The sequence below is a fragment of the Rhinoderma darwinii genome, chromosome 3 (assembly GCF_050947455.1).
Source record: "Rhinoderma darwinii isolate aRhiDar2 chromosome 3, aRhiDar2.hap1, whole genome shotgun sequence".
Taxonomy (NCBI): domain Eukaryota; kingdom Metazoa; phylum Chordata; class Amphibia; order Anura; family Rhinodermatidae; genus Rhinoderma; species Rhinoderma darwinii.
Genome location: NC_134689.1, coordinates 395,946,650 through 396,018,738, shown reverse-complemented (window position 1 = coordinate 396,018,738; position 72,089 = coordinate 395,946,650). Strand labels below are relative to the sequence as shown.

General features: G+C 44.2%; 1 protein-coding gene across 1 annotated transcript; it reads left to right on the top strand.

The window, feature by feature from the left end:
- Nucleotides 1-18,872: 18,872 nt before the first annotated feature.
- Nucleotides 18,873-20,001, top strand: LOC142748363 (beta-1,3-galactosyltransferase 1-like). The gene has a single exon (XM_075855454.1). The coding sequence runs from the start codon at nucleotides 18,903-18,905 to the stop codon at nucleotides 19,920-19,922; it is 1,020 nt and encodes a 339-aa protein (XP_075711569.1). The 5' UTR covers nucleotides 18,873-18,902; the 3' UTR covers nucleotides 19,923-20,001.
- Nucleotides 20,002-72,089: the final 52,088 nt, after the last annotated feature.

Here is a 72,089-nt window from a genome sequence, read left to right as displayed (position 1 = left end):
ATCAGGGTATATATAAGCTGGGCGGAGTACATCAGGGTATATGTAAGCTGTGCAGAGTACATCAGGGTATATGTAAGCTGGCCGGAGTACATCAGGGTATATGTAAGCTGGGCGGAGTACATCAGGGCATATGTAAGATGGGCGGAGTGCATCGGGGTATATGTAAACTGTGCGGAGTACATCAGGGTATATATAAACTGTGAGGAGTACATCAGGGTATATGTAATCTGTGCGGAGTGCATCACGGTATATGTAAGCTGTGAGGAGTACATCAGGGTATATGTAAACTGTGCGGAGTACATCAGGGTATATATAATCTGGGCGGAGTACATCAGGGTATATGTAAACTGTGCTGAGTACATCAGGGTATATGTAAGCTGTGCAGAGTACATCAGGGTATATGTAAGCTGGGCGGAGTACATCATGGTATATGTAAGCTGTGCAGAGTACATCAGGGTATATGTAAGCTGGGCGGAGTTCATCAGGGTATATGTAAACTGGGCGGAGTACATCAGGGTATATGTAATCTGGGCGGAGTGCATCAGGGTATTTGTAAACTGTGCAGAGTACATCAGGATATATGTAATCTGTGCGGAGTACATCAGGGTATATGTAAACTGTGCAGAGTACATCAGGATATATGTAAGCTGTGAGGAGTACATCAGGGTATATGTAAGCTGGGTGGAGTTCATCAGGGTATATGTAAACTGGGCGGAGTACATCAGGGTATATGTAATCTGGGCGGAGTACATCAGGGTATTTGTAATCTGGGTGGAGTACATCAGGGTATATGTAATTTGTGCGGAGTACATCAGGGTATATGTAAGCTGGGCGGAGTACATCAGGGCATATGTAAGATGGGCGGAGTGCATCAGGGTATATGTAAACTGTGCGGAGTACATCAGGGTATATATAAACTGTGAGGAGTACATCAGGGTATATGTAATCTGTGCGGAGTGCATCACGGTATATGTAAGCTGTGAGGAGTACATCAGGGTATATATAATCTGGGCGGAGTACATCAGGGTATATGTAAACTGTGCTGAGTACATCAGGGTATATGTAAGCTGTGCAGAGTACATCAGGGTATATGTAAGCTGGGCGGAGTACATCATGGTATATGTAAGCTGTGCAGAGTACATCAGGGTATATGTAAGCTGTGCAGAGTACATCAGGGTATATGTAAGCTGGGCGGAGTACATCATGGTATATGTAAGCTGTGCAGAGTACATCAGGGTATATGTAAGCTGTGCGGAGTACATCAGGGTATATGTAAGCTGGGCGGAGTACATCAGGGTATATGTAAGCTGCGAGGAGTACATCAGGGTATATGTGAGCTGTGAGGAGTACATCAGGGTATATGTAAGCTGTGCGGAGTACATCAGGGTATATATAATCTGGGCAGAGTACATCAGGGTATATGTAAGCTGTGCTGAGTAAATCAGGGTATATATAAGCTGTGCAGAGTACATCAGGGTATATGTAAGCTGGGCGGAGTACATCAGGGTATATGTAAGCTGGGCGGAGTACATCAGGGCATATGTAAGCTGTGCGGAGTGCATCAGGGTATATGTAAACTGTGCGGAGTACATCAGGGTATATGTAAGCTGTGAGGAGTACATCAGGGTATATGAAATCTGTGCGGAGTACATCAGGGTATATGTAAACTGTGCAGAGTACATCAGGGTATATGTAATCTGTGCGGAGTACATCAGGGTATATGTAAGCTGGGCGGAGTTCATCAGGGTATATGTAAACTGGGCGGAGTACATCAGGGTATATGTAATCTGGGCGGAGTGCATCAGGGTATTTGTAAACTGTGCAGAGTACATCAGGATATATGTAATCTGTGCGGAGTACATCAGGGTATATGTAAACTGTGCGGAGTACATCAGGGTATATGTAAGCTGGGCGGAGTACATCAGGATATATGTAAGCTGTGAGGAGTACATCAGGGTATATGTAAGCTGGGCGGAGTTCATCAGGGTATATGTAAACTGGGCGGAGTACATCAGGGTATATGTAATCTGTGCGGAGTACATCAGGGTATATGTAATCTGTGCGGAGTACATCAGGGTATATGTAAGCTGTGCGGAGCACATCAGGGTATATGTAATCTGTGCGGAGTACATCAGGGTATATGTTAGCTCGGCGGAGTGTATCAGGGTATATGTAAACTGTGCGGAGTACATCAGGGTATATGTAAGCTATGCGGAGTACATCAGGGTATATGTAAGCTGTGAGGAGTACATCAGGATATATGTAAGCAGTGAGGAGTACATCAGGGTATATGTAATCTGTGCGGTGTACATCGGGGTACATGTAACCTGGGCGGAGTACATCGGGGTATATGTAAGCTGTGCGGAGTACATCAGGGTGTATGTAAGCTGTGCGGAGTACATCAGGGTATATGTAAGCTGTGTGGAGTACATCAGGGTATATGTAAGCTGTGCGGAGTACATCAGGGTATATGTAAGCTGTGCGGAGTACATCAGGGTATATGTAAGCTGTGCGGAGTATATCAGCGTATATGTAACCTGGGCGGAGTACATCAGGGTATATGTAAGCTATGCGGAGTACATCAGGGTATATGTAAGCTGTGCGGAGTACATCAGGGTATATGTAAGCTATGCGGAGTACATCAGGGTATATGTAATATGTGCGGAGTACATCAGGGTATATGTAAACTGTGAGGAGTACATCAGGCTATATGTAATCTGTGCGGAGTACATCAGGGTATATGTAATATGTGTGGAGTACATCAGGGTATATGTAATATGTGTGGAGGTAATCAGGGTATATGTAAGCTGGGCGGAGTACATGAGGGTATATGTAAGCTGGGCGGAGTACATCAGGGTATATGTAAGCTGTGCGGAGCACATCAGGGTATATGTAAGCTGTGAGGAGTACATCAGGGTATATGTAATATGTGTGGAGGTCATCAGGGTATATGTAAGCTGGGCGGAGTACATCAGGGTATATGTAATATGTGAGGAGTACATCAGAGTATATGTAAGCTGTGCGGAGTACATCAGGGTATATGTAAGCTGTGCGGAGTACATCAGGGTATATGTAAGCTGTGCGGAGTACATCAGGGTATATGTAAACTGGGCGGAGTACATCAGAGTATATGTAAGCTGGGCGGAGTACATCAGGGTATATGTAATATGTGTGGAGGTCATCAGGGTATATGTAAGCTGGGCGGAGTACATCAGGGTATATGTAATATGTGAGGAGTACATCAGGGTATATGTAAGCTGTGCGGAGTACATCAGGGTATATATAATCTGGGCGGAGTACATCAGGGTATATGTAAACTGTGCTGAGTACATCAGGGTATATGTAAGCTGTGCAGAGTACATCAGGGTATATGTAAGCTGGGCGGAGTACATCATGGTATATGTAAGCTGTGCAGAGTACATCAGGGTATATGTAAGCTGTGCGGAGTACATCAGGGTATATGTAAGCTGGGCGGAGTACATCAGGGTATATGTAAGCTGCGAGGAGTACATCAGGGTATATGTGAGCTGTGAGGAGTACATCAGGGTATATGTAAGCTGTGCGGAGTACATCAGGGTATATATAATCTGGGCAGAGTACATCAGGGTATATGTAAGCTGTGCTGAGTAAATCAGGGTATATGTAAGCTGTGCAGAGTGCATCAGGGTATATGTAAGCTGGGCGGAGTACATCAGGGTATATGTAAGCTGGGCGGAGTACATCAGGGCATATGTAAGCTGTGCGGAGTGCATCAGGGTATATGTAAACTGTGCGGAGTACATCAGGGTATATGTAAGCTGTGAGGAGTACATCAGGGTATATGAAATCTGTGCGGAGTACATCAGGGTATATGTAAACTGTGCAGAGTACATCAGGGTATATGTAATCTGTGCGGAGTACATCAGGGTATATGTAAGCTGGGCGGAGTTCATCAGGGTATATGTAAACTGGGCGGAGTACATCAGGGTATATGTAATCTGGGCGGAGTGCATCAGGGTATTTGTAAACTGTGCAGAGTACATCAGGATATATGTAATCTGTGCGGAGTACATCAGGGTATATGTAAACTGTGCAGAGTACATCAGGATATATGTAAGCTGTGAGGAGTACATCAGGGTATATGTAAGCTGGGTGGAGTTCATCAGGGTATATGTAAACTGGGCGGAGTACATCAGGGTATATGTAATCTGGGCGGAGTACATCAGGGTATTTGTAATCTGGGTGGAGTACATCAGGGTATATGTAATTTGTGCGGAGTACATCAGGGTATATGTAAGCTGGGCGGAGTACATCAGGGCATATGTAAGATGGGCGGAGTGCATCAGGGTATATGTAAACTGTGCGGAGTACATCAGGGTATATATAAACTGTGAGGAGTACATCAGGGTATATGTAATCTGTGCGGAGTGCATCACGGTATATGTAAGCTGTGAGGAGTACATCAGGGTATATATAATCTGGGCGGAGTACATCAGGGTATATGTAAACTGTGCTGAGTACATCAGGGTATATGTAAGCTGTGCAGAGTACATCAGGGTATATGTAAGCTGGGCGGAGTACATCATGGTATATGTAAGCTGTGCAGAGTACATCAGGGTATATGTAAGCTGTGCAGAGTACATCAGGGTATATGTAAGCTGGGCGGAGTACATCATGGTATATGTAAGCTGTGCAGAGTACATCAGGGTATATGTAAGCTGTGCGGAGTACATCAGGGTATATGTAAGCTGGGCGGAGTACATCAGGGTATATGTAAGCTGCGAGGAGTACATCAGGGTATATGTGAGCTGTGAGGAGTACATCAGGGTATATGTAAGCTGTGCGGAGTACATCAGGGTATATATAATCTGGGCAGAGTACATCAGGGTATATGTAAGCTGTGCTGAGTAAATCAGGGTATATATAAGCTGTGCAGAGTACATCAGGGTATATGTAAGCTGGGCGGAGTACATCAGGGTATATGTAAGCTGGGCGGAGTACATCAGGGCATATGTAAGCTGTGCGGAGTGCATCAGGGTATATGTAAACTGTGCGGAGTACATCAGGGTATATGTAAGCTGTGAGGAGTACATCAGGGTATATGAAATCTGTGCGGAGTACATCAGGGTATATGTAAACTGTGCAGAGTACATCAGGGTATATGTAATCTGTGCGGAGTACATCAGGGTATATGTAAGCTGGGCGGAGTTCATCAGGGTATATGTAAACTGGGCGGAGTACATCAGGGTATATGTAATCTGGGCGGAGTGCATCAGGGTATTTGTAAACTGTGCAGAGTACATCAGGATATATGTAATCTGTGCGGAGTACATCAGGGTATATGTAAACTGTGCGGAGTACATCAGGGTATATGTAAGCTGGGCGGAGTACATCAGGATATATGTAAGCTGTGAGGAGTACATCAGGGTATATGTAAGCTGGGCGGAGTTCATCAGGGTATATGTAAACTGGGCGGAGTACATCAGGGTATATGTAATCTGTGCGGAGTACATCAGGGTATATGTAAGCTGTGCGGAGCACATCAGGGTATATGTAATCTGTGCGGAGTACATCAGGGTATATGTTAGCTCGGCGGAGTGTATCAGGGTATATGTAAACTGTGCGGAGTACATCAGGGTATATGTAAGCTATGCGGAGTACATCAGGGTATATGTAAGCTGTGAGGAGTACATCAGGATATATGTAAGCAGTGAGGAGTACATCAGGGTATATGTAATCTGTGCGGTGTACATCGGGGTACATGTAACCTGGGCGGAGTACATCGGGGTATATGTAAGCTGTGCGGAGTACATCAGGGTGTATGTAAGCTGTGCGGAGTACATCAGGGTATATGTAAGCTGTGTGGAGTACATCAGGGTATATGTAAGCTGTGCGGAGTACATCAGGGTATATGTAAGCTGTGCGGAGTACATCAGGGTATATGTAAGCTGTGCGGAGTATATCAGCGTATATGTAACCTGGGCGGAGTACATCAGGGTATATGTAAGCTATGCGGAGTACATCAGGGTATATGTAAGCTGTGCGGAGTACATCAGGGTATATGTAAGCTATGCGGAGTACATCAGGGTATATGTAATATGTGCGGAGTACATCTGGGTATATGTAAACTGTGAGGAGTACATCAGGCTATATGTAATCTGTGCGGAGTACATCAGGGTATATGTAATATGTGTGGAGTACATCAGGGTATATGTAATATGTGTGGAGGTAATCAGGGTATATGTAAGCTGGGCGGAGTACATGAGGGTATATGTAAGCTGGGCGGAGTACATCAGGGTATATGTAAGCTGTGCGGAGCACATCAGGGTATATGTAAGCTGTGAGGAGTACATCAGGGTATATGTAATATGTGTGGAGGTCATCAGGGTATATGTAAGCTGGGCGGAGTACATCAGGGTATATGTAATATGTGAGGAGTACATCAGAGTATATGTAAGCTGTGCGGAGTACATCAGGGTATATGTAAGCTGTGCGGAGTACATCAGGGTATATGTAAGCTGTGCGGAGTACATCAGGGTATATGTAAACTGGGCGGAGTACATCAGAGTATATGTAAGCTGTGCGGAGTACATCAGGGTATATGTAAGCTGTGCGGAGTACATCAGGGTATATGTAAGCTGGGCGGAGTACATCAGGGTATATGTAATGTGTGCGGAGTACATCAGGATATATGTAAGCTGGGCGGAGTACATCAGGGTATATGTAATATGTGTGGAGGTCATCAGGGTATATGTAAGCTGGGCGGAGTACATCAGGGTATATGTAATATGTGAGGAGTACATCAGGGTATATGTAAGCTGTGCGGAGTACATCAGGCTATATGTAAGCTGTGCGGAGTACATCAGGGTATATGTAAACTGGGCGGAGTACATCAGAGTATATGTAAGCTGTGCGGAGTACATCAGGGTATATGTAAGCTGTGCGGAGTACATCAGGGTATATGTAAGCTGGGCGGAGTACATCAGGGTATATGTAATGTGTGCGGAGTACATCAGGGTATATGTAATCTGTGAGGAGTACATCAGGGTATATGTAATGTGTGCGGAGTACATCAGGGTATATGTAAACTGTGCGGAGTACATCAGGGTACATGTAAGCTGTGCAGAGTACATCAGGGTAAATGTAAGCTGTGCGGAGTACATCAGGGTAAATGTAAGCTGTGCGGAGTACATCAGGGTAAATATAAGCTGTGCGGAATACATCAGGGTATATGTAAGCTGTGCGGAGTACATCAGGATATATGTAAGCTGTGAGGAGTACATCAGGGTATATGTAAGCTGTGCGGAGTACATCAGGGTACATGTAAGCTGTGCGGAGTACATCAGGGTATATGTAAGCTGTGCGGAGTACATCAGGGTATATGTAAGCTGTGCGGAGTACATCAGGGTATATGTAAACTGTGCGGAGTACATCAGGGTATATGTAAGCTGTGCGGAGTACATCAGGGTATATGTAAGCTGTGCGGAGTACATCAGGGTATATGTAAGCTGTGCGGAGTACATCATGGTATATGTAAGCTGTGCGGAGTACATCAGGGTATATGTAAGCTGGGCGGAGTACATCAGGGTATATGTAAACTGTGCGGAGTACATCAGGGTATATGTAATCTGGGCGGAGTTCATCAGGGTATATGTAAACTGTGCGGAGTACATCAGGGTATATGTAAGCTGTGCGGAGTACATCAGGATATATGTAAGCTGTGAGGAGTACATCAGGGTATATGTAAGCTGTGCGGAGTACATCAGGGTACATGTAAGCTGTGCGGAGTACATCAGGGTATATGTAAGCTGTGCGGAGTACATCAGGGTATATGTAAGCTGTGCGGAGTACATCAGGGTATATGTAAACTGTGCGGAGTACATCAGGGTATATGTAAGCTGTGCGGAGTACATCATGGTATATGTAAGCTGTGCGGAGTACATTAGGGTATATGTAAGCTGGGCGGAGTACATCAGGGTATACGTGAGCTGTGCGGAGTACATCAGGGTATATGTAAACTGTGCGGAGTACATCAGGGTATATGTAAGCTGTGCGGAGTACATCAGGGTAAATATAAGCTGTGCGGAATACATCAGGGTATATGTAAGCTGGGCGGAGTACATCAGGGTATATGTAAACTGTGCGGAGTACATCAGGGTATATGTAATCTGGGCGGAGTTCATCAGGGTATATGTAAACTGTGCGGAGTACATCAGGGTATATGTAAGCTGTGCGGAGTACATCAGGATATATGTAAGCTGTGAGGAGTACATCAGGGTATATGTAAGCTGTGCGGAGTACATCAGGGTACATGTAAGCTGTGCGGAGTACATCAGGGTATATGTAAGCTGTGCGGAGTACATCAGGGTATATGTAAGCTGTGCGGAGTACATCAGGGTATATGTAAACTGTGCGGAGTACATCAGGGTATATGTAAGCTGTGCGGAGTACATCATGGTATATGTAAGCTGTGCGGAGTACATTAGGGTATATGTAAGCTGGGCGGAGTACATCAGGGTATACGTGAGCTGTGCGGAGTACATCAGGGTATATGTAAACTGTGCGGAGTACATCAGGGTATATGTAAGCTGTGCGGAGTACATCAGGGTAAATATAAGCTGTGCGGAATACATCAGGGTATATGTAAGCTGTGCGGAGTACATCAGGATATATGTAAGCTGTGAGGAGTACATCAGGGTATATGTAAGCTGTGCGGAGTACATCAGGGTACATGTAAGCTGTGCGGAGTACATCAGGGTATATGTAAGCTGTGCGGAGTACATCAGGGTATATGTAAGCTGTGCGGAGTACATCAGGGTATATGTAAACTGTGCGGAGTACATCAGGGTATATGTAAGCTGTGCGGAGTACATCAGGGTATATGTAAGCTGTGCGGAGTACATCAGGGTATATGTAAGCTGTGCGGAGTACATCAGGATATATGTAAGCTGTGAGGAGTACATCAGGGTATATGTAAGCTGTGCGGAGTACATCAGGGTACATGTAAGCTGTGCGGAGTACATCAGGGTATATGTAAGCTATGCGGAGTACATCAGGGTATATGTAAGCTGTGCGGAGTACATCAGGGTATATGTAAACTGTGCGGAGTACATCAGGGTATATGTAAGCTGTGCGGAGTACATCAGGGTATATGTAAGCTGTGCGGAGTACATCAGGGTATATGTAAGCTGTGCGGAGTACATCATGGTATATGTAAGCTGTGCGGAGTACATCAGGGTATATGTAAGCTGGGCGGAGTACATCAGGGTATACGTGAGCTGTGCGGAGTACATCAGGGTATATGTAAACTGTGCGGAGTACATCAGGGTATATGTAATCTGGGCGGAGTTCATCAGGGTATATGTAAACTGTGCGGAGTACATCAGGGTATATGTAAGCTGTGCGGAGTACATCAGGGTATATGTAAGCTGGGCGGAGTACATCAGGGCATATGTAATCTGGGCGGAGTTCATCAGGGTATATGTAAGCTGGGCGGAGTACATCAGGGTATATATAAACTGTGAGGCGTACATCAGGGTATATGTAAGCTGTGAGGAGTACATCAGGGTATATGTAAACTGTGCGGAGTACATCAGGGTATATGTAAGCTGTGCGGAGTACATCAGGGTATATGTAAGCTGTGCGGAGTACATCATGGTATATGTAAGCTGTGCGGAGTACATCAGGGTATATGTAAGCTGGGCGGAGTACATCAGGGTATACGTGAGCTGTGCGGAGTACATCAGGGTATATGTAATCTGGGCGGAGTTCATCAGGGTATATGTAAGCTGTGCAGAGTACATCAGGGTATATGTAAGCTATGTGGAGTACATCAGGGTATATGTAAACTGTGCGGAGTACATCAGGGTATATGTAATCTGGGCGGAGTTCATCAGGGTATATGTAAGCTGTGCAGAGTACATCAGGGTATATGTAAGCTATGTGGAGTACATCAGGGTATATGTAAGCTGTGTGGAGTACATCAGGGTATATGTAAGCTGGGCGGAGTACATCAGGGTATACGTGAGCTGTGCGGAGTACATCAGGGTATATGTAATCTGGGCGGAGTTCATCAGGGTATATGTAAGCTGTGCAGAGTACATCAGGGTATATGTAAGCTATGTGGAGTACATCAGGGTATATGTAAACTGTGCGGAGTACATCAGGGTATATGTAATCTGGGCGGAGTTCATCAGGGTATATGTAAGCTGTGCAGAGTACATCAGGGTATATGTAAGCTATGTGGAGTACATCAGGGTATATGTAAGCTGTGTGGAGTACATCAGGGTATATGTAAGCTGGGCGGAGTGCAATAGGTCATAATAGGATGATGTAATAATGGGGAGAATGAATAATAAAATTAATTATCCTTGGACAGTGACGTACGCTTTGAACCAATCCTTTATGCACAGGCCGGATTTTTGGGTGTTGGAGTCGCACTTCTAAAGGGTGTCTGTGGTATTGTACAAAATATCCGCACTCCAGTATTGCCTAATCTTTGACTTGTTCACTAGCCCCATATGTATCACAGACCCCAAAATGTCATAGTTTCTGTTGCATTTACAGGGTCTACCAGTGGGGGCTGCAAATGATGACGTGGGGTTTTAGGTGAAGAGCTGCTGCACATATAAATTAGTCTGGGACGTCGTTTTGCATTATTGCGTTCCAAGAGTCATAACTTTTTATTTTTCCGTTGACGAGCTGTGTGAGTGCTTGATTTTCATGGGACGAGCTGTCGTTTTTATTAGTATCATTTTGGGGTAGATGCGAAAATTTGATCATTTTTTATTCCATTCTTTCTGAGGTGAGGAGACCAAATACCAGAAATTCTTTCACTATTTTTTTTATAATTCTTTTCCGGCGTTTTCTGTGCCGTATAAACAACATGTTTACTTTATTCTGCGGTTCGATACGATTATAGCAATACCAAATTTATATAGTTTTTATATGTTTTACTACTTTTACAAAAAAAAAAACCCTTTTTTCTAAATAAAATGTTTTAGTGTCACCATGTCCTGAAAGCCATAACTTATTTTTTTTTTTGTCAACGGAGCTTTGTGAGGGCTTGTTTTTTGCGTGACACACTGTAGCTTTTATTGGTACCATGTTTGGCTACGCCTGACTTTTTGATCACTTTTTATTCAATTTTTTTGGAAACAACGTGACCAAAAAAGGAAATTCTGCCATTGTATTTTATTGTATTTTTTTTACGGTGTTCACCGTGCGAGATAAATAATATGATTTTTTTTAGGTCAGGCCAATACGAACGCGGCGATACCTATTATGTCTAGTTTTTGTATTTTTTTCTTTTTTTTTTTCTAATTATAAAGGGCTTGATCAGGGACAAGGCGATTATTGTTTTTATTACGTAAAACTTTTATTTATTTATCTAAAACTTTTTTTTTACTTTTTTCACTTTTTATTTTCCACATACTAGGGGACTGGCAGATCTGATCTTCTGATGCCCTGCACAATACACTGCACTACTTCTGTATGTACTGATGTAGTGCAGTGTATTGTAACTGTCACTTTACAACTGACAGTTGAACCTATTATGTCCTGCTTTGGGCAGGACCTAATAGGCTCCCGTACCTGGCAACCAGGAAGCCGTTGCTAGGCTTCCTGGTTGCCATTGCAACCATCAGAACCCCGCGATTTTTCGCGGGGGGGGGGGGGGGGGGGCAATGGGGTGCAGAGGGACGATGACATACAGTTACATCAAATGTCAGTAAGGGGTTAAATAAATGGCTGGGTCGGGTCCGCCAGATTAATAGCCACTGCTTGTTAGTGGCTATTCGCTGAGTCTGATAGCATGGAACCCCCTTTATGACGTCTATGAACCTAAAGTCATATGGACAGGGTTTGTCCAGAGGGTTTGTCCAAAGGAGGCAAACCTTTAAAGGAAGGGTGTCGCGGAAATTATTTTTTTTATATCAATTTGCTTTTAGTGTTTTATTTTTAAAAAAAATATATTTATTTGTGCGTTTGTGTTTTACTTTTCTTTTTTTCTTTTATGGCTGCGCAGACGCCGGAAGTCAGAGGTTAGTCATGGAGAGCTTGGGGGACTTTCGGTCCCCCGTTCTCCCTGTCGCTGCCAGCGATCACACATGTATCCCCTATCCTGTGGATAGGGGATATATGTCTTTTGTCGGACACGCTGTAGGTCACATTTTTTTTGTATGCCATTCCATACAGGGGGGGGGGGGGGCTGTATGGCGTTCCCCACAGGGGGGGGTGCTGTATGGCGTTCCCTACAGGGGGGGGCGCTGTATGGCGTTCCCTACAGGGGGGGGGGGCGCTGTATGGCATTCCCTACAGGGGTGGGGCCGTATGGCGTTCCCTACAGGGGGGGCGCTGTATGGCGTTCCTTACAAGGGGGGGCGCTGTATGGCGTTCCCTATAGGGGGGGGCGCTGTATGGCGTTCCCTACAGGGGGGGGTCGTATGGCGTTCCCTACAGGGGGGGGCGCTGTATGGCGTTCCTTACAGGGGGGCGCTGTATGGCATTCCCTACAAGGGGGGGGGGGCGCTGTATGGCGTTCCCTATAGGGGGGGGCGCTGCATGGCGTTCCCTACAGGGGGGGCTCTGTGTGGCGTTCTCTATAGGGGGGGCTCTGTATGGCATTCTCTACAGGGGGGGGCTCTGTATGGCGTTACCTACAAGGGGGGGGGGCTGTATGGCGTTCTGTGTAGATAACGCCATACAGCCCCCCTGTAGAGAACGCCATACAGCCCCCCCTGTAGGGAACGCCAAACAGCCCCCCCCTGTAGGGAACGCCATACAGCCCCCCCTCTAGGGAACGCCATACAGACCCCCCTGTAGGGAACGCCATACAGACCCCCCTGTAGGGAACGCCATACAGCCCCCCCTGTAGGGAACGCCATACACCCCCCCTGTAGAGAACGCCATACAGACCCCCCCTGTAGATAACGCCATACAGCCCCATCTGTAGATGACGCCATACAGCCCCCTGTAGATAACGCCATACAGCCCCCTTTGTAGATAACGCGATACAGACCCCCCTGTAGATAACGCCATACAGCCCCCTCTGTAGATATCTACAAAGGGGGCTGTATGGCGCTATCTACAGAGGGGGCTGTATGGCGTTATCTACAGGGGGCTGTATGGCGTTATCTACAAAGGGGGCTGTATGGCGTTATCTACAAGGGGCTGTATGGCGCTATCTACAAAGGGGGCTGTATGGCGTTATCTACAGGGGGCTGTATGTCGCTATCTACAAAGGGGGCTGTATGGCGCTATCTACAGAGGGGGATGTATGGCGTTATCTACAGAGGGGCTGTATGGCGTTATCTACAGGGGGGCTGTAAGGCGTTATCTACAGGGGGGCTGTATGGTGTTATCTACAGGGGGATGTATGGTGCTATTTACAGAGGGGGCTATATGGCGTTATCTACAGGGGGGCTGTATGGCGTTATCTACAGGGGGGGCTGTAAAAAAGGCACTATCTACAAGGGGGGTTGTGTGACACCCAGGGGAGGGGGGCCCCAGTCAAAAGTTTGCTATGGGGCCCAGTCTTTCCTAGTTATGCCCCTGACTGTATGTAAGCCTACTACACTGTGTATTCGCTCAAAAAATGGCGACACACAGTGTAGGAGGTTTGAACATTCAATCCCCTCCATTCTCCTGGCACTAGCCAGGATAAAGGAGGGGGATTTTTTGTAGACGCTAGAGCGAGTGTGTCTTCTCAAATTTTGCAGCATAAAGCAATGTGGTTGCTTTACCACATGCCAATGCTGCAATTTTGGGAATTGCTCCCTCTAGTGACCAGCACAGGGAAATGTTTTAAATTAGAATCTAATTTATAATATTTCCTGACTCGTGAAAAAATTAAAAAAATTAGAACAATGTTTAATCACCTATACACTAACTGTTTAACGGGGGGAAAAAAAAATACATTTTCTACCGACACATTCCCATTAAATTAAAATGATCCATTAGAGAAAAGTAAAAAATAGAAAGAAACCACAAAACAGGCAAACACAAAAAGTTTATTACATATGGGTCACAAAACCCTAAATTCTATATACATATAGTATAACCGTAACAATCTGTACTATAGCTCTATAATGATTTGTAAGGTGATTGGTGAATGGTGTAAAATACAAATAAAAATAAACAAAAGAAACGAGGCCTCATACAGCTAGATCACCATAAAAATAGAAAAGTTACAACCGCCGAGCGCTGAGAGGCAAATACAAAAAAAAAAAACCTTCGGTCCTTATGTCCAAAATTTGTGTTCAAAGGATTAAAGAGGCTCTGTTACCAGATTTTGCAACCCCTATCTGCTATTGCAGCAGATCGGCGCTGCAATGGAGATAAGAGTAACGTTTTTATTTTTAAAAAACGAGCATTTTTGGCCAAGTTATGACCATTTTTGTATTTATGCAAATGAGGCTTGCAAAAGTACAACTGGGCGTGTTTACAGTAAAAGTACAACTGGGCGTGCATTATGTGCGTACATCGGGGCGTTTTTAATACTTTTACTAGCTAGGCGTTGGGAATGGGAGTGTATGATGCTGACGAATCAGCATCATCCACTTCTGTTCGTTAACACCCAGCTTCTGGCAGTGCAGACACAGCGTGTTCTCGAGAGATCACGCTGTGACGTCACTCACTTCCTGCCCCAGGTCCTGCATCGTGTCGGCCACATCGGCACCAGAGGCTACAGTTGATTCTGCGGCAGCATCAGACTTACATCGACTTACCTGCAAACGCCGATGCTGCTGCAGAATCAACTGTAGCCTCTGGTGCCGATGTGTCCTCGCTCGTCTGACACGATGCAGGACCTGGGGCAGGAAGTGAGTGACGTCACAGCGTGATCTCTCGAGAACACGGCTGTGTCTGCACTGCCAGAAGCTGGGCGTTCTGAAGAGAAGTGGATGATACTTCTCGTCAGAACGCCCAGCTAGTAAAAGAAGTAAATACGCCCGATGTACGCACATAATACACGCCCAGTTGGACTTTTGCAAGCCTCATTTGCATAAATACGAAAATGGTCATAACTTGGCCAAAAATGCTCGTTTTTTAAAAATAAAAACGTTACTGTAATCTACATTGCAGCGCCGATCTGCTGCAATAGCAGATAGAGGTTGTAAAATCTGGTGACAGAGCCTCTTTAAGAGGCTAATAAAAAAATAAAAAAAACATTGATATTTATCATTATTATTCTGTGTTTGTTGCCATTCCAATGAGGTCTCCTTCTCACAGACTTCAGATCAGACCAGTCTGGCTGCATCAGAAACTCCACCCACTTCTCTGTCTGCAATGGAGACCAGACAAGATAAGCCACATCTTTTTTGCAAGCCTGTTTCAGGTTTCCAGCTGAAAATGTAGGCATTTAGGTAAAGATGGACCCTAATTTTATATGATGTTAGCAAGAGTGTTTGTTTTAGCAGCTTGCAGACTTACAAATAATTTAGGGCTCATTTTCTGTTTTTCTTTCATTCAGTCCTAGGTTCAGTGTCCTTCTAAAGTCAAGGTCCGGTCACAAGAGGTCAAAAAGCAAGTCGCTCAGGGGAGTCTGAAACAAGGGAAAGCACAGGCAAGGAAACTCTAATTACAGACAAAGGCCAACTATCCCAGGCTGAACTAAATAAGGAGAGGGCGGGAGCTCAAGAACATCAGCCAGGCTTTAATTGGCCTGACGCTCCTGAGCACCTATTGGCTGCAGACTGCCTCAGTTTGCCAGGCAGGGCGACGCCCGAGCGAGTAACTCTCGATGTCCTGGAGACCAAGGGAGCCGCAGGCAGAGAGTACGTGACAGTATGCCCCCTTCTACGAGGGGCCACTGGACCCTCAACCCTGAACCAGGTTTATCTTGGATTGGGACCCAAGTCCTCTCCTCTGGACCATATCCTTTCCAATGGACCAGGTACTCAAAGTGCCCTTCGGGGGTGTTAAAGGCAGTCTTCCACTCATACCCCTTACGAACTCTAATCAGGTTATAGGCCCCCCGCAGGTCAAACTTAGAGAACCATTGGGCCCCCTGAACCTGATTAAAGAGATCGGGGATGTTTGCGGCTTCTAAATATGAAACACACTAGAGCGAGATATATATCCATTTCAAGACCCGAGACCATTGTTCGTGTGTGAAAGAAGTCTCCAACTCCCTTTCCCAGCTATTGTACCATTTTTAAACATCTGGTCACAAGTCTTGATGCCTTGTGACTTCCATTTTCCAAGGTCTAAGTCAACATTGGCTAATTCTAGAAAATCTATAGGGACATACGATCTGGCTATGTCTAAGGTGTCTGAGGCCTTCACGTGCATGTGTGCCCAACATTTCACAGTTGCTTTGTTGAGTGGAGACAATCCCCCTGGAAGTGGTAAACTTGCCAGTGGTAGGCATAATATGGCCTTCAGGTGCCTCGAGCCTAGGTAGGACCCCTCAATATGTACCCAGTGTTTTGAGATATCTTCATCCCACCAATACACTGCTTGCGCAGCTACAGTCGCCACGTAGTAACTATACAAGTGAGGAACACTCAATACCCCTGAGGACTGAGTCTTATACATGACCTGGGTGGCAATTCTCTGTATATTTTTCTCCCAGATGAAGGACATTAATAAATGTTGAGTGCGTTTAAAATATGATGCAGGAATCGAAATGGGGAGTGTCCTAAACAGGTATAACAGTTTTGGTAGAACCATCATCTTGAACGCCGCTATTCTACCCAACCAGGAGACCTCCACCTTCAGCATTCTGTCAATATCTGCTTGAATCACCTTGTTGAGTGGTATGTAATTTGCTTCGAATATTTCTTTTATGTTTTTTGGTCAGTCTGAGACCCAAATATGTTATCTCCTTCATGTTCCATACAACATTATATCTAGACTGGAGATAATGCAGGGAAGATTGGGAAATATTTAAGGGAAGAATCTGTGATTTCGTAGTATTAAGTTTGTATAGTGAGACTTTGCTGAAATTTAGTATGCATTCAATAACTGCTTCTAGCGAGGTCTCCGGGTTGGATAAAAACAAAATAACATCATCTGCGTAAAGTGATATGGTGTGGGTTTTTGACCCTATTTTAATTGTTAGTTGAGCCAACGGTTCCATAGAAAGGACGAATATAAGGGATGACAGTGGGCAACCCTGTCTGGTTCCATTTGTGACTTTAAAATCTTGAGATAATACCCCATTCGTGTAGATTTTTGCAGAGGGGTCTGAGTATAGGGCCTGTATAGCTGACATTATAGCCCCTGAATATCCCATTTTCTGTAGCGTTGCTAAGGCATACGACCATGAAATACGATCGAATGCTTTTTCTGCGTCTAATGCAAGCAAAACGGAAGGAATGTGATGGTGTTCAATGTGGTGTAGCAGACCAATGATCCGTCTTGTGTTGCCTGAGCCTTGTCTTCCGTTTATAAAGCCAGTCTGGTCATCTACTATAAGGTGGGGCAGGAGAGGGGCTAATCGGTTTGTGATGATGGAAGTATAAAGTTTCAAATCTATATTGAGTAGGGAGATTGGCCTAAAATTTTGGGGTTGATCATTGGGTTTCCCGGGTTTCAGTAAGGTGATTATTAAAGCCTCTTGATTCTCTTTGGGGAGAGAGCCGGACAATTGTGCTGATTGAAAAAGTCTGCATAAGTATAGAGAGAGAATATCTATAAAAAATTTATGGTATGCATTTGTGAGGCCATCTGGTCCAGGTGCTTTGTCCGGGGGTAGCTTAAGAATAACTTTATGTATTTCAGATTCAGAAAACGGGGCATTTAGACTATGTATTTGGTCCTCCGTTAGTTTGGATAGGGGAATGTTGTGTAGGAAATTTTGAATGTTGTCTATAGTAGGGTGCGGTACGAATGGGTCCGTATTTAAATTATATAAAGACTCATAAAAAATCTTATAACGATCGGCAATGTGTACCGGATGTGCAATTCGCAATCTCGCGAGGTAGGGTTGAGTAAAAAGGAGATTTTGTTTTTTGCCGCTGTTGTTTGGGACGGGAAGCTAATAGTTTACCTGCTTTGTTATTTTATGAATAATATCGAATTTTAATTTTGCGCAATGTTTTCTCATACTCAGAAACCATAGCTAGACGCAATTCTTGATGTAAGCTATGCAAGCTCTCAGCTTGTTGAGCTGATGGGGAGACCTTATTTAACGCTTCTAATTTCTATATTCGTTCCGTGAGATTAGTAATTATAGCCACACGTTGCTTTCTTTCGCTATTAAAACCATAGGCTTCATTAATCAAGTGTCAAGGAAAGATGGTCCCTCTAACAACCAATCAAAGTCTAGTACTGAGTACTGAGGAGGTATCTCAACATTAATAGAGATCCTAAATTTACATATAATACTAATTTATGCAAAAAAATACTAAATAAAATACGGTTAGGTAGGCTAGATGAAATAACTAAAGCTAAATATAAACAAATATAAAGAAGTGCACCGCAATGTTCTACTTTGTACTTTTGTATGAACAGACAAACTTTTCAAAGCCGTACATGACTTAATGTGTGGCCTACTTGATGGGCGGAATCTAAGACATCAGACAATATGTGCCTGCAGACTCCTTAGATGTAAATCCAATTTTGCCAGGGGCATAAGTATAAGGGGTGTAGTTGCAGTCGCACCCAGCTCTAGAGCTTGAGGGGACCCAAAGGCCATTCTGGGCCATAAAAAGAAACCAGTATTATTACAGTTTTTGCATTGGGGCCCAAGTGCTTCAAGTTACACCTCTGGGTTCTGCTCATCCTTATGTATATGTTATGACTAAAAATAAAAATGAAAAGTGGACCTGCTCTTTCTTCACATTATAATGTAGATTTGTGAAATTTACTGTTTAAGATTTATCATTGTATACAGCTTTTCCATGATTTTTGTTTTCTATTTAATATCTTTTGTTCTCTCTGCAGAAATCTTGGCGGGGTCCTGATCTTCAGAGGACAACATGACCGGCCGAATCTGCTCAGTGAAATTGTTCACCTTATTTCTGATGACTCTTATGTTTTTTTCTGGGTACTTATTCTGGTACGAAAAAAAAATTGAAATGGTCAGTAATTGGATTCAACAATCTGTAAAGTTACTGGAAAGAAAAAGACCTGTAAATAATTTGACTTGGCCAGCTTTCAAGCACCCACTGGCTCCTCCATACCCTTTTCCATACAAGTTTGTCATTAACCAACCGGACAAGTGCAAGAACCGGAACCCTTTCCTTGTTATAATGGTGTTTGGAGAGTCCCATGACCAAGAGTCTAGACAAGCAATCCGGGAAACATGGGGTAACGAAAAGATTTATGATGTTGATGTGGTCAGCATTTTTCTGTTCGGTCTTCCTCATGTTGCTCCTGACCAAACTCAGAGGTTGTTGGAGCAGGAAAGTGTTGTTTTTGGTGACATCATACAACAAGATTTCATGGACAAGTATTACAACTTGACCCTGAAAACCTTAATGGGTATGGAATGGGTGACAACATTTTGTTCCACTGCCAGCTATGTAATAAAAATAGACAACGACATGTTTCTTAATGTAGACTACTTAGTCCATCAAGTTCTTCATACAAACGTACCCGTTCGTAAAAATTATTTCACAGGAGCCATAGTTGCCAACACTGGTCCTCTGAGGAGTACGGCTTACAAGTGGTACGTACCTAAGGAAGTCTATCCTAATGACACCTACCCACCCTATTGTGCTGGTCCTGGATATGTGTTTTCAGTTGATATGGCAAAAAAGATCTATGATTTGGCCCAAGAAATCAGGGTCATCCCTATGGAAGATGCTTTTATGGGAATTTGCTTGTATGAGCTCCATATCCCACCCACTGAACCACCTCCAAATACATTTCACGGGACCAAACTTGAATATAACCTTTGCAAATTTAAGAAAGTTGCCATAGTTCACCATTATACTGGAAAAGAACTACAGACTGTATGGAAAGACTTTTGGGCTAACAGAACTCAGAAGTGCTAAGAAAATAGGGTAAACTTTAATAGAAACAATACTTAAATGAAGCAATTTTTGGGACAAATTTACATAAAAAAGTATTGAGAACTCCCGATGATGAAGAGACTTTTTTTTAGGAAAGTGCAACATATTTCCATTAAAGGTTCTGTCGTCTATTGACAACTTTTTTCTGATTTCCTATGTGGGTTTGCTGATCAAGAGGTTCTCCGGATTGGGACCCTCATCAATTATCTAAAGCTGGGAGCCATATTTAACAAAGTTCTGCACAGTCCTTTAGGACAGCTGATATCCATTAATTTCAATAGCTGCCATACACTGGTTGAAGGGGTTATCCGAGATTTTAAAATAGATGGCCTATCCTTAGTATAGGCCATTAATATTAGATTGGTGGGTTTCCGAGTCTCGGCACCCCAGCGGATCAGCTGTTTGAAGGAGCCGTACCGCGTGTATGAGCGGCACGGCCCCTTAATGGTTTACATCGATTTCATTTTCATTCGTACTTTCACAGGCTGTTACATTCGAAGTACCTCCTTCAAACAGCTCATTTAAAAGGAGAAATAAGCAGTAAAATCACGTTAAACCACACAAAGCATTAGGTCACATATCTGTATACTATCTTACATCAATTCATGGTGGAAAACTGAGTACAAGAGGAACATAATATTGTATCTCCGAGGAGATTTCAAAGTCTCTCTAAAGGTATATATATAATAAGACAAACCAGAAGAGTGGGAGGAGAGCAGCCAAGGCCGCCACACCTTATTATATTGGTCTATCGCATCGGTATGGACTGCTTAAATTTTGTCTAGGCCATCAATTTTAGTATCTCGGATAACCCCTTTAGTTTTCCCTATGGCACCATAGGGAGATGAGTACATACTGAAAGGTACCTCAGGTGATAGCAGATGATCAATTCAAACCTAGAGACCAGCAGAGGGCCCCAATCCATAACTTATATGGGAAAGTTATATATAAATATATATATATATCCAAGAAAAAGAGACTGGAAGCAGCACTCAGCAAAAAAATGTGAATTTATTCACCCAACACAGCTGTGTTGGGTGAATAAATTCACATTTTTTTTGCTGAGTGCTGCTTCCAGTCTCTTTTTCTTGGATATATGCACGAGGAGCTCGTCACTCCTTGATATTTTGAAGCTAGCACCAACCGTTTCTGGCTATTGACACAGTGCTGCTCCTATGTTTGGATCTTCTATATATATATATATATATATATATATATATATATATATATATATATATATATATATATATATATATATATATATATATACAGTTAGGTCCAGAATTATTTGGACAGTGACACAATCTTCATGATTTGGGCTCTGCTGCCAGCACATTGGATTTGAAATGAAACAACTGAGATACAATTGAAGTGTAGACTTTCAGGTTCAATTCAAGGGGTTGAACAAAAATATCCCATGAAACGTTTAGGAATTGCAACCATTTTTCTCCACAGCCTTCTCATTTATGGGGCTCAAAAGTAATTGGACAAATGAACATTACCATAAATTATTATTATTTTTTTTTAATACTTTGTAGAGAATCCTTTGCAGGCAATGACTGCCTGAAGTCCGGAACCCATGGACATTACCAAATGCTGGGTTTCCTCCTTTGTGATGCTTTGCCCGGCCTTTACTGCCGCCGTCTTCAGTTGTTGTTGTTATTTGTGGGTCTTTCTGCCTTAAGTTTTGTCTTAAGCAAGTGAAATGCATGCTCGATCGGGTTGAGATCTGGTGATTTGGCCATTGCAGAATATTCCACTTCTTTGCCTTATAAACTCCTGGGTTGCTTTCGCAGTATGTTTTGGGTCATTGTCCATCTGTCCTGTGAAGTGAAGTCCAATCAACCTTGCTGCATTTGGTTGAATCTGAGCAGAAAGTAAATCCATGAACACTTCAGAATTCATCTGGTTGCTTCTGTCTTCAGTCACATCATCAATAAACACTAGTGACCCAGTGCTTTGGCAGCCGTGCATGCCCATGCCATCACACCGCCTCCACCATGCCATCATGCTGCCTCCACCATGCCATCACACTCCCTCCACCATGTTTTACAGAGGATGTGGTGTGCTTTGAGCCGTTCCAAGCCTTCTCCATACTTTCTTCCTCCCATCATTCTGGTACAGGTTGATCTTAGTTTCATGCTGTTCCAGAACTGGGCGGCTTCTTTACATGTTTGGCAAAGTCTAATCTGGCCTTTCTATTTTTGAGGCTGATTAATGGTTTGCACCTTGTGGTGAACCCTCTGTATTTGCTCTCATGAAGTCTTCTCTTTATGGTAGACTTAGATACTGATACACCTACTTCCAGGAGAGTGTTCTTCACTTGGGTAGATGTTGTGAAGAGGTTTTTCTTCACCATAGAAAGGATTCTGCGATCATCCACCACTGTTGTCTTCCGTGGATGTCCAGGCCTTTTGGAATTCACGAGATCACCAGTGCGCTCTTTTTTTTCAAGAATGTAGCAAACTGTTGATTTGGCCACTCCTAACCTTTGTGCGGTCTCTCTGATGGATTTCTTCATTTTTTTCAGCCTAATTATGGTCTGTTTCACTTGCATTGAGAGCTCCTTTCACCTCATGTTGTGGGTTCACAGCAACAGCTTCCAAATACAAATGCCACACCTGGAATCAACTCCATACACGTTATCTGCCTAATTGATGGTGGATTAACGAGGGAATAACCCCCATTAAATAGCTTTTGAGATAATTGTCCAATTACTTTTGGGCCCTTGAAAAAGAGGCAACTAGATATTTAAAAGAACTGTAATTCCTAAACCCCTCCTCAAATTAGGATGTGAATACCCTCAAATTAAAGCTGAGAGTCTACACTTTAAGCCCATATTGATTATATAACTGTATATTCAATATGTTTTGGTAGACAGCTAAAATGACAAAACTTGTGTCACTGTCCAAATAATTCTGGACCTAACTGTGTATATATATATATTTGCTATTTATTTAATTTATATGGAAATATAGTTTTGATGAAGGAGTCAGATAGGGATGCTAATTATGTAAGATATTTAAACCTTAAAGGGCCAGCATATGCTGTTTCAGAAAATATGGGTCTCCATAGCCTGATTGTCCTAGGGAGGGGGAGACGGGTCTATCGGCGGATTTTATGGTAGGCCCTGGTTCTGACACAATGATAGGCCTGTACTAGAACAGGGCCACAAAGATCAAACAGAAAACAACCCCATTTGGAGCTGATTTTGCAGCCAATGACGTGCCACTTGGGTCTATTTCTTGTGGGCTAAATCATAAATAACCTATTAGACCTTATTCATGATATCTATGTGAAAGTGGACAAGGCCATGGACTGTATAGTTGTAGGGCAAGGCTCTCTGGTAGGCCCAGAGGACCTTAGTCCAACACTTAAGGACGTAACTATAGGTTGTGCAATGACTTGCAGCTTTATCTGGGCCCTGCTTTCCCATAGGAGAAGACCAGTACTATAAATGACGAGTGATAGTTGGGGGGGCCCTGTTACAGATTTTTTTTGTTGTGGCCCAGGGGCTTCAAGTAACTCCTTTGCCAATACTGCTTTTAGGAATTATTGTATTGAGTTCTAACTGCTTTGCCCCTCACAAATTAGACATTGATGGCAAAAAAATTTTAGGCTAAAAATGTGTTGCAGTCATTCAAATAGTTGCCAAAATATTCTGTGATATTGTGTGCGTGTGTGTGTATGTATATGTATATGTATATGTATATATATATATATATATATATATATATATATATATATATATATATATATATATATATATATATATAATAAATAATACAGGATTTGTATTGCTATCATATATATTTAATTCTAGTCAGGAATGTTACTTAAATTTAAAAGAATATCTCTGGAAATGTCAAGGGTTTTTCCAGGACTTAATCATTGATGGTCTTTCCTTAGGATAGGCCACCCAAGTTTTATCAGCAGGGGCCCAAACTCTTAGGGTATGTTCACACGGAGGAATTTTGCGGCTGAATTTTCCGCAAAATTCCACCTCCCATCAATTTCAATGAGTCGGACGCTTTTTTTCCCGCTAGCTTATTATATCAGCTAGCAGGGAAAAATGTCCTGCTCGATGTTCGGTCGGATTCTGCCCGAACCTCCCATTGATTTCAACGGGAGGGAAGAATCTTCCAGGAATAGTTCCGCAGAGGATTTAGTGGTGGGACACACTACGCAAAATCTCCCATGTGAACAAGCTCTTATGTGCCTTCCCACTCTTTCTGCAGCTCTTTTCCAGCTTTCCTTCCTTTCCTCGGCTCTTCTGTGTGATACACCTGTGTGCCAGCTAGTTCATGGACTTTTAAAGTCTAATTCTGATACAATTTATTGTTCAGTAGTTTATAAATAATTTCATTGTAGTCCTAAAGTGAAAAGTCTCTCAAGCGCAGCCTTTAAACAATGCCTAAATGTAGACATCAGGCAACGTCTTCTGCAAGGTTTTACTGAACTCTAACAAGTGGATATGGATGAATAATTCCTGGAAAAGGTATGTCCTTAGATATTCTTTAAGGGGAGACTAAGCCCATCAATGAATGACAATAATTATTTGTTAGCCTACAGAGCTCCCTATTTGGCAGAAATATAGGGGTGCATCTTCTGCTTAACTCCTTCTTTGGCTTTGGACTGACTGATTGGTGGGGCATGACTAAAGGTATTTGGCTTAGCCTTGCTCGGTCTCCATTGCAGTCAGAGGAATAGGGGAATGATTTTCTTGCAGCAATCTGCTTTCGACTCAGAGGTAAAGTAACCTAAGTGTACTTTTTTTTTTTTCAAAATTTTGATGGTGAAGAAGTTAAAAGCTTTTTTTTTCCAACCTACTCTTATTATACAATTTACCTGACACATGAAAGGATAAGGCACTCAAAATATTAAGCTAGTTGGAAAATCCACACTGAGATTTAGGTTTTAAAGAGTTGTCTCATAATAGACATTGGTGGCATATTGCTAGGATATGCCACCAATATCCGATTGGTGGGGGTCCGTTCAATGTGATCCCCGCTCATCAATACTATGAGGTATCATTGGTGATAGGAAAGCTAAATGGCTCTTTATTTCCTATTGGCTCCACTCTGATTTTTACGGGCAGTCACATGTTTAGCCAATGACTATAATGTGTCGATCATGGGGCTTCCAAAGGAACGCAACTTACTACTGGTAGGAAAAATTCAAAAAATGTTGTTTTTACTTTTTGTCTAAGAAATTGTTATGAATTTTCTCATAATATAAATCATAGCAAATACACACGTGCCTTAAAAGATACTAACATTTTCGAAGGAAAAAAACATGGCATTTACTGAAAAAGTAAAAAAAAAAAGACAGCTGGATAAAGGGTAAAAAAAAAAGAATGCAAAATTTGGTTCTAATTTAGCCTGGTCCTTATATGGTTAGGATGTAGTTATCTTTACTATAATTTTGTATACTGTCTTTTTACTGTCCATTATAAATGGATGTACTGGAATTTTTGCTTTTCTGATTTTCTTCACATCAATAAAAACAAAAAACAAAACAAACAAAGTCTCTAGTCCACTATATACAATTTATCACAATCGCAAAAGGTCAAAAAGATGTGAGATTTGTAATCTGCAAGGAGAAGGGAGTTTGGCTCTGTCAAAAACTTCCAGTATTTTTGGACTTTGATTCTTCACGTGGAGTTTACTGAGAAGTCATGGGGTTTTTACATGTGGGTTCACCATGTGGAGAAAATTGGACTTATATAGTGTTTTGTTCTTCAGGGTCAGCAGGAACGATAGAGCCATGGTTGGGAAACCATGGGCTAGAGTCCAATATAATCAGCCTTAGAGGCCCTTTTATTGACTGGGGGGAAATACTGTCTCACCAGAGCATCCAAATGTATATGTCCAACTAGTCTCACAACCCATGGGATGCTGTTTGGTAACTGGACATATGGTTTGATAATTGATGAGGATGTGGGGGGGGGGGGGGGGGCAACAAAAGTGAAATTCGCTCTAGGCTCCATTTTGTGCCCCTTCTACAATGAACAGGGAAATGAGATCTCCTAAGAGATGTGTGAATATGGGACCTTGAGTAATATATACTCTGCTATTTTAACTATTTTTTGGGGTTGTTCATAAGGGTTAATGGCCTACGGCCTACATGTAGTCAGCCATAAAGCTAGTGTCTAGGTTGGGGCAGGTGTACAGTCCATAATGATGACAGCAACTTTAATAATTATTAAATAGTTTTTCCTTGTAATATACTATGACGTGGGTAACTGGTAGTTAAAAGGTCATTATGTCCCAGTGAGTCACTGGCAGAACAGTCATTTGCTCCTGTGTCTAATTATCAAGCTGGCAAGACAAGTAGGCTTCACAAAATTACCTCCTTATCTGCCAGATTACTTCTAAATCCTAACAGAGAACAGCTTGGAATAATATGGACATTAGGAATTAATTAATTCATTTTTTGTTCGACCCCACCGACTCTCTGCTGATGCCTGTTTAAGAATGTCACTCCATACAGAATAATATTGAGTCTTTGGGGGCAGGGGCATAGCTATAGATGGTGCAAAGGTAACAGTGCAACCGGGCCCTGGTGCCTGAGGGGTCTCTAGATTTCCTCCGTGACATAGGAAGGCACATGGTGGGGGGCCCTATTACAGATTTTGAATTGGTGCCAATGTAACTCATGCCATATGTAGCCAATGGATGAACAGGACACATCATGGGCTATACCAACTGTGTCTACTCGTCTGGTGTTAGAAAGATATGTAAACAGTATGTCATGTATATTAGAAAATTGCATTCTTTCTTATTTGATAAGTAAATAAAATATAAAATACCCCTTTAACAACAGCTGTAAAGTCGACCTCAAAATCACTTCCAGAAAGAAGATGGTACTTTCTCAAAAAACAAAATAAAACAAAGGGTTACGTCAATAAATAAAAAAGTTGAACGTTGATCCAATCTGATTTCTTTTAGGGTTCAGGAAACATTTTGTATTCCTGTTAGGACATTGCCTTATATAGTTCATGCCGTAACCACCGTCGTAGCACCCGCAGCACCACTTTCAATTGTTTCTGCATCCTCAGGATGCAGATGGAATTGAATACAATGGTGGAACAGTGAGACATCAGTTACCTGGTCCACCATTCACTCTGCGACCCCCGCAGGCCGGCATGATGCAGTGGCATAATCGTGCCTGTCTGTGCCGAGCTGAGACGAATGTTTCTTGAGGATAGCCAGACCTTAGCCCTGGGAGAGAATTGAGGAGGAGCCTTTCTTTTTCTATAGGCATGCCTTTTCATGCGGTCCACTGCCTGAAGGATCGCAGACTTGTTTACTGCCAGATGAGAATGAAAGTCCCAAATGAAGAATTAGCTGCCGGTACTTAAGTCACGGCTGGCACAGCACGAGGAACTCGTGGATGCTGACTGTACACAATGTAGAAAGGAGAAGAGGCAGTAGACTCACTTGTATGATTATTGAAAGAGAATTCTGCCCAAAGCAGAAGTTGTACCCAATTGTAATGTTGGGCAGAAACAAAATAACTAAGGTAATTCTCTAAAATTTGATTGGTCCTCTCCACTTGACCATTAGACTGTGGGTGAGAAATCCAGCTTCACATCTAGCAGATTGCACAGGGCTCCACAGAATTTGGGCATGAACTGTACACCCCGACAATATGCAGAAGTAGTCTGTGTAGATGAAAGATGTGCAGAATTAATAGATTTGCAAGACGAGGAGCAGACGGAAGGCCAGTCAAAGCAATAAAATGTGCCATTTTAGAGAAACAATCCACCACTACCCAGACCGTAGTACTTCCAGCCAAAGGGGGAAGGTCTGTAATAAAGTGCATAGCGATATGTTGCCAAGGGGCATCCGGGACTGGCAAGGGTACATAGTTACATAGTTACATAGTTAGTACGGCTGAAAAAAGACACATGTCCATCAAGTTCAACCAAGGGACGGGAAAAGGGAAGGAAAAATTTCTACACATAGGAGCTAATATTTTTTTGTTCTAGGAAATTATCTAACCCTTTTTTAAAGCCATCTACTGTCCCTGCTGTGACCAGCTCCTGCGGTAGGCTATTCCATAGATTCACAGTTCTCACGGTAAAGAAGCCTTGTCGCCTCTGCAGCTTGAACCTTTTTTTCTCCATACGGAGGGAGTGCCCCCTTGTTTTTTGAGGGGGTTTTACAAGGAACAGGATTTCACCATATTTTTTGTATGTGCCATTAATATATTTATATAAGTTGATCATGTCCCCCCTTAGTCGTCTTTTTTCAAGGCTAAATAAGTTTAATTCTTTCAATTTTTCCTCATAACTTAAATTCTCCATGCCCCTAATTAGCTTCGTTGCTCTTCTTTGTATTTTTTCCAACTCCAGGGCATCCTTTCTATGAACTGGAGCCCAGAACTGAACTGCATATTCTAGATGAGGCCTCACTAATGCTTTGTAAAGTGGCAATATTACATCCCTGTCCCGTGAGTCCATGCCTCTTTTAATACACGACAATATCCTGCTGGCCTTTGAAGCAGCTGATTGACACTGCATGCTGTTATTGAGTTTATGATTTACAAGAACACCCAGATCCTTCTCAACAAGTGAATCCGCCAGTGTAGCTCCCCCTAGGACATATGATGCATGCAGGTTGTTGGTACCCAGATGCATAACTTTACATTTATCTACATTAAACTTCATCTGCCAAGTGGACGCCCAAACACTTAGTTTGTTTAAATCTGCCTGCAATTCATGAACATCTTCCATAGACTGAACATTACTACATAGCTTGGTATCATCTGCAAAAAGAAATAGTTCTATTAATCCCATCCTCTATATAATTAATAAATAAGTTGAATAATAGTGGTCCCAGCACTGAACCCTGGGGTACACCACTTATTACCGGGGACCATTCAGAGTAGGAATCATGGACCACAACTCTCTGGATACTGTCCTTGAGCCAATTCTCAATGCAATTACAAACTATATTTTCTAAACCTATAGTCCTTAATTTACCCATTAGGCGTCTATGGGGGACAGTGTCAAATGCCTTTGCAAAGTCCAAAAACACTAAATCCACAGCGGCCCCTCTGTCTAGACTTCTGCTCACCTCTTCATAAAAACAGATTAGGTTAGTTTGACAACTTCTGTCCTTAGTAAAACCGTGCTGGCTGTCACTTATAATACTATTTATTGTCACATAATCCTGTATATAGTCCCTCAATAGCCCCTCAAACATTTTCCCCACGATGGATGTTAAGCTTACTGGTCTATAATTACCCGGGGAAGACCTGGAGGCCTTTTTGAAAATAGGCACCACATTTGCGCTGCGCCGGTCCCTTGGCACTATACCAGTCACTAGGGATTCTCTGAATATTATGAAAAGGGGGACAGAAATAACTGAACTAAGCTCTTTAAGAATTCTAGGGTGTAACCCATCTGGTCCCGGGGCCTTGTGTACATTTATTTTATTTAATTTAGCTTGGACCATATCTACATTCATCCAATTCAGTATATCAACTAATATATTAACACCACTGGCAGCGGCTACATCAGCTGCTCTTTCTTCTGTTGTATATACAGAGCTAAAGAACCCATTTAGTAACTCTGCCTTCTCTTGATCCCCTGTGACCAACTCCCCATTACCATTATCTAGGGGTCCTACATGTTCAGACCTTGGCTTTTTAGCATTTATATACTTGAAGATTTTTTTGGGATTTGTTTTACTATCCTTGGCCACCTGCCTTTCATTTTGTATTTTTGCTAATTTTATTACATTTTTACAGATTTTATTAAGCTCTTTATATTTTACAAAGGCTACAGCTGTACCCTCAGATTTGTATTTTTTAAATGCCCTTTTTTTGTCATGTATTGCCCCTTTCACAGAAGGTGTAAGCCATGTGGGGTTTAATTTGAGTCTTTTATACTTGTTACCTATAGGAATAAATTTTGCACTATAATAACTCAAAGTAGATTTCAAAATCTCCCATTTATCATTTGTTCCATTATTTGACATTAGTTCTTCCCAGTCCATATCCTGAATTGCAGCCCTCATCCTGGGGAAATTGGCTTTCTTAAAATTAAATGTTTTTGCCCTCCCAGCCTGCGTTTGTTTTTTACAGTATAGGTAAAATGTAACTATATTATGATCACTGTTACCGAGGTTTTCACGAACATTGACATTCCCAACAAGATCTGCATTATTAGAAATGACCAGATCCAACAGAGCTTCACCTCTAGTCGGGTCTTGCACAAACTGGCCCATAAAATTTTCCTGCAACAGGTTGAGGAAATGTCTCCCCTTTGCAGTTGAAGCTGAACCATGACACCAATTAATATCCCGGAAATTAAAATCTCCCATTATCACTACAGTACCCGCCTGTGCAGCCCGCTCCATCTGTGTATATAGCTGAACTTCCATCTCCTCAGTTATATTGGGGGGTCTATAGATTACACCAAAAGTAATTTTTTCAGTGTTTACCTCCCTTTCTAGTTCCACCCACAAGGTTTCAACCTCCTCACAGTATTCACCGACTATTGTCTCTTTCAGACTCGCCTTCATATCATTTCTCACATACAGACATACACCACCACCTTTCCTATTTGTCCTGTCTTTCCGAAAAAGTGTAAAACCCTGTAGATTTACAGCCCAGTCATGTGAAGAGTCCAGCCATGTTTCAGCAACACCAACTATATCTATATTTTCTTCCAGTATCAAGGCCTCCAGCTCCCCCATTTTGCTTGCTAGACTTCTGGCATTTGTGAACATACACTTTAACTTGCCTGTCAGTTTTTCACTTTTATTATCAGAAATGTGATTTGACATTAATTGGGCCTTTTTATTTACACTGATGTTTTGTAACGAAGGGATCTCCTTATCTTGTTGTCTAGTCCTCTCCCAACATTCTGTTTCTCCCCCCACCAATATAGTCTGACCCCTCTCTAACCTGGCTACCCCTTTTTTTCTACATTGACCTCCCTCATCAGCCCTAATTTAAATACTCCGCCACCCCAGCTAGAATTCTCTCACCCAGCACAGCGGACCCCCTTCCATTTAGGTGCAAATCATCTGCAGAATACAGTTTGTACCCCAATGAAAAGTCAGCCCAGGAGCAGACCAGCGGGTTTGGAATGGGTAGAATTGTTTGAGGCACAGTTCGTACATAGGGAAACATAGTCCACAACATTCCTAGTGTCACGAAGGGTCTGTGGACCCACTGGGCCGTACCGCCTTGTCGGTAAGGCAGCTGGCCAACAGGACGCAGGTCAATGTCTGTAGTTCATATAGGTACCTGTGGCAGCTCGGACAGCAGCAGGGCAGGCTCGGCTTGGACTAGGCAGTGTAAAGGATCTGCCAGGCACAGCTTCGGGAATAACTCCCATAGGTAATCAGTCGGCACCTGAGTCTATGTCTCTGAGACTGACTCCAGCTTCCACCACTCAGGCTGGCAGGCTTAGGAGTGGGAGAGCCTATCGCAGCCTGGCCACACTCAGCTAGCTCCCGCCCTCGGTCTATTTATACCTGCCTTTCCTGTTCCTCCTTTGCTTGTGATTCTTCTCGTGTGGTTTCCTGGCCTTGCTACAGCTTCTGACTATTTGATCCTGCTCCATACTGACCCTGGCTTACTGACTACTCTCCTGCTCTGCGTTTGGTACCTCGTACACTCCTGGTTTGACTCGGCTCGTTCACCTCTCTTGTTGCTCACGGTGTTGCCGTGGGCAACTGCCCCATTTCCCTTAGCTTTGTGTACCCTTGTCTGTTTGTCTCGTGCACTTACTGAGCGTAGGTACCGCCGCCCATTTGTACCCCGTCGCCTAGGGCGGGTCGTTGCAAGTAGGCAGGGACAGAGTGGCGGGTAGATTAGGGCTCACTTGTCCGTTTCCCTACCCCTATCATTACAGGCAGCAGGTAGACGTCAGGCGAGGTGAAGCAGGTCAGACGTGGGATACAGCACGACACGACTTTGGCACAGCACAGTGCTCGACCAGGATAGTATGGAATGCTGGGAACAGGAACAGGAAAACACTAGGAGGCCATCACATAGACAAACTTAGGAAACATCAACAACGCTCAGGCATAGAAGCAGGGGGCTGGAACCCTCTTATAGTCCAGGGTACACACGGGTTCAAAGGTCCGGTGTGTGTGCTGCCCCTTTAAGAGCGGGCACGAGCGTGCGCGCGCACCCTACGGGATCCGGCTGAGGTCAGTGGAAGCGAGCGCTGGCATCTCCTGAGCAGGAGGCTGGGACCAGCGCTTGCTGATTCGTGGCTGCGGCTGTCAGGGGGGGATTTGGGCTGACAGCCCGCAGCCACGGACATTACACCTAGGCAGCGTGGGCCACCAGTAATGACGAGATATCAAGTCCCATGTCTTTCATACACCAGAGTGCCCAGCTAGTTTGGAGCTGTGTCCCCAGCAGAGAATTATTTTCCTGTCTGCAAGACGAACAAAAGTCTTTCCGGGGGGAATGTCTCTAATTTGCAGAGGGTTAGAGTCAATAATCCTGGAAGGATCTATGATATATTGAGGAATTTCCTCAGAGTCATTAGTTTCAAATGATCGAGACAGGGCATCTGCCTTCACATTTTTGTCTGCAAAACGAAAGTGGAGCAGGAATTAGAATCGGGCGAAAAACAGTGACCATCTGGCTTGGTGAGGATTTAATCGTTGTGTAGACTGTAGGTACGTGAGGTTCTTGTGATCCGTATAAATGATCATAGGATGAATAGTGCCCTCCAACAAGTGTTCACTGCCAGCAACTCTCGATTCCCGATGGAGTAGTTGCGCTCTGCAGGAGAGAATAATTTGGAAAAGAAGCCACAAGTCACCGCCTTGCCCTTGGAGTTTCTTTGAAACAGCAGTGCACCAGCACCAACAGAAGACGTATCAACCTCTAGATAGAACCGTCGAGACGCATCAGGATGATGAAGAACTTAGGCTGAGGTGAAGGTGCTCTTGAGGCTGGTAAATGCTGACTCTGCCTCCGGAAGCCAAACCTAGGCGTTCACTCCCCTTTTAGTGAGACCAGACATTGAAGCAGTAAGAGAGGAGAAGTTTAGGATAAATTGCCGGTAGAAGTTTGCAAATCCCAAAAATCGTTGTATCGACCGAAGGCCCTGTGGATGTGGTCACTCTAAGACGGACTTCACCTGCTCTGGATCCATCTTGAGTCCACGGTCGGAGACAATGTAACCCAGGAACACACACTTTTCGAGTTTAGCATATAGGCGATTCACCCTTAACCACAACAGGAGTTGGCGAACATGCTTTCCGATGCGTCATCAGATCTGGTGAGTAGATCAGCATGTCGTCCAGATAGACCACCACAAAGACATACAGCAGATCCCAGAAGATGTAATTTATGAATTCCTGGAACACATCTGGAGCATTGCACAGTCCAAAGGTCATCACAAAATATTCGTAGTGACCGTCTCGGGTGTTGAATGCGGTTTTCCACTTGTCACCTTTGCGGATACGGATCAAGTTATAAGCCCCGCATAGATCCAGCTTTGTGAACACCTTGGCCCCTCGAATTCTGTCGACGAGCTCAGAGATTAGCGGCAAGGGGTACTTGTTTTTAACTGTGATTTCATTCAAACCTCGGAAATCGATACATGAACGAAGAGATCCATCTTTCTTCTTTACGAAGAAGAATCCGGCTCCAGCCCAGGAGGAAGACTTCCGGATGAACCCTCTCTCAAGGTTCTCCTTGACGTAAGCCAACATGGCCTGGGTCTCTGGCAAGGCAAGAGGATAGACTCGTCCACAAGGAGGTGAGACGTCAGGGAGCAGTTTAATAGGACAATCGTAAGAGCAATGGGGAGGGGGAGCCTCTGCCTCCTTCTAAAGATGTCTGCAAAACTGGCATAATGTGTGGGTAGATCAGAGAGTGATTGAGGCAGTGGAGGCAAAACAGGACGAACCTGTGGAGTGTCAGCGATTCAGTGATGGAAAAATAGGATTGGGCTAATGGTAGTTCATTCACAGAGGCAACAGCCAGGGGTCTCTCCAGAGGAACCGTAGACAGATGGAGACGATCTGCTAGATCCTGCTAAATAAAATTTGCAGCTGCTCTGGAATCCAGATAGGCAAAGGCTGTGTGTGATTTCTCTCCAGAGACAATGGTTACTGGAATGGATAATTTGGGAGAGGATTTGGCATTCCAACCAACCCTAGGTGAAGGAGTTTCCTGGCTTTTGTGGACATTGATGCACAAAATGGCCATTGAGGCCACAGTACAGACACAAACCTGAAGAGTGTCTGCGCTGTTTTTCCTGATTGGACAACTTGATTCTGTCCACCTGCATTGGCTCTGGAGAACTGGAGAAGGCAGCAGGGGTCTCTGGAACGAGGGCGCCAGTCTATAGGATAGTCTCTCCCGGCGAACCTCCTGAGCACGTTCCTGGATCCTCATGTAGACCCGGGTCGCCAACAGGATAAGGGCATTCAGGGTGGAAGGAAGATCGCGAGCTGCAAGCTGGTACTACACTGTACGGAAAGTCTCTAGAAACAGTGATAGATCCGAGAATTCCGGGCCCTCATGTTCCAAGATGGGGTTCGCCCATGCCAGGGCTTTGCCAGTGAGGAGAGAAATAATAAATGCTACCTTGGCCTCATCAGAGGAGAAGAGATGGGCACGTAAGCTAAAATGGATCGCACATTGATTAATGAAGCCTCTACTGGCCCCAGGATCCCCGTCGTAGCAAGGTGGTAGAGGCAGCGAAATTGTAGATCCAGGGCAGGCAGGAGGGGTAAAAGGTAGTGGAACAGCAGCAGCATCCAGAGGAAGAGCAGTAGGATAATCCAAACGGGTGATGATCGAATTTACTTTCTGTAGGAGCTGATCCTAGAGTGCCCGCAGGTAATGCATGTTCGTTTGCATCACCTGAAACGCTGTCTTAGGTTGACCAGCGGGACCCATGGCCTGAGCGTACTGTCACGGTCCTGGGGTATGTGGACCCACTTGGCCGCTCTGCCGTAGCGGAGTGGTCAAACAACAGTCTGTGCAAAGTCTTTAGCACAAGAGTACCTGTAAGACTCCAGACAGACACGAAGTGTAGCAGACACTTTGGCACAGACAGAGTTTGACGTGGCAGATGGCGCCGGAAGTGGCAGATGACACCAGAGGTGACAGATGATACCAGATGTGGCAGATGAGACACACTCGACTCAAACTAAAGGTTTAGTCTCAGAAACACACACAGCAACAGGATACAGGAAGCAGGTTACGGGTGCACTGGGAGCAGGAAACAACTAAGGGACCATTTGCAATACGAACATGGGTAAGCAACACTCAGGCAAGGAGTGGGTAGGGCAGAACCCTTTTTATAGTCCAGGGTGATCTGGTGATTGGTTAGGGAACTTTTTTTAAACAAACTGAGTGTTTGGGCGTCCACTTGGCAAATAAGGTTTAATGTAGATAAATGTAAAGTTATGCATCTGGGTACCAACAACCTGCATGCATCATATGTCCTAGGGGGAGCTACACTGGGGCAGTCACTTGTTGATAAGGATCTGGGTGTATTTGTAAATCATAAACTAAATAACAGCATGCAATGTCAATCAGCTGCTTCAAAGGCCAGCAGGATATTGTCGTGTATTAAAAGAGGCATGGACTCGCGGGACAGGGATGTAATATTGCCACTTTACAAAGCATTAGTGAGGCCTCATCTAGAATATGCAGTCCAGTTCTGGGCTCCAGTTCATAGAAAGGATGCCCTGGAGTTAGAAAAAATACAAAGAAGAGCAACGAAGCTAATAAGGGGCATGGAGAATCTAAGTTATGAGGAAAGATTAAAAGAACTAAACCTATTTAGCCTTGAAAAAAGGCTACTAAGGGGGGGCATGATTAACTTATATAAATATATGAATGGCACATACAAAAAATATGGTGAAATCCTGTTCCATGTAAAACCCCCTAAAAAAACAAGGGGGCGCTCCCTCCGTCTGGAGAAAAAAAGGTTCAACCTGCAGAGGCAACAAGCCTTCTTTAGACGAAATTCACACGAACATGTGCGTTTTGCGTGCTCAAAACGCTGCGTTTTGCGTGCGTTGCAGTTCCGTGTGACATCCGTGTATGGTGCGGTCTGCGTTTATTACGCCCGTATTTCATGCGTTTTTTACGTCAGTGAAAAAAACTGAAGGCGGTGTTTTGGAGAGCCAACCCTTGAAAAAGCCTCCCTTGAACGACACATGCTTGCTCTGTGCACATGTTATCAACCTTTTGCAGCTTGGTAATAGTTTGTGGAGTTGTCAGAGTTTCCTGCATTCGGTTTGTATTCTTGTGTGAAGGCAAAACATGCCGTATACACCGCTGGGCCGTGTGCTGTTAGCGTGGCTGATTTCACGGAGATTTGGCGACCGCCATCCAATGCTAGAGGAGGAACCACGGAGAAGAAGGAGGCTTTGGGTTCATCCTCTTGTGTCCCAACACACCTCAAAAGGTCACTTTCATACCCTCTATGATGACCTGTGCCGTCACCCAGAGAAATTTATATCATTTTGCCGCATGTCTGTGGCCACCTTGAGGTGATTCGTACAGGAATCACCAACCAGGACACAAACATGCGGCGCCGCATTTCCCCTGAGGAGCGACTCATTGTGACCTTGAGGTATTGATGTTATTTTTAGCCCCTTCCCTCCGCAGCCATTTTTCACTTTTGTTTTTTCCTCCCCACCTTCCAAAAGCCATAACTCTTTTATTTTTCAATCAATATTGCCATATGAGGGCTTGTTTTTTGCGGGACGAGTTGTAGATTTCCACAGCAACATTTTTTTTACCATATAATGTAGTGGGAAACGAGAAAAAATATATATGTGGTGTAGAATAGGAAAAAAACAGCGATTCCTCAACCTTTTGGGTGGTTTTGTTTTTACAGCGTTCACCGTACCGTAAAAACGGCATGTTAACTTTATTCTGCGGGTCAATACAATTACAGCGATACCAAATTTATATAGTTTTACTACTTTTACAAGGAAAAAACTGATTGTTAAAAATAAAATGTACGTTTTGTTGCCACATTCTAGAAGCCATAACATTTTTATTTTTCTGTCAATTTAGCCGTGTGAGGGCTTTTTTTTTGCGGGGCGAGCTGCAGTTTATATTGGTACTATTTTGGGGTACGTGAGACTTTTTGATCACTTTTTATTTCATTTTTTGTGGAAGAAGAGACCAAAAAACAGCAATTCTGATGTTTTTAATTTTTATTTTTTACGGCGTTCACCGTGCGGACTAAATAATGATATATTGTAAGGGTATGTGCACACACACTAATTACGTCCGTAATTTACGGACGTATTTCGGCCGCAAGTACCGGACCGAACACAGTGCAGGGAGCCGGGCTCCTAGCATCATAGTTATGTACGATGCTAGGAGTCCCTGCCTCGCTGCAGGAAACTGTCACGTACTGTAATCATGTTTTCAGTACGGGACAGTAGTTCCACGAAGAAGCAGGGACTCCTAGCGTCGTACATAAGTATGATGCTAGGAGCCCGGCTCCCTGCACTGTGTTCGGTCCGGGACTTGCGGCCGAAATACGTCCGTCAATTACGGACGTAATTAGTGTGTGTGCACATACCCTAATAGTTCAGAGTTTTACGGACGCGTTGATACCAGTTATGTTAGCTTTTTATTTTTTTTACATTGTGCTTGAGGGAAAATGGGAAAAGGTTTTTTTTTGAGCTTTTAATTTTTTTCTTTTATTTGTTAAAAAAACTTTATTTGACTGTTTTTTACTTTTTTTACTTGTCCCCCTAGGGGACTTTAACCAGCGATCGTGAGATCGCTTGCACGATATACTGCAATACTAATGTATTGCAGTATATCGCGATTATGACAGTCTCCTATGAAGCCCTGAGGCAGGGCTTCATAGGAGTACAAAGATGGCGGACCTGGGGGACTTCGTCAGGCCCCCAGGCAGCCGTGCCAACCAACGGCTCCCCCCGATCTCGCCGCGGGGGGGGGGGGGGGGCTGTTGGGATGTTACAGGGGGTTTTTAGTAATTTAAATGTCGCGATCGCAATTGAAAGCGGCATTTAACGGGTTAAATAAGCGGGATCACGCTCGAACGGGATCCCACTTGTTACCCGGAAGTGTCGGCTGTAACACACTCGCTCTATGGATCAGCCCGTGAGCCCGCTCCAAATTCCCCCACCCGGTGTGCTCCGTATATATATATGGCGGATGTCGGGAAGGGGTTATTGTGCTTACAGGATGATTTGTGTCAGTCATTACCTACATAACATGTGTCCTTTGCTTTTTGTGTTTTTTTGCAGTCATTTCGATTTCTTGCCACAGGAAATAGTTACCATTCCTTACATTTTGAGTTTCTTCTGGGAGTGACCACCATTTCCTACATTGTTACAGCCACCTGTGTAGTCATCTGGCAGAGATTAAAGGGGACGGTGATGCCTCATCTCACGCCACAACAGTGGATGTGTATTTCAAAATCATTTTTAAATGTCTCCCAATTTCCAAATTGTATAGGTGCACTAGACGGGAAGCACATTCGTGTGAAGAAGTCCCCCCCACTCCGGCTCAAGATACTTTAATTACAAGCAGTATTTTTCCATCGTCTTGTTGGCCTTGGCGGACAGTAATTATTGTTTTACAATAGTCGATATTGGGTCGTATGGTAGCTGTGCTGATGCGCGCATATTTAGGGCATCCAGAATGAGACAACGGCTTATGACCAATCAGTTTGGTGTACCTGACCCCAGCATACTCTCTGGCTCAAGTGGACCACCGGCTCCATATGTAATAGTGGCAGATGAGGGCTTCGGCCTGACAACCCATGTAATGCGTCCATTTGCTCGAAGGGGCTTGGATGTTGGAAGGCGCATCTTCAATTACCGGCTAAGCAGAGCGCGAAGATTTGTGGAATGTGCATTTGCCATTATGTCCAACAAGTGGAGGGGATTTCTGACAACCATGAAAATTAAGCCGGCTAATGTTACTCGTGTCATTCAAGCCTGTGTAGTTTTGCATAATATCACACGCACACATGATGCTACTTTTGATGCTGAATATATCGAAACCATGGCAAGCACACCAGCCATTGTGCGCAAAAATCCTCAAGGGAGGGCACAAACATCTGGACTCCGAGTGCGTGAAATATTTACAGAATATTTTGAGATCCCTGCTGGAGCAGTTCCATGGCAGCACAATTCTATTTAGGGTGGCACAGTTCTTTGTCGGGATAATGCTGAAAGTTTTGATTATATATATGTCTTGTTTTTGGGGTTGTAGTGTAGGGCCTCGCAATACATGAGGACCCTTGACGTGGGTTGCGAGCTTATATCTTTTGGTGTTTGGACATTGTTTTTGCCAGCCAAACAGTCCATTGTATTTTTTAGCATTGCAAAAAGCACTGTAAAAATACACAGAAAACTGTACTTTGTGCTCTCAATATTACAACACTGCAACAATGTCAAACACCAACAGATGAACTAATACCTCATTGATGTTGGTTACCAATGTTGTGATTTGTAAACCATGATAAAACATTAAACACCAACATGATTGAAAAACATTAAAGCAGCATGAGAAAAACAAACTTTATATTGTTGTTTTTTTTTTGTGGCATAGCAACAAAGCAAAAGAAATAAAATGTTTCTAACAAAACAAAGCAGTAACATCAACATGATGGGAACACAAATATCCGACACAGACGGAGAAAACGTAACAAACCAGGTCCACACATTATCCCATTTAGAGATCTTGGTAATGGTGGGGCGAGGATGCAAACGTGTACACTTCAGAATAGTGGTGCTGATGCTGAGTGTGGTACATATGGGTAGATGGGGGAGGACAGCTCTCGGGTGGCCTGGAGTAGGCCTGGAAATGTCTTTCCCGAGAAACAAAAGGACCAGGAGACATTCTTGACGACATAGGCCTGTAGGGATGTTGCCTTGCAGTCGGGGTCCCAAGATGGGAAGCAGCATGGCTTGGTGCGGTGTAACCAATTGCATTCTCGGGTAATCCACGCCACTGCTCGATAGCGTTTAAGCAGTGGCGTGGGTTGTTTGGTAGCGTGGCACTTTCAATTAGCGTGATGATGGCCACCTGGACGCGCATCAGCCGGTTACATAGTTACATAGTTTGCACGGTTGAAAAAAGACACATGTCCATCAAGTTGAACCAAGTGATGGGAAAAGGGAAGTAAAAAATTTCTACACATAGGAGTAGAGATGAGCGAACTTATGAAAAGTTCGGTTCGGCTAGTTCGCCGAATTTCACGAAAAAGTTCGATTCGGACCGAACTAGTTCTGACCGAACCTGTATTTTCCGAGCATGGTACTGTCCAGGGTGCTGAAAGAGTTAATGGGCTGCACTAACTCTTTCAGCAACCTTGACAGTACCATGCTCGGCGCACGGAAAATACAATTTTAATGTAATAAAAAAATAAAAAAAATACGTTCATACTTACATTCCTCCTGTCCGGCCTCCAGCGATGACGTTTTATCCATGTCGCCGCTGCAGCCAATCACAGGCTGTAGTGGCGGTCACGCACGTCAGGATGACGTCAGAAGGCCGGCCTCCAGGGATGACGCTTCATCCCACGTGACCGCCTCTGCAGCCAATCACAGGCTGCAGCGGCCTCTGCAGCCAATCACAGGATATGAGCGTGCCGATCTTGTGCGGGGTGGTGACTTGCCAATCATGTGAAGATGTTATTGAGGACAGGAGTGGAGGAGAGGTAACAGACTGAGAGCTACGTAATGGTAAGAGCAGAGTTCACAGCAGCACAGAATCTGCACGCTCCTCTCCTGAAATACTCTGTGCTGCTGTGAACTCTGCTCTTACCATTGCGTAGCTCAGTCTGTTACCTCTCCTCCACTCCTGTCCTCAATAACACCTTCACATGATTGGCAAGTCACCACCCCGCACAAGATCCGCACGCTCATCTCCTGAAATACTCTGTGCTGCTGTGAACTCTGCTCTTATCATTACGTGGTGACTTGCCAATCATGTGAAGGTGTTATTGAGGACAGGAGTGGAGGAGAGGTAACAGACTGAGAGCTACGTAATAGTAAGAGCAGAGTTCACAGCAGCACAGAATCTGCACGCTCCTCTCCTGAAATACTCTGTGCTGCCTTAAACTCTGTGGACAGGTCAGGATCCTGTTTCTTTTAAATGCTGCACTGTAGCGCAGCCTTATATAGTGGATCGAGCGGGTTCCCCAGCAGCAATTAAAAGAAACAGGATCCTGACCTGTCCACAGAGTTTAAGGCAGCACAGAGTATTTCAGGAGATGAGCACGGCCGGCCACGGGCAGCCGGTCGTTTTCCGAGCCGTGCTCCCATTATAAAGTATAGGAGCACGGCCCGTAAAATAAACAAATAGAACATGTTCTATCTTTTTAACGGCACGGGCACCTTCCCGTGAGAAAACGGGAAGGTACCTGTGGCTAACAGAAGTCTATGGGCCCGCTATTTCGGGTTGTAATTACGACCCGTAAAAACGGGTGTTTTTACGGTCGTGTGCATGAGGCTACATATGTGCACCCATCATTACGGCAGCGTTGCTAGGCGACGTCAGTAAATAGTCACTGTCCAGGGTGCTGAAAGAGTTAACTGATCGGCAGTAACTGTTTCAGCACCCTGGACAGTGAATTCCGATCAGAATATAGAGTAACCTGTAAAAAAAAAAAGACGTTCATACTTACCGAGAACTTTCTGCTTCCTCCAGTCCGGTCTCCTGGCCGTTGCCTTGGTAACGCGTCCCTCTCGACATCCGGCCCGACATTCCTGGATGACGTTACAGCCCATGTGACCGCTGCAGCCAATCACAGGCTGCCGCGGCCTCTGCAGCCAATCACAGGCTGCAGAGGCCTCTGCAGCCAATCACAGGCTGCCGCGTCAGAAAAGAAGGTCGGACTGGAGGAAGAAGAGGGACTCGTCACCAAGACAACGACCGGGTACGTATGAAACGCTTTTTATTTTATTTTTAATCAGCAGCCTCTTTTCTCTATCAGTGATTCATAGAGACAAGTGGCTGCCGATTTGTATAATATTTTTGACCGGGTTCGGTCAAAACGGGTTCGGCCGAACCCGGTGAAGTTCGGATCCGCTGCGAACCGAACTTTTCCTGATGTTCGGACCGAAACCGGGTTCGGTTGTCCCGGTTCGCTCATCTCTACATAGGAGCTAATATTTTTTTGTTCTAGGAAATTATCTAAGCCTTTTTTAAAGCCATCTACTGTCCCTGCTGTGACGGCTCCTGCGGTGACTATTCCATAGATTCACCGTTCTCACAGTAAAGAAGGCTTGTCGCCTCTGCAGGTTGAACCTTTTTTTCTCCAGACGGAGGGAGTGCACCCTTGTTTTTTGAGGGGGTTTTACATGGAACAGGATTTCACCATATTTTTTTTATGTGTCATTAATATATTTATATAAGTTAATCATGTCCCCCCTTAGTCGTCTTTTTTCAGGGCTAAATAGGTTTAATTCTTTTAATCTTTTCCTGATAACTTAGATTTTACATGCCCCTTATTAGCTTCGTTGCTCTTCTTTGTATTTTTTCCAACTCCAGGGCATCCTTTCTATGAACTGGAGCCCAGAACTGAACTGCATATTCTAGATGAGGCCTCACTAATGCTTTGTAAAGTGGCAATATTACATCCCTGTCCCGCGAGTCCATGCCTCTCTTAATACACGACAATATCCTGCTGGCCTTAGAAGCAGCTGATTGACACTGCATGTTGTTATTTAGTTTATGATATACAAGTACACCCAGATCCTTCTCAACAAGTGACTCCCCCAGTGTAGCTCCCCCTAGGACATATGACGCATGCAGGTTGTTGGTACCCAGATGCATAACTTTACATTTATCTACATTAAATTTATCTGCCAAGTAGACACCCAAACACTTAGTTTGTTTAAATCTGCTTGCAATTCACGAACATCTTCCATAGTCTGAACTATATTACATAGCTTGGTGTCATCTGCAAAAATAGAAATCGTGCTATTAATCCCATCCTCTATATCATTAATAAATAAGTTGAATAATAGTGGTCCCAGCACTGAACCCTGGGGTACACCACTTATAACCGGTGACCATTCAGAGTAGGAATCATTGACCACAACTCTCTGGATACGGTCCTTGAGCCAATTCTCAATCCAATTACAAACTATACTTTCTAAACCTATAGTCCTTAATTTACCCATTAGATGTCTATGGGGGACAGTGTCAAATGCCTTTGCAAAGTCCAAAAACACTATATCCACAGCGGCCCTGCGGCACCTTTCTTAATAAAGGGGCAATAGTACGCCCAAACGTGTCGCAGCAGTCCTCCTCTGCAAAGTGCCTCAAATATTCCAGGGCACGGGAGTCCACGTGGCTAGCTGCCATCCGGATGTCTCTCCGACGCCTCCTGGCTGTAGCTTGACTTGGCACAATGACCTCCTGTGAAACATGTGTCTGTGAGAATGAGTGTGCCACCGGTTCATCAATTGTGGCCTCAGGTGTTATAGTCGTCTGCTCTAATGGCTGTGCCTCTTCCCAGCCATCCTCCTCTTCCGAGTCAGCCATATTGGTCAGTGGTTCTACAATTGAAATGTATAATTAATTGCAGGATTTCAACAAGGGCCAAAGAACATAATGACTGTATGACAGGCAAAAAAAGTGATTACTCAAAGTTAAACAATTCAAACTTACGGCCTCATCTCCAAGATGTCTTTTAAAAACATCAGTTGATTGGTTAACATATATTGGCGTTTTTTTGAAGACCCATCACCACTTTTGCCTCTGGACCCATACTCGCGGTGAAACTGATCTCAGGTACTTCGCCATCGTGTCTTCACATCATCAACTGAAAGAGTTGAAACAAACAAATTGGTAATGGCTTTTTTAACAGCACACAAATATAGAATTCAAAACGTTACAATATCTTTACACAGCGGCATACCTTACACAAGCAAATTAAACAGTGACACATACTGTAATGATGGGGTAGGGAGACAGACAGGTGAGCCCTAATCTACCCGCCATTCAGTCCCTGCCTACTTACACGGCCCGTCCTAGGCGACGGCGTACAACTGGGCGACGTTCCCTACGCTCAATATGTGCATGACAGACAAACAGACAAGGGTACACAGAAGCTAGGAAATGGGGCAGTTGCCCACGGCAACACCGTGAGCAACAAGAGTAGTGAACGAGCCGAGTCAAACCAGGAGTGTACGAGGTACCAAACGCAGAGCAGGAGAGTAGTCAGTAAAGCCAGGGTCAATATGAAGCAGAGGACAATAATAATAGCAGGAGCAGCAGAGCCAGGAAACCAGACAGAATCACAGGCAAAGGAGGAGCAGGAAATGAAGGTATAAATAGACAGAGGGTGGGAGCTAGCTCCGTCTGGCCAGGTTGTGATAGGCTCTCCCACTCCTCAGCCTCCCAGCCTGAGTGGTAGCAGATCGAGTCACTCTATCAGACTTAGGAGCAGGTGCAGACTGATTAACCACGGGCGTCGACACAGGAGCTGTGTCTGGCAGATCCTTTACACATACTATACGTTTGCCAATTGGACTTGTTATCACGGGGACACACTGTACAAACAGGGTTATTTGACAACTATAAACAAATGTACTTACCAATTTTTTTCCTTTCTCCTGTGGTACTTTTGGTCCACTGCTGGATAAACTGGGTTTTGGCAATGTCATCCCACGCCACATCCTTTTTAATGCGGTCATGGTACGCTTCACAGCGACTGTCCCACAGTTCAGGCCTCTCTTGAACAAGGCAGATAAGCTTCTCTACATCAAAACTGCGTGGCATGGCTGAAGTTTTATCTAGCAAAGTCTAAATGCTGATTCCAATGGGTGCGTGATGCGCAAAAACGCACAAGTATAGGACATGTCATGAATTTTACCCAGCGGACACTTGCTGCGTGAAAATCACGGACTGTCTGAACGGCCTCATTGACTTACATAGGTCCATGCAACACGCGTCATTTTCACGTGCGTGTCACGGACGTTAAATACGCTTGTGTAAATAAGGCCTTACTGTGAGAACTGTGAATCTATGGAATAGTCACAGCAGGAGCCGTCACAGCAGGGACAGTAGATGGCTTTAAAAAAGGCTTAGATCATTTCCTAGAACAAAAAAATATAATCTCTTATGTGTAAACATTTTTTACTTCCCCTTTCCCATCCCTTGGTTGAACTTGATGGACATGTGTCTTTTTTCAACCGTACGAAGTATTTAACTATGTAAGTTTTACATGTGCACGCGCTGGCCCAATTTGGTATGGTTTCTTTAAATGTTTTTTCCCATAATAATTTTTAGGGTAAAATAGGTGATTTTTGTGTTTTTTTACTTGTATTTTTTTTTTACAATATTTATCAATCTCACTAGGGAACTTGAAGATGCAATCCTTTGATCACGTACGTAATACATAGTACATTATTCCTGCTTGTCCGTATTTCACTAACAGGCAGCCTGTTAGGCCCTGCTTTTGGTAAGGCCTAATAGGCTCATATCAATGTCAGACATCTGGGCCCTACGTAAAAAAAACTCCTTAGATGCTTTGTCACAACATCTAAGGGGTTAAATGGGCGGCATTAGAGCTAGCTCCAGTCCTGGCAGATGCAGTAGCATGTCTGTGCATTGAGTCCCTTCCAGCTGCACTGAACATTTACGGTAGGAAAAAGGGTTAACAGATCTGAAACTCGTTTAATTTTGGGTTAACTGTTCCACGATATACATATATGGCTTTTACAGCATGCAGGATCCACAGGGGTGTGTGAAGCTCTCTTGGTGCCCATAACAAGGGTTTCGGGGTTTCAACACTAGCCTCGTAGTCTAAAGTTCAGCATGATAAATGTTGGATAGATAGAAATACATTGCCCCCCCCCCCCCCCCAATTCAGAGCGTTCTTATCTGTAACACATACATTATGTTTTTTAATCCACAACTTGCACCCTCCCCTCTATAGTGTCCTAGTGCTCAGCGTACCCCTAATCCTGACCTTTGGCCACCATGTTTATCACTAAGCCCACAGATCTCCAGAATGTACAATTTATGAATGATAACCTTTATAAGAACAAGGGATTATTGGAATTGTTTTTCTTAGTATCTCCTGAAGATGATGTGTTGTGCCTCAATCCCCAGATTATTCGAGACATGAGTAACTTCTTCCTTTGTATCACAGCTTCCAAAATCTTCCTCCTCTTCTTCACCGGGAATACAGGAGGATTCCACATTTTCCTTATCCTCCTCTGGATCTGCAAGATAAAGGGTGAAATTGTCATTCATACCTCGAATATGTCGAGTACTAAAGCTGAAGTCTTGAAAGCCTTATACATAGTTTGTAAAACCAGACTTTTCCCAGATCTGTGCTGGTGGCCATACCAGAGATCAGTTGCACATGGATAATTGACGCTTGTGTTTGCAATGGGTGCAACAACCCCATATTGAGGAGTAAAGGATGGAGATGTTTAAGGATATGGCACTGGTATTGGAATTGTAACTTGAGTTGAGGTCAAATGTTTTGGGGCTTCTTCACATTCAGTTGCGGCCATCTTCAGCTTCCCTAATTTCATGTGTTACTGTTTAGTTTTTGCACCTTCTAAATGAGGTGGTACGTTTCTACATGATAGAGTAAGGAGCACATGCATTATCTGGTCATTTAGAAAATCGGGTTGAAATTTTTTACTCATTAATGGATCTATCCCAACTGCTTGATGTTTCTTATCATGGAGTACATCATTGTTGTCTACAGTCAATGACAACATGATCATCCATTTGGTCTACCATGGTCATTGTCTATATTGGAAGATGAAACACTTCTTCCGATAGGGTAGTAGGAATAGGAACTGGAATATTGAGGTTTCCTTCATAGTGTCATTGACCTGAGAGTTATGAAGTGGATGGTCCAAGTCCTCCTTCTGATGTTCTAGAACAGTCCTTATGTTACCTTCCTGCACTGAACTGTTTTTTACTAGAAATATTGTGGAGTGCATGTCTTATCCATGCGTTATATCTTTCTTTCCAAGTTACATTTTGTGAAAGTTTTATGCATTTGTTTTTGCTGTCATACTGACCTCTAAGTGCATGAAGGCTCCATTAGGTCTGAGTCTTTGCTCAGAACAGAGAGATAAAAGATAAACATATTGTGCATAGCTTATAGAATGTATGTAGATACCATTATCTTTACAAATATATTATGTTTATGATATTTATTTTGGACATTTTACAATGTCAAGATATATTAAGATATTATTACCTTTTTATTGCATAATGTTACACATTCTATTATCCTACTGCGGACTGGGATCCAAGGTAGAAAAAAATCCAGGCACTCACCGACTTGGCAATTAATTTCTTTTATTTAGGATCTTGGTCTAAATGATGCGGAGTAAGCCTTTGGCCGTTTTACGTGCAAACACGCTTTGTCAAGGCCCTGAATAAAATAAATTCACTGCAAAGTCGGTGAGTGCCTCGATTTTTTCTACTTTGGATTTCAAGTTGTACATGCTGTACTAGTCGATGAGCACCCCGTGGGCATATTGACTGCCGTTATCCATCAGTGTGAATAGTGCCAATGTGAGCCTCCATTCAACTATCAATTTCTAGTTCAACAGTGCCACCCCCTTTTCCTTCTCTCTTTAACTACTGCTGACTGGGTCCTTCCCACCCTTGGGTGGCATCACATAACAATAACATATTCATACAGGGCACTATTCAAAAACTTTTCCTGAAATTTTATACAAGGAGGGTTTATTGGTTAAATGATCTAAGATCAAAGAAGAAATTCACACTTGCAGAATAATTATTGGATGGTGGTGAGCAGAACAATTCACTTTATGGGTTCTATAGCTACGCGCTCTGTCAGGAGGGCCCCAACTGGATGTCACATCATGGCCAGAAGTCAAATGGAGTACTTTATCTGGAGTACGTGGAGTGGAATTTACACGACGCTCCCACAAGTTTTCTATGGGAACAGCAATACTGAAGTGATAAGTGGCCCAGTGAGACTTGCAGCTGATTGGAGCCAGACCTCACGGGCTTCCATTTTCTCTTTCACCAACTGGGACTCCTTTAGCAGCGGAGATGAATCCCCTCCTCATCATTTAAAACGCAGTCTCCAGATCACCGCTGCTCAAACCTCCGTCCCAGTTTCAACATTCCTCGGTTTCCGGTGAGGACAGCTGTGGTCATGGCTACACGCAACGCAGCCGACGAAGAGCTGGTCATTCTTAATCACCCAGGTAGATTCATCATTGTGAGACCGGTGCAGCCAGATATCGCACAACTGTAAGTCATGCTCAGAAGGCCGAAAGGATGAGTGCGATTGGAAAAGATCTTGCAGGGGTTAAGGGCTGGAGGGACACAAAACTGGGGACATTAGACAGGTTTTAACACATCCTCGATAGGTTGTCTGCCCTGCCATGGTCATAATAAGCTATACATCCCTTGGTGAACCCTAGTAATTCTATTTCCCCAGCCTACAGTCAGACACCGAATCATCTGCAATGGGGATATGATACTGGTTGGACCATTTTAGGTCCAGTGGTCATCCAGCTGTTGGATGACACAAAAGAAAACATTCTGTCCAGATAATATGTTGACAATTGTTTCTTAGTCCCTATGGACAGGGAATCAATACACAACTATTCCTACGACCAAGTGAATCCGATGCAGAGTAGGCAAAACAAATACTTTGTATAATTGGTAACTGACTACAGGGTTTTTCCATATACGCCAGTAGGCTTTGTGAGCAATTTTCTGAGCATAGAGAAGCTCTCTTTTTATATGTCGACATGATCTGGGGTACGTACAAGATATATGGGGAGTCCTATTAACTTGGGATAGTCAGGGTGTTAATTTATGACTTCTAGTAGTGACACCCACTGGTCCCATCCATACATTTTCAGCTAGGGCCGGTGCCCACATTGGGACAATAGCCTTGACTCCTGACGCAATTGGCAACGGTATCTGCTGGATGTTTAATGAAAGCCATGGCAGATGGTACATCACATGACTTTTTAAACATGAATTTGCCACTGTGTAGAAGCACACCCAGCAGTACAGTGCTTTAAAAAAAAGCCAAGCTGGCTGCAACAAAACTCTCTAATGGTGCCTCTAAAAAGGTAGACACCAGTGAACGGGCTAAGAATGGAGCCATGGCCCGCACAGTGAGGCAGCCATTATAAGGGACAGGTTTACAGTAGGTTTATGGATACTCTTTATCCCTAATCACACACCTACTTTTGCTGACAAGCTCAAATCGGCAAAAGAGTAACCTGATGTACTAGTGCCAATGTTGGAACAGGGAGGCCGGCCCATTTTTGGACCCTCCAATCGCCAACCTAAGGGATTTCCCTACGGGGTCGTCCCTAAAAAAGAGCATAAGGGATTCCGCCTTATACATCATTTGTCCTTCTCCAAGTGAGCCTCATTAAACAGGAGAATTTACAAGGAGGAATATAAGGTGCTATATGCATCTTTTGACAAGGTACTGGCCTTGTTAAGGAAAGCAGAGGCTTTTATGGCGAAATTGTACATCGAGTCCAATTTCGCCTCCTGTCAGTCCATAATGAATGCTTCCACCTACTGGGCTGTTTCTTCCAGGATCATAATTATCATGATATAAACCTCACTATGGGATGTTTTAAATCAGGCTATTATTCAGAGTTCCTTGTTGCCAAAGAGGCTGGCGTCAATTCCATACTACACTATTTGGACAACTTTCTCGTTATAGGCCCAGCCGGTACAGAGTTAACCTGTCATGTACGTAAAACTTTTCGATGCATGTGTAATGGCAGGGGGTAGGGAGACGGACAAGTGAGCCCTAATCTACCCGCCACTCTGTCCCTGCCTACTTGCAACGACCCGCCCTAGGCGACGGGGTACAACTGGGCGGCGGTCCCTGCGCTCAGTAAGTGCACGACAAACACGACAAACATAGAAGGAACACAAGCAAGGAAAAGGGGCCGTTGTCCACGGCAACACCGTGAGCAACCAGAGTGGTGAACGAGCCGAGTCAAGCCAGGAGTGTGCGAGGTACAAAACGAAAAGCAGAAGAGTAGTCGGTAAGCCAGGGTCTGTATGGAGCAGGATCAAAAATAGCAGGAGCTGTAGCTGGGCCAGGAAACCACAAGGAAAGAAACACAAGCAATAACAAGCACCGAGGGACAGGAAGTGCAGGCTTAAATAGACCGAGGGCGGGAGCTAGCTGAGTCTGGCCAGGTTACGATAGGCTCTCCCACTCCTAAGCCTGCCAGCCTGAATGGTGGAAGCAGGAGTCAGTCTCAGGGAAGTATTCTCAGGTGCTGACTGATTAGTTCTGGGAGTTAACCCCGAAGCTGTGCCTTGCAGATCCTTTACAGTACCCCCCCTTTTATGAGAGGCCACCGGACCCTTTCTAAGTGGACCTGGCTTACTGGGGAAACGCAGGTGGAACCTCCTGACCAATACCCCAGCGTGAACATCCCGGGCGGGTACCCAAGTCCTCTCCTCGGGCCCGTATCCTCTCCAATGGACCAGGTACTGGAGGGAGCCTTGGACCATCTTGCTGTCCACAATCCTGGCCACCTCGAATTCCACCCCCTCCGGGGTGAGGATGGGAACAGGAGGTCTCCTCGAGGGAGCCAAGGACGGGGAGCAGCGTTTGAGGAGGGAGGCATGAAACACGTCGTGTATCCGAAAAGACGGGGGTAACTCCAGCCGGAAGGAGACAGGATTGAGGACCTCAATGACCTTATACGGCCCAATAAACCGGGGAGCAAACTTCTTGGACGGAACCTTGAGACGCAAGTTCCTAGACGACAACCACACCAGATCCCCGACCATAAACAGGGGGTTAGCAGAACGTTTTTTATCAGCCTGAGTTTTTTGTACGCTCTGGGACACCTCTAGGTTTTTCTGAACCTGGGCCCAGACTGTGCACAGTTCCCGATGAACGACCTCTACCTCAGGATTGTTGGAACTACCAGGTGAAACGGAGGAGAACCGTGGATTAAACCCAAAATTACAAAAAAAAGGAGAGACCCCTGACGAGTTACTGACCCGGTTATTAAGGGAAAATTCAGCGAGGGTAATGAAAGAGACCCAATCAAATTGACAGTCAGAGACAAAACACCTTAAGTATTGTTCTAGAGATTGATTAGTCCTCTCCGTTTGGCCTTTGGTTTCAGGATGGAAGGCAGAGGAGAAGGACAGATCAATCCCAAACTTCATACAGAAGGCTCTCCAAAACAATGAAACAAATTGTACCCCTCTGTCCGAAACAATATTGACAGGGACCCCATGGAGACGCAGGATGTGTTTGACAAACAAGGTAGCCAACGTTTTGGCGTTGGGTAGTTTCTTGAGGGGCACAAAGTGGCGCATCTTACTGAAGCGGTCCACCACCACCCACACCACCGACTTGCCTTGGGATGGAGGCAAATCGGTGATAAAATCCATGGAGATATGTGTCCAAGGTCTCTGGGAAATGGGCAACGAATGCAGTAAGCCCGCTGGTCGGGACCTGGGAGTCTTGGACCTAGCACAAACCTCACAAGCGGCGACGTAGGCCTTAACGTCTTTAGGCAACCCAGGCCACCAATAATTTCTGGTAATGAGGTGTTTGGTACCCAGGATGCCTGGATGGCCAGATAGTGCGGAGTCATGATTTTCCCTAAGTACCCTTAGCCGGAATTGCAGGGGAACAAACAGCTTGTTCTCAGGAAGGTTCCCGGGAGCTGCACCTTGATCAGCAGCAATATCAGAGACTAAATCAGAATCGATCGAGGAAATGATTATACCTGGAGGCAAAATACAAGCAGGATCCTCCTCCGACGGAGGGCTGGCCATGAAGCTACGCGACAGTGCATCAGCCTTAATATTTTTAGACCCAGCCCTATAGGTAACCAAAAAATTGAATCTGGTAAAAAATAACGCCCATCGAGCTTGTCTCGGGTTTAGCCTCCGGGCAGATTCTAGGAAAACCAGATTCTTGTGCTCGGTAAGGACCGTTACCTGGTGCCTAGCCCCCTCCAGGAAGTGGCGCCACTCTTCAAATGCCCATTTAATGGCTAAGAGTTCGCGGTTGCCAATATCATAGTTACTTTCAGTTGGCGAAAACTTCCTGGAGAAGTAGGCACAGGGGCGGAGATGGGTGAGGGACCTGGTACCCTGGGACAAGACAGCCCCCACTCCCACCTCAGATGCGTCAACTTCCACGATAAATGGCTCCATTTGGTTAGGCTGAACCAGCACCGGGGCCGAGACAAAGCACTTCTTAAGGACCTCAAAAGCCTGGACAGCCTCAGGAAGCCAGTGGAGGAGATCAGCACCTTTGCAAGTGAGGTCCGTAAGGGGCTTAGCGATGACCGAGAAGTTAGCAATAAATCTCCTGTAATAATTAGCGAACCCCAAAAAAACACTGTAAAGCCTTCAGGGAGGCAGGTTGGACCCATTCCGCCACAGCCTGAACCTTGGCGGGGTCCATGCGGAATTCATGAGGAGTGAGGATTTGACCCAAAAATGGAATCTCCTGTACCCCAAACACACATTTTTCGGTTTTGGCAAACAGTTTATTTTCCCGAAGGACCTGGAGCACCTTCCTGACATGCTCAATGTGGGAGGACCAGTCCTTGGAAAACACCAGTATGTCATCAAGGTACACTACCAGAAAAATCCCCAGGTAATTTCTCAAAATCTCATTTATGAAATTCTGGAAGACCGCAGGGGCATTACACAACCCAAAGGGCATGACGAGGTATTCGAAATGGCCTTCGGGCGTGTTAAACGCAGTCTTCCACTCATCCCCCTCTTTGATGCGAATAAGGTTATACGCCCCCCGTAGATCCAATTTAGAAAACCATTGGGCCCCCTGAACCTGATTAAAGAGATCAGGAATCAAAGGAAGGGGATACTGGTTCCTTACCGTGACCTTATTCAGGCTACGGTAGTAAATGCATGGCCTAAGACCACCATCCTTCTTCCCCACGAAGAAGAAGCCAGCACCTACCGGAGAAGAAGAGGGACGAATGTAACCCTTGGCCAGGGATTCCTGGATATACACTCTCATAGCTTCACGTTCGGGACAAGAAAGATTAAATATCCTACCCTTAGGAAGCTTAGCTCCTGGTACCAATTCGATAGCGCAATCATATTCTCTATGAGGAGGTAACACTTCGGAGGCCTCCCTAGAGAAAACATCAGCGAAGTCCTGAACAAACTCGGGTAGCGTATTCGCCTCCTTAGGGGGAGAAATAGAATTAACAGAAAAACATGACGTACAACATTCATTACCTCATTTGGTTAGCTCCCCAGTATTCCAGTCAAACGTAGGATTATGCAACTGCAACCAGGGAAGACCTAGAACCAAATCGTACGATAATCCCTGCATCAACGGTACAGAGCATTGCTCCAAATGCATGGAGCCAACAAGGAGTTCAAAAACAGGGGTATGCTGTGTAAAATAACCATTAGCAAGAGGAGTGGAGTCGATACCCACTACCGGGACAGGTTTAGGCAAATCAATAAGAGGCATAGCAAGGGACATAGCAAATTCCACAGACATGATATTAGTAGAGGACCCTGAATCCACGAAGGCACTGCCGGTAGCAGACCTACCACCAAAAGAGACCTGAAAGGGAAGCAAGATCTTAGTACGTTTCATATTTACGGGAAATACCTGTGCGCCCAAGTGACCTCCCCGATGATCACTTAGACACGGAAGTTCTCTGGCTGCAATCTTACGCTTAGGACAGTTGTTCACTTGATGCTTGTCGTCCCCACAGTAGAAGCAGAGACCATTCTTCCTGCGGAATTCTCTACGTTGTTGGGGGGACACGGAGGCCCCGAGTTGCATAGGTATCTCTGAATCTTTCGGGGAGGAACGAAGCAACGGAGCTTCGGGAGGCATCATGGGGGAGTCGGAGGAGAAAACACATAAACGTTCACGTTGTCGTTCCCTGAGACGTCGGTCAAGTCGTATCGCTAAAGCCATAACCTGGTCTAGGGAGTCAGAAGAGGGATAGCTAACTAGCAGGTCTTTCAGGGCATTCGACAGACCCAACCTAAACTGGCACCTTAAGGCAGGGTCATTCCACCGAGAAGCTACCCACCACTTCCGAAAGTCAGAGCAATACTCCTCAACAGGTCTCTTACCCTGACTTAAGGTCACCAGCTGACTCTCGGCAAAGGCAGTCCTGTCAGTCTCGTCATAAATAAGTCCGAGAGCAGAAAAGAAACAATCAACGGAGGAAAGTTCAGGGGCGTCAGGAGCCAAGGAGAAGGCCCACTCTTGGGGCCCTTCCTGGAGCCGGGACATAATTATACCCACCCGCTGGCTCTCAGAACCTGAGGAATGAGGCTTTAAACGAAAGTAAAGCCTACAACTCTCCCGAAAGGAGAGAAAAGCCCTCCGGTCCCCTGAGAACCGGTCGGGCAACTTGAGGTGGGGTTCAAGAGGTGCGGTGAGGGGAACTACCAGGGTAGCATCAGGCTGGTTGACCCTCTGAGCCAGGGCCTGGACCTGTAGGGAGAGACCCTGCATTTGCTGAGCCAGGGTCTCACGGGGATCCATAGTGGTGTCAGGGACCAGGGGTAGACTAGGTATGGGCTTGTTATTATGTAATGGCAGGGGGTAGGGAGACGGACAAGTGAGCCCTAATCTACCCGCCACTCTGTCCCTGCCTACTTGCAACGACCCGCCCTAGGCGACGGGGTACAACTGGGCGGCGGTCCCTGCGCTCAGTAAGTGCACGACAAACACGACAAACATACAAGGAACACAAGCAAGGAAAAGGGGCCGTTGTCCACGGCAACACCGTGAGCAACCAGAGTGGTGAACGAGCCGAGTCAAGCCAGGAGTGTGCGAGGTACAAAACGAAAAGCCGAAGAGTAGTCGGTAAGCCAGGGTCTGTATGGAGCAGGATCAAAAATAGCAGGAGCTGTAGCTGGGCCAGGAAACCACAAGGAAAGAAACACAAGCAATAACAAGCACCGAGGGACAGGAAGTGCAGGCTTACATAGACCGAGGGCGGGAGCTAGCTGAGTCTGGCCAGGTTACGATAGGCTCTCCCACTCCTAAGCCTGCCAGCCTGAATGGTGGAAGCAGGAGTCAGTCTCAGGGAAGTATTCTCAGGTGCTGACTGATTAGTTCTGGGAGTTAAACCCCAAGCTGTGCCTGGCAGATCCTTTACAGTACCCCCCCCTTTTATGAGGGGCCACCGGACCCTTTCTAAGTGGACCTGGCTTACTGGAGAAACGCAGGTGGAACCTCCTGACCAATACCCCAGTGTGAACATCCCGGGCGGGTACCCAAGTCCTCTCCTCGGGCCCGTATCCTCTCCAATGGACCAGGTACTGGAGGGAGCCTTGGACCATCTTGCTGTCCACAATCCTGGCCACCTCGAATTCCACCCCCTCCGGGGTGAGGATGGGAACAGGAGGTCTCCTCGAGGGAGCCAAGGACGGGGAGCAGCGTTTGAGGAGGGAGGCATGAAACACGTCGTGTATCCGAAAAGACGGGGGTAACTCCAGCCGGAAGGAGACAGGATTGAGGACCTCAATGACCTTATACGGCCCAATAAACCGGGGAGCAAACTTCTTGGACGGAACCTTGAGATGCAAGTTCCTAGACGACAACCACACCAGATCCCCGACCATAAACAGAGGGTTAGCAGAACGTTTTTTATCAGCCTGAGTTTTTTGTACGCTCTGGGACACCTCTAGGTTTTTCTGAACCTGGGCCCAGACTGTGCACAGTTCCCGATGAACGACCTCTACCTCAGGATTGTTGGAACTACCAGGTGAAACGGAGGAGAACCGTGGATTAAACCCAAAATTACAAAAAAAAGGAGAGACCCCTGACGAGTTACTGACCCGGTTATTAAGGGAAAATTCAGCGAGGGGAATGAAAGAGACCCAATCAAATTGACAGTCAGAGACAAAACACCTTAAGTATTGTTCTAGAGATTGATTAGTCCTCTCCGTTTGGCCATTGGTTTCAGGATGGAAGGCAGAGGAGAAGGACAGATCAATCCCCAACTTCATACAGAAGGCTCTCCAAAACAATGAAACAAATTGTACCCCTCTGTCCGAAACAATATTGACAGGGACCCCATGGAGACGCAGGATGTGTTTGACAAACAAGGTAGCCAACGTTTTGGCGTTGGGTAGTTTCTTGAGGGGCACAAAGTGGCACATCTTACTGAAGCGGTCCACCACCACCCACACCACCGACTTGCCTTGGGATGGAGGCAAATCGGTGATAAAATCCATGGAGATATGTGTCCAAGGTCTCTGGGGAATGGGCAACGAACGCAGTAAGCCCGCTGGTCGGGACCTGGGAGTCTTGGACCTAGCACAAACCTCACAAGCGGCGACGTAGGCCTTAACGTCTTTAGGCAACCCAGGCCACCAATAATTTCTGGTAATGAGGTGTTTGGTACCCAGGATGCCTGGATGGCCAGATAGTGCGGAGTCATGATTTTCCCTAAGTACCCTTAGCCGGAATTGCAGGGGAACAAACAGCTTGTTCTCAGGAAGGTTCCCGGGAGCTGCACCTTGATCAGCAGCAATATCAGAGACTAAATCAGAATCGATCGAGGAAATGATTATACCTGGAGGCAAAATACAAGCAGGATCTTCCTCCGAAGGAGGGCTGGCCATGAAGCTACGCGACAGTGCATCAGCCTTAATATTTTTAGACCCAGCCCTATAGGTAACCAAAAAATTGAATCTGGTAAAAAATAACGCCCATCGAGCTTGTCTCGGGTTTAGCCTCCGGGCAGATTCTAGGAAAACCAGATTCTTGTGGTCGGTAAGGACCGTTACCTGGTGCCTAGCCCCCTCCAGGAAGTGGCGCCACTCTTCAAATGCCCATTTAATGGCTAAGAGTTCGCGGTTGCCAATATCATAGTTACTTTCAGTTGGCGAAAACTTCCTGGAGAAGTAGGCACAGGGGCGGAGATGGGTGAGGGACCTGGTACCCTGGGACAAGACAGCCCCCACTCCCACCTCAGATGCGTCAACTTCCACGATAAATGGCTCCATTTGGTTGGGCTGAACCAGCACCGGGGCCGAGACAAAGCACTTCTTAAGGACCTCAAAAGCCTGGACAGCCTCAGGAGGCCAGTGGAGGAGATCAGCACCTTTGCGAGTGAGGTCCGTAAGGGGCTTAGCGATGACCGAGAAGTTAGCAATAAATCTCCTGTAATAATTAGCGAACCCCAAAAACACTGTAACACCTTCAGGGAGGCAGGTTGGACCCATTCCGCCACAGCCTGAACCTTGGCGGGGTCCATGCGGAATTCATGAGGAGTGAGGATTTGACCCAAAAATGGAATCTCCTGTACCCCAAACACACATTTTTCGGTTTTGGCAAACAGTTTATTTTCCCGAAGGACCTGGAGCACCTTCCTGACATGCTCAATGTGGGAGGACCAGTCCTTGGAAAACACCAGTATGTCATCAAGGTACACTACCAGAAAAATCCCCAGGTAATTTCTCAAAATCTCATTTATGAAATTCTGGAAGACCGCAGGGGCATTACACAACCCAAAGGGCATGACGAGGTATTCGAAATGGCCTTCGGGCGTGTTAAACGCAGTCTTCCACTCATCCCCCTCTTTGATGCGAATAAGGTTATACGCCCCCCGTAGATCCAATTTAGAAAACCATTGGGCCCCCTGAACCTGATTAAAGAGATCAGGAATCAAAGGAAGGGGATACTGGTTCCTTACCGTGACCTTATTCAGGCTACGGTAGTCAATGCATGGCCTAAGACCACCATCCTTCTTCCCCACGAAGAAGAAGCCAGCACGTACCAGAGAAGAAGAGGGACGAATGTAACCCTTGGCCAGGGATTCCTGGATATACACTCTCATAGCTTCATATTCGGGACAAGAAAGATTAAATATCCTACCCTTAGGAAGCTTAGCTCCTGGTACCAATTCGATAGCGCAATCGTATTCTCTATGAGGAGGTAACACTTCGGAGGCCTCCCTAGAGAAAACATCAGCGAAGTCCTGAACAAACTCGGGTAGCGTATTCGCCTCCTTAGGGGGAGAAATAGAATTAACAGAAAAACATGACGTACAACATTCATTACCTCATTTGGTTAGCTCCCCAGTATTCCAGTCAAACGTAGGATTATGCAACTGCAACCAGGGAAGACCTAGAACCAAATCGTACGATAATCCCTGCATCAACGGTACAGAGCATTGCTCCAAATGCATGGAGCCAACAAGGAGTTCAAAAACAGGGGTATGCTGTGTAAAATAGCCATTAGCAAGAGGAGTGGAGTCGATACCCACTACCGGGACAGGTTTAGGCAAATCAATAAGAGGCATAGCAAGGGACATAGCAAATTCCACAGACATGATATTAGTAGAGGACCCTGAATCCACGAAGGCACTGCCGGTAGCAGACCTACCACCAAAAGAGACCTGAAAGGGAAGCAAGATCTTAGTACGTTTCATATTTATGGGAAATACCTGTGCGCCCAAGTGACCTCCCCGATGATCACTTAGACGCGGAAGTTCTCTGGCTGCAATCTTACGCTTAGGACAGTTGTTCACTTGATGCTTGTCGTCCCCACAGTAGAAGCAGAGACCATTCTTCCTGCGGAATTCTCTACGTTGTTGGGGGGACACGGAGGCCCCGAGTTGCATAGGTATCTCTGAATCTTTCGGGGAGGAACGAAGCAACGGAGCTTCGGGAGGCATCATGGGGGAGTCGGAGGAGAAAACACATAAACGTTCACGTTGTCGTTCCCTGAGACGTCGGTCAAGTCGTATCGCTAAAGCCATAACCTGGTCTAGGGAGTCAGAAGAGGGATAGCTAACTAGCAGGTCTTTCAGGGCATTCGACAGACCCAACCTAAACTGGCACCTTAAGGCAGGGTCATTCCACCGAGAAGCTACGCACCACTTCCGAAAGTCAGAGCAATACTCCTCAACAGGTCTCTTACCCTGACTTAAGGTCACCAGCTGACTCTCGGCAAAGGCAGTCCTGTCAGTCTCGTCATAAATAAGTCCGAGAGCAGAAAAGAAACAATCAACGGAGGAAAGTTCAGGGGCGTCAGGAGCCAAGGAGAAGGCCCACTCTTGGGGCCCTTCCTGGAGCCGGGACATAATTATACCCACCCGCTGGCTCTCAGAACCTGAGGAATGAGGCTTTAAACTAAAGTAAAGCCTACAACTCTCCCGAAAGGAGAGAAAAGCCCTCCGGTCCCCTGATAACGGGTCGGGCAACTTGAGGTGGGGTTCAAGAGGTGCGGTGAGGGGAACTACCAGGGTAGCATCAGGCTGGTTGACCCTCTGAGCCAGGGCCTGGACCTGTAGGGAGAGACCCTGCATTTGCTGAGCCAGGGTCTCACGGGGATCCATAGTGGTGTCAGGGACCAGGGGTAGACTAGGTATGGGCTTGTTATTATGTAATGGCAGGGGGTAGGGAGACGGACAAGTGAGCCCTAATCTACCCGCAACTCTGTCCCTGCCTACTTGCAACGACCCGCCCTAGGCGACGGGGTACAACTGGGCGGCGGTCCCTGCGCTCAGTAAGTGCACGACAAACACGACAAACATACAAGGAACACAAGCAAGGAAAAGGGGCCGTTGCCCACGGCAACACCGTGAGCAACCAGAGTGGTGAACGAGCCGAGTCAAGCCAGGAGTGTGCGAGGTACAAAACGAAAAGCCGAAGAGTAGTCGGTAAGCCAGGGTCTGTATGGAGCAGGATCAAAAATAGCAGGAGCTGTAGCTGGGCCAGGAAACCACAAGGAAAGAAACACAAGCAATAACAAGCACCGAGGGACAGGAAGTGCAGGCTTAAATAGACCGAGGGCAGGAGCTAGCTGAGTCTGGCCAGGTTACGATAGGCTCTCCCACTCCTAAGCCTGCCAGCCTGAATGGTGGAAGCAGGAGTCAGTCTCAGGGAAGTATTCTCAGGTGCTGACTGATTAGTTCTGGGAGTTAACCCCGAAGCTGTGCCTGGCAGATCCTTTACAGCATGCTTGGTTATTTCTAGGTACCCATTGCCGATGATAAGACTGATTGCCTGGTTCCAATCATTTAATTTCTGGGCATCAAAATGTATGCAAATTAAATGGTACTCCATCTCCCCAAACAAAAGTAGTAGAACTAAAGGTCGTATTGGATAAGGTTAGGTCAGCAAAATAGATCACCCCAAAGCAACTATAATCTTAGTTGGGTCCCCTCATTTTTGCTTGCACGGTGATACCTTTGGGTAGAGCTTTCTGACGTAGGTTGTCCAAGGCCACCAAAGAGATAAAACACCTCATCACTTCATTAGGGTCACTTTGGCTTTTTATTGCAATATATAGCGATTCCTCCTCCTAAAAGGAGCACGACATAGCCATCCTGGTTACCCCTGCTGCAAGAAGGTTCCGGGATGGAAGGCTTTTCCTAGAGAAAGTGGTACGCAGAACAATGGCCAGTAGCCTGACAGAGGTCCCCATTTTTTTTATAACGTAACATGCTTGGAGCTTTCTCCCATGGTGGTGGCAGTGGAGGTATGGTGTGGGATGATAAGGAACAACAGAATTGTCCATGTTTTAAATTGGTCTTTCTCGTCATCTCCTCCTATGCTATCCCTGCTAAGGCATTTAGTATCACAATGTTTAGACTTGAATTTGTGGTTCAGGGCTAGACATGTGCCAGGAGCTAAAAATGTCATAGTGGATGCTTTATCCATATTGAAAGGTTCTGGCACTTGGCAACAGAAGCAGACAAGGTAAAAGTGGAGTCTCGTTTTGGAGGCTTGATGACTTTAATCAGTCAGTCTTTAGCTCCTGGCATGATAAGGTCCTACACAAGCATCTGACAAAGGTGGATACACTTGGCAGCATGGAAAGGGGTATTCTTGATCACAGTGGCAGGGTGGTGGCTACTCTTGAGAGCTACGCAGCTCTCAATGCAGCTCGGGTACTACTGCTGCAATAGTGCTAACAGCAGTATCATTCTTGGCTCATATGATGGACTGAAAAAAACTCGATCCAAATTTTTGGATGAAAAAGATAGTCCAGGGCTGAAAGACGGTAGAATCTAAAGGGATCAATATCCCCAGAAAAAAGCTGTTAAAAGAAACCCCATATGATAATTATGAAATACGCATCTTTCGTTCTGTTTGTATTTATGTTTTATGGGGTTTTCCCGCATTGGAGAGGTAAGATCCAAGAGAGCAGTCTTCCCGGTCGGTTTGTTAAGGGGATATGTATCAATCCAGGAACAGTCTTCTTTGGTCATGATACTGAGATCCAAAACGGAGCATACTGGGAAGGTTAATACCCCCGATTGCTATTTCTGGCCCTCATTGCCCAGTTTATAACCTACAGCATTATTTAGAGGTTAGACCTCGTATTGGAGACCCTTTGTTCATGCATAAAGAGGGTGCAGCCTTGTCCATATTTCAGTATAGGCACGTTTTAGCCGCAAGTTGTACACAGGCTGGCCTGCCATAAGGTATTTATACGTCACACTCATTTCGCATAGGGGCTACCACAACTGCTATGCTGTCAGGTCTGTCAGAGGTTAAGAGAATAGGAAGTTGTAAGTCCAACCTTTTCAGATCCTATGTCTCCCCCTAATCTTATGTAATTTTCCAGGGAATCCTCCAATTCAAGTCTGGATCGTTGGACATTCTTATGTCTACTGAGCAAGAAAACCTGAAGTACCACATGTGACATGTGCAGGTCAGATGGCATGGAATCAGGCGATTGGGTTGGTCACACATTTATCCGAATGTGACAATAAAAAAGAACAAGTGCCCCTACCAATTTATTTTACTAATCCATGCAGGGGGTAAATACATTGGAACTATTTAATACTTCCACTTGATCCACACGATAATAACTGATTTGGCCACATGATATGAGGAGGGGAGCTAGGGACCTGATAGCTCTCAATGCTGCAGAAAGCTAAACATGTCCATTTCTGCATTTCACGATAGGGAAATTGAAAGTGGAGACACATCGCTAAAGCGAGAAGGCGGTGTTCATGTAAATCTAACAGTATCGGACATATATTTGTCCTTTTAAAAGAGCATTGATCAGGCTCTGGCTTCTTAGCGTCGTCTATCTGGTTAAGTGTAACAATTGAGGTGGTGGCGGTAGTTCATAGGCAAGCGTTTTACTTATTGTGAAGTTAGATGTAGAGGTGGTAACCCCTGGGAGACTCTTGTTTTAGGTTTATTTTATGCCCGCAGCGTTATTCTGTGGCTGGCATATTATTTGTCTGTTCATAATCTGTAATTTTAATAAAGCTGTGGCCAGTTTTAAAATCCCACGCTGGTGTCTGTGAGTTATTACGCTTAGAGGCCACAGTCTTCAGTTGTATATCTGTACAACAATGTTAGTTCAAAATCAAGGTGATGCTTTGTTGATCAGAGCACTATTAATGTGTAAATCCTGCGGTTGCTGACCCCGGAGGCGCCGGCACACACTGCTCTCTCCTCCAGCCAATGCACCAAGAAATTCATCCCAAACCAATTCCAGCATACCCGGGACTTTCAAAGGAACCATTCCCACTTTCATATTCCCTGAGCATGTTGTGTCTTACCTAGTATTTGTCTGAAAAGGTTCCCTAGCTGTATCCTCTATCCCGCATCCCGTATCTAGTATCCAGTATCTTTGTCCGGTGTCCGTGTCAAGTCATGTGTCCAAGACGACTTCAGTATTCAAGTCCAGTGTCCGTGTCAAGTCAAGTGTTCGAGATTACTTCAGTGTTACATAGTTACATAGTTAGTACGGTTGAAAAAAGGCACATGTTCATCAAGTTCAACGAAGGGATGGGAAAAGGGAAGGGAAACATTTCTACACATTGACATAGGAGCTGATATTTTTTTCGTTCTAGTTTTTTTAGTGTTCAAGTCCAGTGTCCATGTCAAGTCAAGTGTCCGACACGTCTTCAATGTTCAAGTCCGGTTATCCAGCACTAGCCAGCTTACGATAGTCCGGTACAAGCCAGCTTCCGAGAGTCCAGCAAATGCCTGCTTCCAATAGTCCGGCACAATGCTGCTTCCAATAGTCTGGTTCAAGCCAACTGCCCAGGTACTTTTGCCCAAGTATCTGTCATAAACATTCCATTTGACCAGCTGCTTCTCCGCTACGGCGGAGCCGCCCAGAGGGTCCACATACCCCACTGTCGGGACAGTTTGTTCAGGCCATGGATCCCGCTGGTCAATCCAGACGCCGTTACAAGCAATGCAAGCAGACATGCGAGATCTCCGAGAACGCCAGGATCAGCTTCTGCAAGCGGTCAATGCTACTGCCACAATCTTGCTTCCTTCAGTTGCTGCCCCACCTACTCCCCTGCCTGCCAGCACTCCAGTCAGTCCAGTTTTCAGAATTTCGTTGCCACTTCCACTTCGTTACAATGGAGAATATTTAAAATCACTGAACAGACCGATACTTATTACTGAAGGCAGATACACACACAACTTCCAGCAGGACGCAGTCAGACCGAATGCTACAAAGAGGGAGATAGCCCAGGTGCAATATATACTAATGAACAGACACCAACACACCTCAATCATGAGGGGGGTGGCTGCTTAGGATTAATACCGCACACAGATATACATCCATTCGTTACAATGGAGATGCAACAACCTATAGGGGCTTTCTCAAGCAGTACATGATCCACTTCCAGTTGCACACACATCTTTTCCTCTCTGATCTGACCAAGGTTGCCTTTATTCTCTCTCTCCTCTCTGGCAAAGCACTGGCATGGGCAAACCCTATCTGGGAACGTGAGGGGCTGGAATCTTCCAACTTACAGAGCTATTCTTGGAAACTTTTCACACAGTGTTTGAAGAACCGGGCCGAAAGTCTTCTGCATCTGCTTAGTTTCTAACTCTCCGTCAAGGGGAATAGACGGTAGAAGAGTACTCTATCCAGTTCCGTACCTTGGCAGCAGAGCTTGCCTGGAATAATTAGGTCTTGGTGGCAACCTTCTAGCAAGGATTAGCTCCTCAAATAAAAGATGAGCTGGCGGCTCGTGATCTTCCTTGGATGCCCTAATTCTTCTGGCTACATGGAGGTGCCAAGAACACATCCAGGAAGTTCGTAGGGAAGAAAGGTCCTACAGACTGGTGTCTAAGTTCCAAAGACCTCTGCTACATCCTTCAGTTGTTGTACCTGAAGAGCCTATGCATGTGGAGAGACTCAGACTGTCTGACCAGGAGTGGCAGCGCAGATGTTCAGCAGGATTATGTTTGTACTGTGGTCATAAGGGTTATTTTGTGCATCAATACCCCCAGAAGCCGGGAAACTCCAGCACCTATGGTTGGTATGATAGACTACCCTAGGTGGATCGACGCCTGCTGCAAAGTTCTCTCCCAAATTATCGATTCCATTGACAATCTCCTCAGGTAAAGAATCACACTCTGTTTCTGCCTATCTGGATTCTGGAGCAGCTGCAAATTTAAACCAACACCCCTTAGTAGACCGTCTCCACTTGCCTCTAGTAGTCGCTTTGGTGAATGGTCAAACTCTGCGAGACCCAATTCTTTCCATTACTGAACCTATGAAGTTGCAAGTGGGAGTTCTTCACTCGGAACAAGTAGCTTTTGGCAGAACATAAAAAGCTATTAACTCTATCCTGCTGGGTCTACCATGGCTTTGTCAACACTCTCCTGTCGACGACTGGAATTCCGGAAAAGTACTCCAGTGGGGATCCCGATGTCTTCACCGCTGCCAGCTTCAGGTTCGTCCTGTCCAGTCCCCAATACCTCAGTCACTCGCTGGTCTGCCTCCAGACTATGCCTGTTTTGCAGATGTCTTCAATAAGAAGGAGGCTGAGGTCCTTCCCCATCATCCATACAATTGTCCAATTGCATGGCTCCCTGAAGCTTCACCTCCTCATGGACGGATTTATCCTTTCTCCTTGCCTGAGACCCAAACTATGTCAGCATACATCAATGAGAACCTCGAGAGGGGGTTTATCAGGAGGTCTAATTCTCCATCCGGAGGTGGATTCTTCTTCATAGAAAAGAAAGATAGATCTCTCCGGCCATGTATCGACTACTGTGGTTTAAACCAAATCACTGTCAAGAACAAATATCCCTTGCCCCTAATTTATGATCTCTTTGTCATCTTCCGGGATCTAGTGCATACCTGTGTGGTGGTATATCTGGACGGCCTCTTGATTTATTCACCAGATCTGATGAATCACCGGACCCATGTTCGCCAAGTCCTGTCGCGGTTAAGGGGGAATAGTCTCTACGCTAAACTTGAAAAGTGCGTATTCTAACTGAAATCCTTGCCCTTTCTGGGCAAAAATATTTCAGATCGTCGGCTTGCAGAAAGTGAAGTTCGTCTTAGAATGTCCACGTCGTCAAGGTCTTCGTGCCATACAGAGATTTCTTGGTTTCACAAATTTCTACCGCCAGTTCATCCCAAACTTCTCTCTCTTCAGCAATATGGAAGAAAAGGATGATCCAGCGCTGAAGGTGGTTTAAAAGGGAAATGAGAGTCCCATGTTTATTGAAGAAAATCTTAAAATCGAAAGGGAGACGCAGTCCCAAGGTGCAAGTAGTCAGGGTGTATACCCGAGCCTACGCGTTTCGAACGCGGTCTGCGTTCTTAATCATGGCAGGAAAGATAATGACCGTGTGTTTGAGACTTCCCTATATGCTCAGTTGTCAGCTGTTGAGGCCGCTATGCAAATGTCAGTAATTAGAGAAATTCATCAATTGAGGAGTGGCTAACGGACACCGAGTAGGTAAGTTGGGATAGCATGAGTTTAACATAATGATATTATATGTACATTTTATACATGATGTTGCTCGAAAATGATTGAAAGTTATAATATATAAGTATAACTTCAATACTATTTCTATTAGATAAACCCGGTTATCATTGAATGCACATACGGGAAAGACTGAGACACATGGCCATGATGATACTCGTGCATACATAAAAAACAAACATAACATGGTGTCGTATCGAAACATTAAAAACATTTACATGAAGGAGAATTAAAAAAGATTGAAGAAAAAAGAAATAATTGTATATATATATATATATAACAAAGTATTAATTGTTTAGAAACTGTAATTTTGAAATTTGTATATATCAGAATCAATCAATTAGTTGTAAATTGAATGTAGTGACATTGTGTCGTATTTAAATGGTCTAATTATCCAACTTCCCGAGCAAAGTAATAAATATTTTTTTATGGTATTTGTTATCCTGTCAGTATAACTTATTCTTATAGATGTATTTAATATTATTATGTTTGGTTTTTTTCTTATTATAAAGATCCAATAGTTGTTTATTTCCCAAATAAATGGTAAATCATATCTCAGACCAAGAGAAGTATCTTATTGATTAGGGAACTATTGCTAGACCCAAGCTTAAAAGGGACATGTAAAATCAAGAACGTTAATTTATTCGTGCATTGAGAACATATAGATACCATATTGGGCGGCTTCCGTGTATAAACAACAGATGCTAATGATGATATTGAAAAACCTCGAGTTCATATGAGATGTAAGTTTCTTGTAGAGATAGGTATTAACGCATCATAATAGTAGGTGTGAATTCGGTCTTTAGATATCTGGGAATAGAATGCGTTTTATTATGCAAAGAAAAACTCACAGAGTGATGTGTAAGTAAAAAGTAATCTATTCAAATCATTGAAAGTTGTTTACTGTACATATTTGTACAGAAACGTATTATCAGTTAAAAAATAAAAGAATAGAACATTTAATGAGTTCATCGATATGGTTTGTACTGTAGTTATACATATATAATCAAAAATTACTTACTCAAGTGTATAATCAAACTGTTAACCAATGTAAGCTTCATGTAGGGAAAGATAATAATGCATCATAATAATTGGTGTGAATTTGATCTTCAAATAGAACATTTAATAGGTTCGTCGACATGGTTTGTACTATAGTTGACCATATATGGCCAAATAATGCATATTAACCTAAATTCCCCTTTATTCGTTTGCTACGATATAAGGTATATAACCAATGCAAGCTTCATGTAAGGAAAGGTATTGACGCATCGTAATAATTGGTGTGAATTGGGTCTTCAAAAAGAACATTTAATAAATGATTGACTATAATTTGTACTGCAGTTAAACGTATGTAATCAAATAATATTATTTGAAGTTCACCTTTATTCGTGTACTGCCAAACATACTGAGAGTAAGCTTGGCTGGTGAAGCCATTTGTTTCATGTTCTGAGGAAAATCTAAGAAAAAGATTTTTTTCTTTAGAAATAACCTGGCATAAGGACAAAGTGTACTAATTTTAACTTGAATATTATTATGTCATATACATGTAGGAAATCCAACCAATATATAATTTGATACTGTTGATCTTAGGTATACTGAGGTATTTTGAACAGGAAAAAATGTGATTAAGCAAAAAGCGCAAATCCCGAGAGAGAGCTGGAAAGATGAGAAAACCCCGCCGAGCAGAAGGACACCCCGCAACCGAGACAAGGCCACCCAGCAACAAAATGTAAGTGACAAATGTGCCCCGATGAACCGTGCAAAATATTATCAAATGGTTGCTGGTAATTGACGTTGTCATAATAAATATGCGCTTGTTGCCCTTGGATTTTTGGTAGATGTATTTGATTTTCAGGGACGAAACTAGTTGTACAATTAGTGGAATTTACAATACCAGATTGCACGGGATTTATTTTATAGAAAACATAGTATTACTTAGCAGGAAGTTGTTGTTTGTACTTGATTGAAGCAAGCACTTCCCTATATTAGAAGGTAAATGATTGTAATATGGAACTGTAATGATTTACATATATACATGATATATAGATTACATATTACTCCTGAATAAGTCTAGATGATTATATTTATATTGCTATGAATATTTTAAATTTTTTTGTTTGATTAATTTAATATTTGTTTATGTTACCAATTGTTTAATCAATGTAAATATGTATGTTCTTCAATCTGGAGTGCAAAATTGATATAAATATCTCAACATTCAATAATGGAACATGAGTTCCTTCTTGAGATTGAGTCCCTGGGGAAAACGAGTTTCAAGATTGTAAATCCAGAATGCCTCCCTCGTGAGCAAACGATGTTTCAAATCTCCTCCTCTCATTGTCCCCCTCACTTTCTCTATAGCATAGGTACAAAATGAGCTGACATTTCTGTTATGGCAAGTAACGAAATATCTGGCTGCATTTGAAATATTGATAATGGATGAATTTCTAATGTAGCTGAGATGTTCCAGAATGCAAATTTTTAATTTCCTCGTAGTGCAACCTACATATTTGAGTCTGCACACTGTACATTCAATGATGTAAACTACGTAGTCGCTATTGCAGTTCATATAAGATTTAACTGCAAAGCTGGTAGTTTCTGTAGAATTTGAATATTGTTTGTTTATTTTGACATATGTGCAGACTTTACAGGGGTTGACACCGCATTTATAGAACCCCTTGTGTGTCAACCAAGTAGGCTTGGGATTGTTTATTGGCAAAAGTGATGGGGACAGTATATTACCCAAGGTTTGTGCCCTACGGGACACCACTCTGCATCCATCTTTCAGGAGCTTCTCTAGTTTTGAATCTTCGCACAGCAGGGAAATGTATTTTAACACCATATTTTTGATAGTGTCAAACTGCTTGCTATATTGTAATACAAGAGTTGGGGTACTATAGCTTGTAGTATGTTTTATTGGAGTGATTCCGGTTCTTTCGGTAAATATAAGGGAATCTCTATCTTTAGTTCCAACAATATTTTTGGCCCTTGCTAAAGTCCAATCTTTATAACCTCTGGCTCTTAATCTTCGATATATAGCAGATTCCTCTTTAACATATCCTGTATGGGAGCTACAGTTACGTTTAGCGCGTGTCAGCTCACCTATAGGGATTGCAGAAATAGTGTGGATAGGATGACAACTAGTTGCATGCAATATAGTATTGCCTGATATCGGTTTACAATAGATATCAGAGCGAATAATATCTCCAATCTTGCAGGTCAGACTCAGATCTAGAAAATTGATACGTGTTGAATTATGATTGTGGGTAAATCTGAGTTTAGAATCATTATTATTCATAAATTATATAAACAACGGTATGGCAGATACATCTCCCTCCCAAATGAATAGGAGATCATCAATGTATCTGCCATACCAATGGATGAAATGTGAACATGGGTTGGCTAAAGAATATATAAAGTGCTCCTCCCACCATGCCATGGTGAGATTGGCTATGGAGGGGGAGAACTTAGCCCCCATAGATACTCCTCGTTTTTGTAAATAGAAATTTCCTGCAAAATTGAAGTAGTTGTGCATCATAAGGAAATGAGTTATCTCTATCAAAAATGTTTGCATGTCCTGATCATACCCACTGTATTTGTGGAGATGATGCGTGAGGGCCTCAAGAGCAATATCATGTGGGATACTGGTGTAAATGGCGGCAACATCGCAAGTAAGCCACGTGTAGTCACGGTGCCATATTTTGTTGTGAAAGGCCTCAAGGACATCTTTGGTGTCCTTGAGATGCCCTGGTACTCTGGTGACAAGAGGCTGGAGAAATGTGTCCAACCATTCAGATATCCTCTCAGTCAGAGAGCCTATGCCAGAGACAATTGGTCGCATGGGGGGAGGAATCATTCCCTTGTGTGTCTTTGGGAGTGCATGAAGGATGGGAACTATCGGATGTTCTACAAATAAATATTTAAATTCTTTATCTGAAAATATGCCCAGATTTAAACCTTTATCTAATATTTTTTTTCAAGATGGTATAAAAATTCTTGGTTGGATTCTGGTATAATCTGGTGTATGTATCTGTATCATTTAACAGTATCATAATTTGACTGATGTAAACATCTTTATCCATAACCGTGATGCTACCTCCTTTGTCTGCCATGCGAATGACTATGTCTGGATTGTCCCGTAGCAGTCTTATTGCTTGTTTCTCCGATAGTGTGAGATTGTGTGAGGATTTATCAATTTTGGCTGATTCTTGGATTTTATACAGCTCTCGTTCCATGACCTGCTGAAATGTGTCCATTGACTCGGTGCGAGACTGAGTGGGATAGAATCCTGGATTCTTGACTTCAAATTTGGATGTCAATAGGGGAGATTGGTTGATATATTGTCCAGCTAGATCTTCAAGATGTAGCAATGTAGTTTGTTCTTGGAACAACAGTGTCTTGTATGCATTGACCACTGGGGATATTAGCGATGTTTCTCGTGGTGGAATTGCAGGAGATTCTTCAGAAGTTAGAAAATGCCTTTTGATGGTGAGGTTTCGTACGAACTTGTTTATATCAAGCAAGGTATTGAATAAATCAAAATTTTGATTGGGTACAAAATTTAGTCCCAGTGAGAGAACCCTGATCTGAGATTTTGTAAGTGACATTGATGAAAGATTAACTACATCTAGGGTTCTTAATACCTCTGGTTCCTCAATCTCCGGGGCAATATGATGCCGGCTTGATTTGTGCTTTCTACCCCCCCTCCTCCCCCGTTTTTTGGGAACATCTCGTATGCTGTTGTAATTGGATCTTGATCGTTGATTGTTTCTGGACATATCGGTATCCGATTCCTCCTCTGCCCCGTCTGTGGTTTCAGGTTCAGTGGAACTGAAACTGACTTTGTGAGAGTTGGAAAAATATTTATGTGGAGAACGTCTATTCCTCAAAATGGATTTGGTCTTATATTTGTTATAATTAACTTTATGCCACGTATAGACTTCATTATTGCTGTAATCCTGGTTATCCCTCTGAAACTTTGTTTTTTTTAGTTTCTGCAATGGATTTTTCCAATTGCTCCAGGTGATCGTTGGTTCGATTTTGCAGCATTGTGAAGTCTGGTGAGCTGGAGGATAGATTGATCTCATCCCTTATTTTGCTGATATCCGTTTGTAGTTCTATTAGTTTGATGTTCTCTTGTTTGGTAATCAGCCGCATAAGATTAATTGAACAGTCAGTCAGAATGTTGTTCCATTCCATTGAAAATTCATCCGAGTAATTATGAGTTGGCGTTTTTCTTAATCTCAGACCCCTTGGGATCATGTTTTTGGAGATGTAGTTTTGAAGAGTGGTTAGATCCCACCATACTTTGGTTTCGGTGGCTGATAGTTTTTCCAATTCTTTAAATTTATTATGTAAAGATGGATTGGATAAATCAGAATGATCTGAGTCTCCGAATACTAGGGCCGCCATTTCTGCTCTTGAGCGCTGGGGCATTTGGGAGAACGACATATTTATGATTGTAATGCCCTCTATACAATAGCAATTAATTGAAAATTGTAATAATACATGAATAGAAATAATAATGTTCTTCAAATCTTAGTTAAAAATAACACATGAAAAAGCAACACATTTGTTAATTGCATCAATTAGATACATGCAATATATGTATGCCTTGGGAATATTGGCTGTTGCACTCGTTTAGAAGTTATCCGGGAACAAAATAGGGATATTCCAAGTTGCTCCTGGCTTCAAATTTAAATAACGTTGAAGTCAATATAACACGAGTATATAGGCAAGCTGCTAGCCGATGTGCACGGAGGATATGCCGTAATATTAGTAATAGAAACAGGGAGAGAACCTCCAGCTCACCGGTCTGCGTCTCCAACAGCGTCGCTCGGATCCCCGCGACGGCCCGCGGTGTGGAACAGCAATATGGAAGAAAAGGATGATCCAGCGCTGAAGGTGGTTTAAAAGGGAAATGAGAGTCCCATGTTTATTGAAGAAAATCTTAAAATCGAAAGGGAGACGCAGTCCCAAGGTGCAAGTAGTCAGGGTGTATACCCGAGCCTACGCGTTTCGAACGCGGTCTGCATTCTTAATCATTGAATGTACAGTGTGCAGACTCAAATATGTAGGTTGCACTACGAGGAAATTTAAAATTCGCATTCTGGAACATCTCAGCTACATTAGAAATTCATCCATTATCAATATTTCAAATGCAGCCAGATATTTCGTTACTTGCCATAACAGAAATGTCAGCTCATTTTGTACCTATGCTATAGAGAAAGTGAGGGGGACAATGAGAGGAGGAGATTTGAAACATCGTTTGCTCACGAGGGAGGCATTCTGGATTTACAATCTTGAAACTCGTTTTCCCCAGGGACTCAATCTCAAGAAGGAACTCATGTTCCATTATTGAATGTTGAGATATTTATATCAATTTTGCACTCCAGATTGAAGAACATACATATTTACATTGATTAAACAATTGGTAACATAAACAAATATTAAATTAATCAAACAAAAAAAA

Bases quoted from the DNA above. Each gene is read 5' to 3' on its own strand.
- LOC142748363 (XM_075855454.1), top strand. From the start codon at position 18,903: ATGACCGGCCGAATCTGCTCAGTGAAATTGTTCACCTTATTTCTGATG.